Source organism: Hypanus sabinus, chromosome 5 (genome assembly GCF_030144855.1).
Source record: "Hypanus sabinus isolate sHypSab1 chromosome 5, sHypSab1.hap1, whole genome shotgun sequence".
Classification (NCBI taxonomy): Eukaryota; Metazoa; Chordata; class Chondrichthyes; order Myliobatiformes; family Dasyatidae; genus Hypanus; species Hypanus sabinus.
In genome coordinates, this window is record NC_082710.1 from 181,383,501 (window position 1) to 181,440,679 (window position 57,179).

Below are 57,179 nucleotides of genomic sequence, written 5' to 3' on the forward strand. Positions count from 1 at the left end.
GAGTGCGGGCCCGGAGCTGTCAAGCGCTCCTCACACGTTGACACTTCCATTCCCAGATCACTCTCATGAGTCATTTACTTTTCCATGCAAGGCAGTAAGCAGCTGTGCAGGGTCATTTCCACATTGCTGTTTATGAGATCATATGGTGTTACAACAGTGATCAGGTTCTGAAAACCCCAGGGAAAGTTTAATGTGTAAACTTCCTCGCCACATTTAGGCCCCTCAACAAGTCCGACCTTCCATCTCTAATTCTCAGACATGACAGGATCAGAACATGTCTATTATCACTGACATACATCCTGAAATTTGTTCTGTGACAGGTGTACATAAAAATTATTCTAAGTTCGAAGTGCATTTATTATCCAAGTGTCCATACTGTTCCCATACAACCTTCGGACTCGTCTCCTTACAGGCAGCGACAAAACAAATGGAATCCTTTTTTAAAGAACCCACACAACAAAGGCCTTCAAATATCCAATGTGGAAAAAAATCAAATGGTGCAAACAACAAAAATAAACAAACAGCAGACAGAACATGAACCGCAGAGTCTCCAAAAGTGAGTCCTCGGACACGGAGCCCGCTCAGCACTGAGGGAGTGAAGCCAGCTCGGGAGCCCGATGGCTGCAGATTGACTACACCCTGGCTACAGAAACTCCTCCTCATCTCTGTTCTAAAGGGACGTCCTTCTGTTCTCAGCAATTTAGGAACAGCTTCTTCCCCTCTGTCATCAGATTTCTGAAAGGACATTGAACCCATGAATACTTCCTCACTTCTTTTTTTTCTCTTTGTGCACTACATATTTAATTCAACTTTTTAAATATATTCATATACTTCTTACTATAATCTACAGATTTTTATTATCATGTATTGCAATGTACTGCTACTGCATAACAACAAATTTCACAACATATGCCAGTGATGTTAAACTTCATTCTGAGGCTGTGCCTTCAGGTCCTGGTCTCTCCCACTATTGGAAATCCTCTCCACATCCACTCTCTCCAGGTCCTTCCAGATTTGATATTTCTTTGGGATCCCCTCTTATTTTTCTGAAATACGGGCCCAAAGCCATCAACTGCTCCTCATACCTTAACCCTTTCATTCTCGGGATTATTCTTGTAAACCATCTCTGGACGTTTTGCAATGTCGGCACATCCTTTCTTGGATATGGAGCCCAAAAACTTGCCTTATGCACGAAAGTTGTGTGAAATAGAGCTTTTTCTGCAAACACCTTCAACAACATTGTACGTCTGTAGAGGTTTATATGAGTGCTCAGTAACAATCCGAACCTCCTTAACTTCCTATGAAAGCAAAACCACTGACGTGTATCACTGGTGGTTGCATTTGTGTGCTAGGCCCAGGACAGGTCATCTGATATCACAGCCCTGTCTTTGGTGCTGCAGGCTGCAGTCCCCAGCCTCAAGTCAGGCTGTTGGAAGAGGCAGATTCTTTAGGGACATTGAAGTGATGTTGGGGTTAACACATTGATATGAGGAAATCGGAAGGATATGGACATTGAGCAGGCAGAGGGATTTAGTTGGGCTGCCCACTTGATCACTAATGTAATTGTGTTGTTGGGAGAGTTGGGATATCTGCTGTGTGCCTGGGACCCGGGATCTTTGTGAACTTCGGGCACAGAGCTGGAAGAAAGCGATGTAATGGACTTTTAACATCATAATCCAGCAAATTCTTTGTTACGTCTCCCTGCTCCCTGGGAAAATGGAGACTCCTCTTTCTCCCTTATTAGGGAGAGAGAACCTGCGGCATGTCGAATACCGGGTGAAACACGAGGTGTTTGGGGTAACTGCAAGTCTGTGTCTTTGCTGTTGCTTTGCTCACGCTTGAGTGCTCGGTGGGGGTGCCGATGCTTGTTGGGGGGAGGGGGATCGTTGCTCACTGCCGCTTACACGCGGGAGGGAGGAGAGCAGGGGGGATCTTTGAAGTTCTAACATTTAACTGTCGTTCATTCTTTGGGGCACTCCTCTGTTTTCGTGGACGGTTGTGAAGAAAATGTGTTTCAGGATGTATACTGTATACATTTCTCTGACATTAAATTGGACCTTTGAACCTTTGGATTGGCACGACACTGTGGGCTGAAGGGTTGGTTCTATGTTTTAAGTCCCTTGTTTGAGACTTGAAACAGAATTTGCAATTACTGTTGATTTCTGTTCTAAAAGATAATTGCCAGCAGGGCACAGCTCCCGAGAGACGTGTGCGGAGAGAATTTTGTTTTCCTTGGATCTTCTGTGAGCGATGTCGCACACGTCAGCGTAATTAGACATCTCAGAGAGATTTGCAAGAAACTCAATACCAATCAAAGCTGACATTTGTGTAACTAATCTTGTGTTGGTGCCTTTCTTTAATCCTGAGAATAACTAGGGATCAGGAGTGACAATAACTATGGGATTGAAGTCTTCCTCCTGCCCTGTGCTCATTGTCCTCTGTGTGAGACTGGTCTGGAAAACTCATGAATATATTCCTACAGGAAATCACAATAACAGCACATAAACCTTACCGACCTTGGTGAAGTCAAAGTGGAACAGTCTAGTGTGGAAAGGACAAGGGCGACTTCATAAATGGAGTCTGCTGGGTGGCAGTTCCCTCAGGCAAGTTCACCAGACAGACAAGCGGTTGAAGAAGGGAGGACAAGAGGGGAGGGGAGAAAGATGAGACCGGGACAAGGGAGAGTGAAAGTGAGAGAGCGTGGGTGAAAGAGAGAGAGAGTTAGGTTGAGAAAGAGAGAGAGAGAAGAGTGGGGGAGCAGGGGATAGAGAGAAGGGGTGAAGAGTTAGGTTGAGAAGGATAGAGGGAGAGTGGGGGAGGAGGGGGAACATAGACATAGAGAGAGAGATGCACCATCAATAACTCACCCTGAGACGTAAAGGCGAGATATTGGCTTTTATTGACTGGAAGAAGGAACAAGCAGTGAGTGACCACCATACTACATCCTGGAGCCTGAGAGGCTGGGCTCCGGCCTCAATCGCCTTTATACAGTGGTCTGTGGGAGGAGCCACAGGAGCAGTCAGCAGGGGGCGTGTCCAGACAGGTATATGTAGTTCACCATAGAGAGGGAAGAGAGAAAGAGAGACAGGGGAGGGAAAGGGATAGGGAGAGGGAGGAGGAGGGAGAGGGAGAGGGAGGGAGAGAGAGAGGGAGGGAGGGAGAGATATTCACATCCCCTGAATGTTGTATAATGCTCTGAGGCTAATGAAGTCAACAGAAAGTACACTGTAGATGCTGTGATCAAATTAACACGTACAAACAAGCTGGATGAACTCAGCAGGTCGGGCAGCATCCATTGAAATGAGCAGTCAATGTTTCAGGCCGAGACCTTTCGTCAGGACAAAAGAAGGAGGGGGCAGGGGCCCCATTAAGAAGGTGGGGGGAGGGTGGAAGGTGCCAGGTGAAAAACCGATCAGAGGAAAGATCAAGGGGTGAGGGAGGGGAAGCAGGGAGGGGATAGGCCGAAGAGGTGAAGAAGGAATCTAAAGGGAAAGCACTATGGGTAGTAGAAGAGGGCAGAATCATGAGAGAGGTGATAGGCAGCTTGAAGAGGAGACAGAGTGAAGGTGGGATGGGGAAAGGGAGAGGGAGGGAATTACCGGAAGCTGGAGAATTTGATGTTCATAACAAGGGGCTAATCTCTGAGTGTAGAATCTCCTCGTACATAGACAACATGACAGTCAGTGTGCAGGAAGCATAGCCTGACAAACAGTAACGTGATGATGAACTTCTACAGTTGGCGATGACTAACCAAGAGATGCAGGGGCACAAACCATTCAGAAATATAATCTCATCCTCCACCACACCGTCTCCCACCATTGACATGACAGAAGTATCCACCATGTTGAATCAGATTTGTTATCAATGACATACACTCAGTAGCCACTTTATTAGGTACTGCTTGTTAATACAAATGTATAATTGGCCAATCATGTGGCAGCAACTCAATGTATAAAAGTATGCAGACTTGGTCAAGACTTTCAGATATTATTCAGGCCAAGCATCAGAATGGGGGAGAAATGTGACCTTGACTGCAGAATGATTGTTAGTGCCAGACAGGATGGCTTAAAACTGTGCCCTCTCACGTTAGCCTTTCCAGCCCTGGGGAAAAGCCTCTGACTCTCCACACAATCAATGCCTCTCATCATCTTATTCACCTCTGTCAGGTCACCTCTCATCCTCCATCGCTCCAAGGAGAAAAGGCTGAGTTCACTCAACCTGTTTTCATAAGGCATGCTCCCCAATCCAGGCAACATCCTTGTAAATCTCCTCTGCACCCTTTCTGTGGTTTCCACATCCTTCCTGTAGTGAGGCGACCAGAACTGAGCACAGTACTCCAAGTGGGGTCTGACCAGGGTCCTATATAGATGTAACATTACCTCTTGACTCCTAAGTTTAATCCCATGATTGATGAAGGCCAATGCACTGTATGCCTTCTTAACCACAGAGTCAACCTGTGTAGCAGCTTTGAGCATCCTATCGACTCGGACCCCAAGATCCCTCTGATCCTCCACACTGCCAAGAGTCTTACCATTAATACTATATTCTGCCATCATATTTACCCTACCAAAATGAACCACCTCACACTTATCTGGGTTGAGATATCTCCATCTGCCACTTCTCAGTCAGTTTTGCATCCGATCAATGTCCCGCTGTAACCTCTGACAACCCTCCACACTATCCACAACACTCCCAACCTTTGTGTCATCAGCAAATTTACCAATCCATCCCTCCACTTCCTCATCCAGGTCATTTATAAAAATCACAAAGAGTAAGGGTCCCAGAACAGATCCCTGAGGCACACCACTGGTCACCGACCTCCATGCAGAATATGACCCGTCTACAACCACTCTTTGTCTTCTGTGGGCAGGCCAATTGTGGATCCACAAAGCAATGGATCCCATGCCTCACTTTCTCAATAAGCCTTGCATGGGGTACCTTATCAAATGCCTTGCTGAATTCCATATATGCTACATCTACTGGTCTACCTTCATCAATGTGTTTGGTCACATCCTCAAAAAATTCAGTCAGGCTCGTAATCCATGACTTGCCTTTGACAAAGCCATGCTAACTATTCCTAATCATATTATGCCTCTCCAAATGTTCATAAATCCTGCATCTCAGGATCTTTTCCATCAAATTACCAAATCACTGAAGTAAGACTCACTGGTCTATAATTTCCTGGGCTATCTCTGCTCCCTTTCTTGAATAAAGGGAACAACATCCACAACCCTCCAATCCTCCGGAACCTCTCCCATCCCCATTGACGATGCAAAGATCATCGCCAGAGGCTCAGCAATCTCCTCCCTCACCTCCCACAGTAGCCTGAGGTCCTGGAGACTTACCCAACCTGATGCTTTCCAAAAACTCCAGCACATCCTCTATCTTAATATCTATATGCTCAAGCTTTTCATATGCTGTATCTATAAGCTGTAAGTCATCCCTACAAACACCAAGATCCTTTTCCATAGTGAATACTAAAGTAAAGTATTCATTAAGTACCTATGCTATCTCCTGCAGTTCCATACAAACTTCTGCGCTGTCACTATTCTCTCATGTCTTATCCTCTTGCTCTTCACATACTTGTAGAATGCCTTGGGGGTTTCCTTAATCCTGTTCGCCAAGGCTTTCTCATGGCCCCTTCTGGCTCTCCGAATTTCATTCTTAAACTCCTTCCTTATAATCCTAGCCTTATAATCTTCTAAATCTCTATCTTTCCCAGTTTTTTGAACTTTTCATAAGCTTTTCTCTTCTTCTTGACTAAAACAGCCTTTTTATACCACAGTTCCTGTACCCTACCATCATTTCCCTGTCTCAGTGGAATGTACATTTGCCATATTTCTGTCATACATTTTCCTGAGAACATCTGTTCCCAATTTATGCTTCCAAGCCTGATATCCCCTAACTCCAACTAAACACTTTCCTAACTTGTCCATTCCTATCTCTTTCCAATGCTACGGTAAAGGAGATAGGAGTCGATGGGCTACAGTAGCAGAGCACAACTCAGTGGTCACATCACTCCCTGACGATCTCCTGGATGCTGGGAAGTCAGTGCCCATGATGGAGCAGGTTCAGTTTACAGCTTTTTCCAATCCTGTGCAGCAGCCCCTCCAGACCAGACAGTGATGAAACCAGTCAGAATGTTCTCTCCATGGTACATCTGTAGAAATGTGCAAGAGTGACATAACAAATCTCAGAATTTGGTTTATTATCACCGGCATGTGACGTGAAATTTGTTAACTTAGCAGCAGCAGTTCAATGCAATTCATAATCTAGCAGAGAGAAATATAAATAAAATAAAACACAATAATAAACAAGCAAGTAAATCAATTACATATATTGAATAGATTTTAAAAATGTGCAAGAACAGAAATACTGTATATTAAAAAAAGTGAGGTAATGTCCAAAGCTTCAATGTCCATTCAGGAATCGGATGGCAGAAGGGGAGAAGCTGTTCCTGAATCACTGAGTGTGTGCCTTCAGGCTTCTGTATCTCCTACCAGTGAGAAATGGCATGCTTTGGGTGCTGGAGGTCTTTAATAATGGACACAGCCTTTCTGAGACACCGCACCCTAAAATTGTCCTGGGTACTTTGTAGGCTAGTGCCCAAAATAGATCACACTAGATTTACAACCCTCTGTAGCTTCTTTCGGTCCTGTGCAGTATTGGGTTTCACTGAGATATAGTCGGAAAACAGCACCCTGATGTAGGTATTTGTGTTGTCTAGGTGGTCTAAAGCTGTGTGGAGAACCTGGTTTTCTCCTCAAACTCCTCAAGTATAGCCACTCTACAGTATTGTTAATGAACATAGACAGTACTGTACAGAAACAAATGCTACAGTCCCCATCCAATGAAATGCAGACCAAGATGTCAAGTTAAACTGAGCCTGTCTGCCTGCGCAATAGCCACACACTTCCACTCCGTCATGTTCCCATCAGTGTCTAAATGCCCCTTAAATGTCAGTATTGTGCCTGCTTGCAAAAGAGGCCCAAACGTCTCTGGGTATGAGACTTATCGACAGACCCGTTAAACATTCCTTCTCTCGCCTTAAAACTAAGATCCCATGATATCACTGTACCCTACGCACAGTCTTGGTAGCAGAATTTAACTAAGTCAATGAAATCTCTCTCAATGAGTCAAGTCCACGTTAGTGCAATTGACACTTTTGCAAGTTGGTTGGTTGTCAGTCTTTGTGTATAGTTTTTCAGTGACTCTGTTGTGCTTCTTTGTTCTACTGTGAATACCTACAGGAAAATGAATCTCAGGCAAATAAATACAGTGACATTTGCACACTTTGAGAATAAATTTACTTTGAACTTTGAAGTGATAGTTTTAATCATAAATTGAAGAACTTTGTGTGAGAAAGATGTGCTGGTTGGAAGAGGGTATTCTGCCAGGCAAATTGCTTTCTTCTGGGTTGGAAGGATTTTCTGCAGGGAAAAAGATTTTCTGCTGGAGTGGAAGGGATTTCTGCTGGAGGCAGGGCTTTATACTGGGGAAAGGTTCTTTTTAGCTGGGAAATTGTTTCTGCAGCGGTGGATGGGCTTTCTGCTGGGGTGGGAATGGTTTATGGCACACAGATTTTTTCTCGCTCTGAGCTGTGGCTGCAGCCTGTTTGATGATCAAAAGTCCAACGACCCTAGTTTGCAGAGGGACGGGAATCTGTGCCGGTCAACATGTTGCTGCTTTTATGTTCAGGAATGTGACTGCTTTGGAGTCGATGTGAGTATCCAACCAGGCAAGGACTGGAGTATCAAGGCCTAGCATAGATTTAGTGAGGCTGATTCCCGCCCAGGAGGGTGGACCTAACAGAGACATCTTGCTTTGCAAATTCAGACTTTCACAGAATGGCTGTCTTTGACTTGCTCCCGTCAAGCCTCGTCACGACGCTGCTCATTTATTCCCTAATTGTGATCTTCCTGCTGTACATCTTCATTGGATTGGGAGGCAAATCGCAATTGAACTACCCTCCGGGACCCACACCCCTGCCAGTTATCGGCAACCTTCACCAGCTGGACCTGAAAAGACTCTACAAATCTCTGGTGGAGGTAAGGAGGGATCTCTGACTTGTGGTGGAGGTAAGGAGGGATCTCTGACCTGTGGTGGAGGTAAGGAGGGATCTCTGACCTGTGGTGGAGGTAAGGAGGGACCTCTGACCTGTGGTGGAGGTAAGGAGGGATCTCTGACCTGTGGTGGAGGTAAGGAGGGACCTCTGACCTGTGGTGGAGGTAAGGAGGGATCTCTGACCTGTGGTGGAGGTAAGGAGGGACCTCTGACCTGTGGTGGAGGTAAGGAGGGATCTCTGATCTCTGGTGGAGGTAAGGAGGGACCTCTGACCTGTGGTGGAGGTAAGGAGGGATCTCTGACCTGTGGTGGAGGTAAGGAGGGACCTCTGACCTGTGGTGGAGGTAAGGAGGGACCTCTGACCTGTGATGGAGGTAAGGAGGGATCTCTGACCTGTGGTGGAGGTAAGGAGGGATCTCTGACCTGTGGTGGAGGTAAGGAGGGATCCCTGACCTGTGGTGGAGGTAAGGAGGGATCTCTGACCTGTGGTGGAGGTAAGGAGGGATCTCTGACCTGTGGTGGAGGTAAGGAGGGATCTCTGACCTGTGGTGGAGGTAAGGAGGGACCTCTGATCTCTGCTATGATTGAGCCTTTGGGGTTCACTGTAGATCTGGGGGGAAATTCCCCACGGTTCTCACAGTGACCTGGTTCCAACTAGGAACTGCACTGTCCACAGAGATCTCACAGCATTCCCTGTGCACGAGAGTCAGTTCAGATCAGATTTGTTTTAGTTATAACACATGCATTGAGACACACAGTGAAATGCGTCATCCGTGTTCACAACCAACACACCCTAAGGATTTAATAGCACCAGCATATGTCATGAAGTGTGTTGTTATGCAGCAGCAGTACATTGCCATACATAATAATAAAAAATGTAAATTATCAGTAGAAGTATATATAGGTTTTAAAAATTAAATTAAATAAGTTGTGCCAAAAGAGGGAAAAAAGGTAGTGAGGTAGTGTTCATGGGTTGAGTGTTCATTCAGAAATTGGATGATGGAGGGAAAGAAGCGGTTCCTGTTTCGGTGAGATCTCCTGCATTCTTCTAAATTCCAGTGAGTACAACCGCATTAAACCCTTCCCAGAATCACCCTCATGAACCTCCTCTGGACTCTGTGCAATGACAACAATCCTTTCTGAGGTATGGGGCCAATACTCTAAGAGTATCTGACTACTGTCTGAAAAAGGCTCAGCATTATCTCCTTGTTTTTATATTCAATTACAAATAAATGCCAACATTACACTTGCCTTCTTTATCACAGAATCAATCTGTAAATTAACCTTCTGGGAGTCTTGCACCTCTGCACCTCTGATGTTTGAACTTTCTCCCCATTTAGATAATAGTCTGCACTATTGTTCTTTTTGCCAAATGCATTATCATACATTTCCCAACACTGCATTCCATCTGCCACTTTTTTACCCATTCTTCCAATTCGTCTAAGTCCTGCTGCAATCACATTGCTTCCTCAGCACTACCTACCCCTCCACCCATCTTTGTAATATCCGCAAACTTTGCCACAAAGCCATCAATTCCATTATCTAAATCATTGACAAACAATGGGAAAAGTAGTGATCCCAATACTGACCCCTGAGGAACAGCACTAGTCACTGGCAGCCAACCAGAATAGGCTCCTTTATTCCCACTAGCTGCCTCCTGCCTGTCAGCCATTCCTCTATCCATTCCTCTATCCTCTATCCTCTATCTTTCCTGTAACGCCATAGGATTTTATCTTGATAAGCAGCTTCATGTGTGGCACCTTATCAAACACCTTCTGAAAGTCCAAGTAACTGACATCCACTACCTCTCCCTTGTCTGTCATCCTCGACACATCCTGGTGTAGATGCTATGTAGCCTCCTTCCTAAAGGACATGAGCAGGGTAGGTGGGAGCTTTCATGATGTTACTTTTGTGGGCTCATTGCTGGCAGATAAGTTGGTGTTGGTGATGCGTTAGTCAGTTATCCATTGCAGAGCCTTCCTGCCCATCACTATGCAGCTTCCGTAGTGAAGCAGCTTGTTAGGGTGATCTCTTCTCTGTACTGCAGAATGGCATGAGCATAGTGCAGCTCTCTTCAGAACATTGAGGTGTTGGTGAGCTTTCCTGATTGTGCTTAACTTTTATCTACAACAAATTTAACATTGCAAAGTGATCTCGAGAGTTGAGGGAGAGAAAGAAGGATCGGCTTGCATTGACAATCATTTGGGGGCTAATTTCCAGGCACTGAAAGGTATTGTCAAGGGCAAATAGGAGGTGGGGAAGCGGGATTAGGAATACAGCATACAGAATAAGATACAGGAGCAGAATGATGCCATTTGGCCCATCGAATCTGCTCCACCATTTCATCACGGCTGATTGAAGCCCAAATCTCCTGCCATCTCCCCATATCCCTTCATGCCCTGAGCAATCTAGAATCTATCAACCTCTGCCTTAAATATGCAGAATGACTTGGCCTCCACAGCCAGCCGTGAATTCCACAGGTTCACCACCCTCTGGCTAAAGAAACTTCTTCTCATCTCCATTCTAAATGGATGTCTCTCTATTCTGAGGCTGTGTCCTCTAACCCGAGACTCCCTCACCATAGGAAACATCCACTACATAGAGGGCTTTCAACAGTCATTTGTTTCAATGACTTTATCCCCCTCACACTTCTGACTTCCAGTGAGTACAGGCCCAGAGCCATCATAATAGATGTTTAGTGAGGGAGTAAAGAAAAGCTGATTAAGAATTAAAGTTTAAAGATTAATGATTAACTGTGTTTGTCATATACACATCAAAACATTGAAGCAGACAGTGAATGTGTCATTTGCATCAACAGTTCGAGGGTTGTGTTGGATGCAGCCCAGAACTGTCACCCTCCCTCTGATGTCAACACTGTATGCCCACAACTTTCTGCCCTTATATCTGTTTGGAATGGTGGAAGAAACCAGAGCATCTGGAAGAAACTCACCCTCTAACAGGGAGAATGTACAAACCTCTTAAGGACTGTGGTGGGAATCGAGCAGATTTAGCTCGTCTGAGCTAAAGCATTACGCCATCGTGCCTGCCCCTGCACAGGGCAGTAATAATGGTAATGAGGGAGGGGCAGGAGAATGAAGGAGGTGAGGAATAGTTCATCGGATTGAAAGTCAGAAAGACTTTGAAGAACGATTTTGAGCACTGAAAATCCGATGGGAGGGATAGGGTTTGAAGAAGGCAATTTCAACAGAAAGGATTTGAAGATTTGCAGATGTAATGGACTGCAGTCATTGGCCACCTACTGTGCCTAATAAAGTGGCCATTGGGTGTGTGTTCCTAGTCTTCTGCTGACGTAGACCCTCCTCTTCGAGGTTCGACATGTCATGCATTCAGAGACGCTCATCTGCACATCTCCTTTGCCGTGCGTGATTATTCGAGTTTCTGTTGTCTTCCTGTCGGCTTGAACCAGTATTGCCTCCGACCTCCCTCATTAACAAGGCTGCCGCATGATTGGTTGATTAGATACCTGCAACAACGAGCAGGTGTGCAAGTGGAACGATGAATGAAGTGTCTCTCTTTCGTTTCCAGCTGTCTGAGAAGTATGGCTCGGTGTATTCCGTGAAACTTGGTCCGGAGAAAGTAGTGGTGCTAGCAGGCTACAACACAGTGAGGAATGCACTGATTAACTATGCCGATGAATTCCTAGGCAGACCTGATGTCCCAATCATGAACGTTCTTAAAGAAGGATCTGGTAAATTATTTAATACTTATTTTTAAATTGTCTAACCTTTCCCAGAAGAACGTTATTTGAGCTGCTGTGTTGAGACACAGAGTATCCTTCTTATTTTGAATGATCTGTTTGTATCATTAATGTAATAGTGGATCAGATTGCATGCAATTCATTGTTAAATGATTAAGGTTTGTTTTATTTATCGCAAGTACATCAAACCATCAAAACACGGCGTAATGTGTTGATGATGATGCACCATCAATAACTCACACTGAGACGTAAGGCGAGATATCGGCTTTTATTGACTGGAAGAAGGAACCAGGAGTGAGTGTCCATCATACTATGTCCTGGAGACTGAGGCCGAGCGTCAGGCCTCAGATCGCCTTTATACAGGGGCCTGTGGGAGGAGCCACAGGAGCAGTCAGCAGGGGGCGTGTCCAGACAGGCACATAGTTCACCACAGATGACATCAAGGACCAACACAGTCCAGGGATATGCTGGGGCAGCCCGCAAATATCAGCATGCTTCCAACGCCATCACCACAAATTAATAATAGTTTGAGAACCAGAATATAAAGGCAGGAATGCAACGCTAAGGTACAGCTCATTGTCTTTTGCACATTGATTGCTTGCCCATCCTGTCGGGTGTGGTCTTTCGTTGATTCTATTGTGTTTCTTGTACTTACTGTGAATGCCCACAAGAAAATGAATCTCATGGTTGGAAAGGGGAAAGACGGCCATCGATCCCAGGGGATCATGGGTTTGCGCCTCTGGTGGACTGTGTCCTCTCCAGGCACAAGCTTGACAGGAAGATTTGAAAACCGGCTGTTGCCCATGCCGTGGGCTCCCCCTCTCCACGTCACTGATATAGTCCAAGGACAGGGCAAGCACCGATACGGCTTGGCACCAGTGTCGTCACAGAGGCTGCCAGAGTGAAGTTGTAAACAACATCAAACTGCCTCAGGGACCCCGGTTCTGGGTTTCTTCCTCGGGGTTTACTCCCGAAGCCCTTCCTGTGGGTGGGTATGGCCGCATGGCAGCGGAGGTTTAAAATCAGAGCTTTCTTGCTCCTAGGTGGGCTGCCGTCCGAGGCTGACGAGTCCCGCCTGCCTGAAGCAACTGGTCCGCCTTCACCCCTTCTCTTGTCAGTAGGTATATTTAAAGCAGAGTTTGATAGTGAGGGTCCCAAAGATTACGGGGAGAAAGAAAGAGAGCAGGGTTGAGAGGGATAATAAATCAGACAGGATGGAATGGCAGTGGACTGAGTTGCCTAATTCTGCTCCTATGTTGTATGGCCTGTGGGAGCATACCAGAACATCCAGAGGAAACCTGCATAGTCACGGGAAGAAGCTGGAATTGAACCGGCTCACAAGGACTGTGAAAGGTTATGCCATGATGGCACTGTGCAGGGAAATGAGGTGGGAGCACATTTTAGAATAACTCATTCCACAGGGTAGGATGACAGTGAAAAAAATCTGAAGCAAAAAAGAAAACAAAATGTAATAATTCAGGCAGTTACCATCCTATCACTTGTTGTTGATCGTCATGATAATAACGACAAGCGGCATTATCAAGAAACCTACCGGGAGCAATTCAAAAGGCGGAGGGAAATGGACAGGTGAGATTTTGAGTCGAGATCCCCAGGTTGGGAACACGTGGTCTAGATGAAGGGTCTTGACCCAAATGTCAACTATCTATTTCCCTCCACAGATGCTGCCTGTCCATTTGAGGACCCCAGTATCTCAATGTTGCTTCAGATTCCAGCATTAGACCATTAGACATAGGAGCAAAATGAGGCCACCCAGTCCATCGGGCAACCTCCATCATCACCTTTATTATCCTTCTCAACTCTATTCTTCTGCCTTCTCTCTATAACCTCTGATGCCTTTATTATCAGGAACCTACCAAAATATACCCCGTGACTTGGCATCCACAGCACACTCTGGCAATGAATTCACATATTCACCACCCTCTGGCTAAAGAAATTTTTCCTCACCCCTGTTCTAAACGGACATACTTAATTCTAAGGATGTGCTCTCTGGCCCTAGACTCCACCACTGTAGGAAAAATCTTCTCCAGTCCACGCATCCAGGCCTTTCAATATTCAATTGGTTTCAATGAGATTCACCCCTCATTCTTCTAGCCAATATGTGGAGGCTCAGAGTCATTGAACACTCTGATAATAGAGGGATCATTCTCGTGAACCTTCTCCAATGCCAGCTCATCTTTTCTTAGATAAATGGCCCAAAACTGCTCACATAACTCCAAGTGGTGTCTGACAGCCCGGTCAGTGGCAGGAGAAGGCTGCAGTGGCGAGGTTTTCTGCAGGTCAGCGATGCTTGTTTAGACGCACAGAAGGGAGAAGCAGGGTGGCTGTTGTTGGGAGTTGGCCAGTGGTGAGAGTAGGAGTGTCAGGCTTTGGATCAAAAAAGGCATCGGCCCTGGGTAAGCTTCTACTAAGGGTCCTGTTTTCTCTCTTACTGCACCTAGTGTAGTAAATGTCTGTTGTGTGTTCTTCATGCCGGATGTTGGAGTCCTGTGAGACCCAGAGTCACCCAGTGAACACCATCTGTGTGAAGTGTATCGGGCTGCAGCTGCTTGAAGATTATATTAGGGATCTGGAGCAGCAGCTGGATGACCTTCGGATTGTACAGGAGAGTGAAGAGATAATTACTCAGAGTTACAGGAAAGTAGTCACCCCGAAGCTGCATGAGACAAGCAGCTGAGTGACTGTCAGGATAAGTGGAAACGTGAATAGGCAGTTGGCGCAGTGTACCCCTGTGGCCATTCCCCTCAAAGATATCTGTACTCTTTTGGATACCCTTGTGGGGGTGACCTCTCAGGGGAATGCCATGGAGACCGGGCTACTGGCACTGAGCGTGGGTCCGTGGTGCAGAAGGGAAAGAGGAAGAACAGGGGAGTGGTATTGACAGGGGAACAGCCAGGAGACATGAACGGGGCACCCGGATGGTATGTTGCCTCCCAGGTGCCAGGGTCAGGGACACCTGGGATTGTGTCCTCGACATTTTGGAGAGGGTGGGGGAGAGCAGCCAGATGTCTTGGCACATATTGGGACCAATGACATTGGAAGGAAAGGCAAAGAGGTCCAGAAAAGAGAATTCAGAGAGCTAGGCAGAAAGCTGAGAAGCAGGACCGCCCGGGTAGTAATTTTGGGACTGCTGCCTGTGAGGGTACAAACAGGATGATTTGGCAGAGTAACGTGTGGCTTCAGGTTCTTCAATCATTGGGATCTCTTCTGGGGGAGGAATGAAGTGATGGGTTCTGAACCTGAGAGGAACCAATATTCTCACAGGCAGGTTTGTTAGAGCTGCTGGGGAGGGTCCAAAGTAATTTAAGGGGGGGGTGGAACCGGAGTGAAGTGATGGAAGGTGAGAAAGCAAAGGTAGCATGCAGTCAGACTGCAGTTTGACAATGCTTTTTGGTAAAAGGGACGATAGTGCAGACCACTATCTAAACGGGAAGGTTCAAACATCAGAGGTGCAGAGGGACTTCAGAGACCTCATGCAAGTACTCCAGAAGGTAAATTTACAGGCTGGGACTGTGGTAAAGAAGGCAAATGCTAAGTCGCCTTATACTTCAAGGGAATAGAATACACGAGGGGTGATGGATAAGTTTTTGGCTTAAGGTAAGAGTCAATTTTAGAAAACCGAGCACATTTATTTTTCAACATAGTCCCCTCTTATATTTACACATTTAGTCCAGCGGTCGTGGAGCATATGGATCTTGAACCTCCAGGAAGTGTCCACAGCAGGGGTGATTGATGTTCGTGGTCTAAGGTAGAAGGAGATGAGTTATTAACTTCAAACTTTCTGCATGATCACTCAAGGAGCTGACCTGCACGTGCATGTAACGAGAGCTGTATAACTCATTTCCTTCTAGCTTAGGCCACAAACTTATCAATCACACATCTGTGGACGCTTTCTAGAGGTCCAAGATCCGTATGCTCCATGACTGCTGGGCTAAGTGTGTAAATGTAGGAGGGGACTATGTTGAAAAATAAATGTGCTAGGTTTTCTAACATTGACTCCTTCTACCTTAGACCACGAACATATCAATCACCCCTCGTAAAAGCAAGAAGATAATGCTGAGGCTTTATAAGACAGGCTGCATGGAGTACTGTCAACAGTTTTGGGCCCCATATCTCAGAAGGGATGTGTTGTCATTGAAGAGAGTCCAGAGGAGGATTACAAGGATAATTCCAGGAATTAAGGGGTTCAAATATAAGGAGAGTGGCAGCTTTGGGCCTGTAACGACTGGAATTTAGAAGAATGCAGGTGGGAGTGGTGGGTGGGGGGGAAATCTCATTGAAACCTAGTGAATGTTGAAAGGACTAGATAGGGTGGACATGGAGAGGGTGTTTCCTATGGTGGGGCTATCCAGAACTAGAGGGCACAGCCTCAGACTTGAGGGGCAACCTTTTAGAACAGAGGTAAGGAGGATCTTTTTTAGCCAGCGAGTAGTAAATCTGTGGAATGCTCTGCTACAGTGCAGTGGGGGCCACGTCCATAAGTATACTTAAAGCGGAAGTTGATCGTTTCTTGATTGGTCAGGGCGTCAAAGGATATGGCGAGAAGGCAGATGTCTGGGGTTGAGTGGGTCTGGGGATCAGTGATGATGGAATACAGAGAAGATTCGATGGGCTGAAAGGCCTGTCTGCTCCTGTGTCTTATGGTTTGTGGTCTTATGTGCATCGAAACATACAGTGAAATGTGTTGTTTGCGTCAAGTCAGATCAGCGAGGACTGCCCACATGTTTCTGGTACCAGCCAAGCATGCACACAACTTACCTGTACGTCTTTGGAAGGCCTAGATGAAACCCACGTGATCATGGGGAGAACGTACAAACTCCTTACAGACGGAGGTGGGAATTGAACCCAGACCGGTGATGCACCATGCTGCTCAGCTTCCTCTTAAACCCCTTCCCTCTCACCTTTAACCTGTCTTATTGATTCCCCACCACGGGGGAAGTGACTGTGTGGACTGGGCAGTTGTGGGGTCATTAGTTGTGTTGCCATCTGACAGCTGTAACAAGCCAGGTCCATTCCTGCCCTTGGCCACTGTCTGTGTGGAAGTTAAACGGTCCTCCTTTGACTGGGTAAATTTCCACTGGGTACCCTGGTTTCCACCTACAAAGACGCACAAACCTGTAAGTAAATTGGCATTGTAGTTTGCCCCGTGTTTGCCCCAAACCTGTAAGTTACCCTTGTGAGATAGGCATGAGATTGGATCAACAGTGAAATCCGACCACCAAGAATGAGGTTCTGCGACACTTCGTGGGGAGCAAGTTAGAGTTGCCACTATCACTGAGGAAGGACAGTCTGTGACGAAAATTTCTCCCATTTCTCCCATTGGACTCAGACTTCGGAGGTTGAGAGAGTGCGACGGGCCTTTCCACTTGAAAAACTCTCCCATACTGCCTTTCACTGTCGCCATCGGATACGATGCACAACCAATCACATCAGTCTGCCCTGGTGTGTTGGCGAGTGGTCAGGAGGGGCCCGCAGCTCAGCCTTGTTTTGCCTTTGAACCCAGCCTTTGATGCCTGCTGTTCACCACAGATGCACCATCAAAGGTGCTGCTGAAAAATCCTTGTAACAGGGCCAGGACCCACGCAGCAATGAGGGCAAGTTTCAAAATCATATACACGGGGAGATGTAAGTACAAGAGTGTTTTTTTGTAAGACCTAGAGAGAGCTGAAAGGTTACATTAGATGAGGAACTGCTCCAAGAAAAACAGCATCTCTTTCATTAAACCAAGAGATTCCAGCAATTGATTTACCTTGTAGATCGCAAAGCCCATTCCTGGGGCTTGGCATAACTCAGTGTTTCCCAACCTTTTTCAGCCTAACCCACCCCCCCAGGACTTTCCTGCTTGTCCACACCCCTCTAAAGCACCTTTATACTTGCCAGTGACCCTCTTAGGCACAATATACCTTTTGCCTCCCCCAAGATGTAAAAACATGTCTACCATATGCTAACATGCGAAAAATAATTCTGCTCAAAATTTGTATTTATCTTTAAACACAGCTTACACAGTCAGTACCGGTGCACTGTGCACAGAAACCAGGTTACTGGCACTGAGCATGGGTCCGTGATGCAGAAGGTAAAGGGGGAGAAGGGTGGAGTGATAGTGATAGGAGACTCGACAGTGAGGGGAACAGACAGGAGACTCTGTGGATGTGAACGGGACACCCGGATGGTATGTTGCCTCCCAGGTGCCAGGGTCGAAGACTTCTTGGATCACGTCCACAGCATTTTAGAGAGGGAGGGAGAGCAGCTAGATGTTTTAGTACATATTGGTACCAATGACACAGGAAGGAAAAGAAATGAGGTCCTGAAAAGAGAATTTAGAGAGCTAGGTAGAAATCTGAGAAGCTGGACCTCCCGGGTAGTAATTTCTGGATTGCTGCCTGTGCCACGCACCAGTGAGGGTAGAAACAGGATGATTTGGCAAATAAATGTGTGGCTGAGAAGCTGGTGCAGGGGACAGGGCTTCAGGTTCTTGGATCATTGGGATCTCTTTTGAGGAGGTATGACCTGTACAAAAGTGATGGGTTGTACCTGAACCCGAGGGGGACAAAAATTCTCGTGGGCAGATTTGTTAGAGCTGTTCGGGAGAGTTTAAATTAATTTGGCAGGAGATGGGAACTGAAGTGAAGGGACTGAGGGTGGGACGAATGGTAAAGAAGCAAGGATAGCATGCAGTCAGACTGCCAGGAAGGGTAGGCAGATCATAGGATGTAATTGCAGCCAGCAGGGTGAGTTACAGTACATTAGGAACACAGAATCAAAAAGGATAGCAAATACAGCACACGAAGTGTTATATCTCAATGTGTGGAGTACAGTATAAGCAATAAGGTGGATGATCTTGTTGCACTATTACAGACTGTCAGGTATGATGTTGTGACCATCACTGAATCGTGGCTGAAGGATGGTTGTAGTTGGGAGCTGACTGTCCAAGGTTACACGCTGTATCAGAGGGATAGGAAGAGGGGGTGGCGTGTTTCTGCTGGTAAAGAATGGCATCAAATCAGTAGAAAGGTGTGACATAGTATCGGACGAAGTTGAATCCTTGTGGGTTGAGTTAAGAAAGTGCAAGGGTAAAAGGACCCTGATGGCAGTTATATACAGGCCTCCCAACAGTTGCTGGGAGGTGGACCACAGATTACAACAGGAAATAGAAAAGCCAAGTCAAAAGCCAATGCTATGGTAGTCATGGGAGATTTTAACATACAGGTCAATTGGGAATATCAGGTAGGAAAGGAATCTCTCGAGACTGAGTTTCTCGAATGCCTATAAAATGGCTTTTTAGAGCAGTTTGTCATTGAGCCTACTACAGGATCAGCTGGACTGGTTTGGGTGTTACGTAATGAACTGGAGGTGATTAAGGAGCTTAAGGCAAAAGAACACTTATGAGCCAGTGATCATAATATGATCGAGCTCAACTTGAAATCTGATAGGAAGAAAGTAAAGTATTTCAGTGGGGTAAAGGAAATTACAGAGGTTTGAGAGAGGAGTTGGCCAAAGGAAGTGCTGGCAGGGATGTCAGCAGAGCAGCAGCAGACTGAGTTTCTGAGAAAAGCGAGAAAAGAAGGACATATGTGTTCCAAAAACAAAGAAATACTTAAGTGGCTGATAAGGGAAATCAAAGCCAATGTAAAAACAAAACAGAGGACATACAACAAAACAAAAACTAGCGGGACAATAGAGGATTGGGAAGCTTTTAAAAAGCTGCTACAGGGAGCAACTAAAAGGATCATTAGAAGAGAAAAGATGAAGTATGAAAGCAAGCTAGAAACAATATCAAAGTGGATACTAATCGCTTTTTTAAGTATGTGAAAAAATAAAAGAGAAATGAGAGTGGATATAAGACCGTTAGAAAATGAGGCTGGAGAAATAATAACCGGGGATAAGGAGATGGCAGATGAACTAAATGAGCAATTTGTCTTCACACCAGCAGTGTGCCAGAGGTTGAAAGGTGTGAGGGAAGAGAAGTGGGTGCAGTTACTATTACAAGGGAGAAGTTGCTCAAAAAGCTGAAAGACCAAAGGGTACATAAGTCACTCCATGCTTGAAGGAAGGAGGGAGGCAGCAGAAAGGAAACTATAGACCAGTTAGCCTGACCTCGATGGCTGGGAAGATGGTTGATTCAATTTCTAAGGATGAAGTGATGGAGTACTTGGTGACATGGGACAAGATAGGACAAAGTCAGCATGGTTTCCTTCAAGGAAAATCCTGCCTGACAAACCTGTTGGAATACTTTGAGGAGATTACATGTAGAATAGATAAAGGTGTTGTATATTTGTACAATGGATGTTGTATATTTGGACTTTCAGAAGGTCTTTGAAGTTAACAGCCCATGGTATTCCAGGAAAGTTACTGGCATGGTTAGAGCATTGGCTGATGGATAGGAGGCAGCGAGTGGGAATTAAAGGATCCTTTTCTGGTTGGCTGACAGTGACTAGTGGTGTTCTGCAGGAGTCGGTGTTGGAACCGCTTCTTTTTATGCAGTATATCAAGGAATTCGATGATACCAAGTTTGCAAATGATACGAGGATTAGTGGAGGGACAAGTAGTGTTGACAAAGATGGCTTTTTAACCCCTCTTTCAAACCTACAATACACTCAAGACAGAAACTCATCCACTCCAAGGATTCTAAACTCAAACATAAACACATCCAATGCAATGAAAACTGTATATCGGTGAGACAAAACAACCATTTTCCAAACAGATGGCCCAGCGCAGGGCAGCTAACATCTCAGGTCAAGAGCCGGCTGTATATCTACACCTAAAGGACAAAGGTCACTCCTTTGACGTGCTCATTGTAGACAGGGAGGACAGGTGGTTTGAAAGGGGGGTTAAAGTACCCATCATTGTCAAACTGAAAACCCATCCCTGAACAGAGGGTGGGGTACAACACCACCAGTCAGCCAGTTACAATGCAGTCCTAACGCCTCTACCTTGGCATCTCCACAACAGTCCACACCTCCATTCATGCAAAGATAAGACTAATGACGCCCTCATTACCTCTATGGCTCTAAACAGACCTCATGTGATTGCTATACCTATAAGCAACTGACCGAGTTTACAAGCCAGGGAATTACCCACCACCAATCAGAACTGAAGAAGCATCTCGGATGAGTGGTGAATCGTCCTCTACAAAACACAGCAAGCCTCGTTGCCTCAATTTACTACGGCCAGCTCTCTGTTTTTTTTTGTTTCTCGCACCATTTTCTGTAAGTGAAAATCCCAGGAGATCAGCAGTTTCTGAGATACTCAAACAACTCCATCTGGCACCGACAATTATTCCATGGTAAGGTCCCTTAGATCTCATCTCTTCCCAATTCTGATATTCAGTCTGAACAACAACTGAACCTGTTGACCATGTCTGCATGCTTTTAGGCATTGAGTTGCTGCCACGTGATTGGCTGATGAGATATTTCCACTAATATGCAGGTGTACCTAATAAAGTGTCCAGTGTGTGTTCTTTACATTCTGTTTCCCGGTCTTACAACCTCGATAAAATTTTTACTTTTTTGCCACTGTATTGTACTCACCTATGTAAAGATCTGTCTGGATGGCACACAAACAAAAGCTTTTCATTGTACCTTGGTATACCTGATCATATTAAACCAATTCCAATCCCTATGTACTGTATGTAGGCAAATGAGACTGCAAATAACCGGAATCTGGGACACAATGCCATGGTAGTGTTGTGGTTAGCACAACACTCTTACAGCTCAGGAAGTTGGAGTTCGGAGTTCGATTCCAACGTCCTCTGTAAGAAAATTTGTACCTTCTTCCCGTGTGTGTAGGTTTCCTCCGGGTGCTCCAGGTTCCTCGCATGGTCCAAAGTCGTACCAGTTAGTAGATTAATTGGGCATTGTACATGGTCCTGTGATTAGGCTAGAATTAAATAGGCGTGTTGCTGGGTGGTGGGGCTTGTTGTTCCACGTTATATCTCTAAATAAGTAAGTAAATAAACAATTTTTTAAAATTCAGCACATTTCTGGTGTTTTCACTTATTGATTATGTGTGTTTCGAATGGCTATATCTATTAAGTAAGTTGTTCTTCCTTGTTTATACAGACCATTGTTATGATTGTACTATTTGTAATAATGGATCAGTCATAAAGTAATTTGTAGGACATTAGCTCTAAAATTGGATCAGACTTGGATTGATAGTAAGGTATGGTGTTTCTCATGAGTTTGAATCTTGTGAATGATGTTTGTGACTTGCGCCTGTGTAAGCAATCAAACTGAGTTGAATTGCTGCAGGATCCTGCAATGTGTTGGATTGTTACTTATTTCTCCGGGCATTCTCCGCATTTATCCTCTTGAATCAGTTGATCTTTTATTATGTACTTCTGATACATTTTGTCTTAACCACTTGGTCCTGCATTGCCACAAGGAACTCTGTGTCTGTGAAGAGGTCTTCAACTCTGAGTCAGGCGCTTGATGTTTCCTTGTCGACATCTAGTCTGCTCAGATCAGGGGAGTGTCTTCCACAGAAGACCATGCTCTTCCACTCGTTAACCTTTCCTTCAATAGCGATAATATCTTCAGTTTCTGGTCTGGGCTTTCTCTTAAGTTTAGTGGTGTGTACTTCTTATCAACATTGAATATGCTCGCGTGGAGCGCTGATTCCTGTTTTCATTGATGAAATACATCCTTAGAAGTTTCATCTGACTGTTATGCACATTTTTAGTGTCTGTAATTCCTATTCCTCCTTCTGTCCTAGGTAATGTTACGCTCAGTGTGTTTAAGTGTACAGAGTGTTTTCATTTCTTATTTTTCTTAATAAATTTTCCAGATTGGTTTTGGATCAAGATATTATGCCAAAAGAATATGTTAATATGGGTATAGCAGAAGTATTTATCATGTAGATGTGTCTGTAAGAAGAAGAAGAAGGATTATTGTCATTAACCAATTTAAAATTACTTTTCATACTTCATGTACACAGATCAAATCACTACACAGTGCATTGAGGTAGAACAAGAGAAAACAATAACAGAATACAGAATGAAGTGTCACAATTACAAAGATAGTGCAGTGCAGGCAATCAGTATGGTGTAAGGTTACAATGAGGTGGATTGTGAGAACAAGTGGCCATTTAGGGAACTGTTCTATAGTCTTAAAACATTGGGGTGGAAGCTGCCCTTGAGCCTGGTGGCATGTGCTTTTGGGCTTTTGTATCTCCTTCCTGATGGAAGGTGGGTGAAGAAAGAATGAACTAAACCCACTTCAACAGAATGTAAGGATCCAGCACACGCCCTCTTCTCGTTGCTATCATCAAGGAGGAGGTACAGGAGCCTGAAGATCCACACTCAATATTTTAGAAACAGCTTCTTCCCCTCCACCATCAGATTTCTAAATGGACCATGAACCCATGAATACTAGTCACTATTCTCACTTTATGCACTAATTATTGGCCTTTATTTCTTATTGTGACCTGTAGTCATGTTTTTAATAGTTGAATGTACTGCTGCAGAACAGCAAATTTAACGGCATACTGTATGTCAGTGTAATAAACTTGATTATAATCCTGATTTGGAAATCTGTCTGAGAAAAATCATTTGAGTTGTTATAAACTGCAGCGCATTGTGGTATGAACAATTATCTTTAAGGGATATCTTGTAAAATAAAATTGTAAAAGAAAATTTTCAGGGCTCTGGGAGAGCCGAGTTTGGGTATAGAATTAAAGGAAGTTCAAACGAGGGGTTAGTACAACACAGAGGAATGAATGCTCTCTTCCTGTGCAGTGCTGTACTTGCCAAGAAGTTGGATTGTCTGTGTTAAACAGGCAACACGGTGGTGTCTGCACATTGTTTCTGAAGTAGCATTCCTCATCTAGGACCTTGTGGAGAAATCATATCTCCTTCATTAGCCGAAAGTCTCGGCAGAGGATGCACTTCCTGCAGCAACTGGTAAATTTCCATCTTCCCAATATGTAGACAATAGACAATAGACAATAGGTGCAGGAGTAGGCCATTCGGCCCTTCTAGACAGCACCGCCATTCACTGTGATCATGGCTGATCATACACAATCAGTACCCCGTTCCTGCCCTCTCCCCATATCCCTTGACCCTGCTATCTAAAGCTATCTAACACTCTCTTGAAAGCATCTAGAGACTTGGCCTCCACTGCCTTCTGGGGCAGAGCATTCCACATATCCACCACTCTCTGGGTGAAAAAGTTTTTCTGCATCTCAGTTCTAAATGGCCTACCCCTTATTCTTAAACTGTGGCCTCTAGTTCTAGACTCACCCATCAGCGGGAGCATGCTTCCTGCTTCCAGCGTGTCCAATCCCTTAATAATGTACTGATGTAATTCTACACCACCATCACAGCGAGCCTCCTCACATCACCATTACATAAGAACATAAGAGATAGGAGCAGGAGTAGGCCAATCGGCCCCTCAAGCCTGCTCCGCCATTCAACAAGATCATGGCTGATCCAATCTTAACTCTAGTTACCATTACTATCTGGTTTGGTGCAGCATCCTGTCACAATGTACAGACACTACAGTGAACAGTCAGGTCTGCAGTCTACCATCACTGCCAGACCTGTATGCGTTCAGGATGAAGGAGCGTGCAGGAAAAGTCTTACATCTTTCCTGTAGATGGATGACGAAACTTCACACAATATTCCAAATTAGGCCTCACCAACGTCTCATACAACTTCAGCATGACATCCAACTCCTGTACTCAATACTTCGATCTTTGAAGGCGAATGTGCCCAAAGCTGCCTTTATGAGAACACCACCCACCCTGCAAACTGCCTGTTCCAAAAGAACTTCCTTCTGGAAAGCTCCACAGGGCTATACCCTTAGAAAAAAAACTCACACCATCTCAAGAGCTTCTTCCCCCATGCAGTTAATCTGATCAAACATTCTACTTATCCCCCCCATCCATCCTTCAGCCTCTAAGATTTCCATAATTATTTACTCTTTATAATTGTTGAATGTTGTTTTTTGGTTGCATGTCACACCCTGACCAAGTCAACACAACAAATACCTAATACATGTAACTGTATATGGCGAACACAGTTGATCCATGACCTTTGATTTGATTGAATCGTCTATCAAACGGTACTCAGCCCAAGAACTTTGAACTCCCTGAGGCTGGATGTGCGAGACTGACAAGTTCTCTCACCTGCTTGCAGGCGTGGTCTGGTCCAATGGAGAGCCCTGGAAACAGATGCGAAGGTTCACGCTCTCAACTCTGCGGGATTTCGGAATGGGCAAGAGGTCTATTGAAGATAAAATCATCGAGGAGGCTGGCTTCCTGATGGAAAGGATTAGATCATTCAAAGGTAAGCTTTAACCTTTGAACTTTGGAGGTTAGTCAAGTCAAGTCACTTTTTATTGTCATTTTGACTATAACTGCTGGTACAGTACACAGTAAAAATGAGACAACTTTTTCCAGGACCATGGTGTTACATGACACAGTACAAAAACTAGACTGAACTACGTAAAAAACAACACAGAAAAAAACTACACTGGACTACAGACCTACCAGGACTGCATAAAATGCACAAAACAGTGCAGACATTACAATAAATAATAAACAAGACAATAGGGCAGCAAGTTGGTGTCAGTCCAGGCTCTGAGTATTGAGGAGTCTGAGAGCTTGGGGGAAGAAACTGTTACATAGTCTGGTCGTGAGAGCCCGAATGCTTCGGAGCTTTTTCCCAGACGGCAGGAGGGAGGACAGTTTGTATGAGGGGTGCGTGGGGTCCTTCATAATGCTGTTTCCTTTGTGGATGCAGCGTGTAGTGTAAATGTCCGTGATGGCGAGAAGAGAGACTCTTCTCAGCTATGCAGCACTTATACAAAGAAGAGTGGAGTTAATGTCAAAGTCAAAGTAAATTTAATATCAATGTCACCCATATACACAAGAGATGCTGGAAATCCAGAGTAACACACACAAAACACTGCAGGAACTCAGCAGGTCAGGCAGCATCTTTGGAGAGGAATAGAAGTTGACCTTTCGGGCTGAGACCCTTCTCCAGGATGAGGTAGTACAGTTTATGTTGCCACCTATTACCCTGAGATTCAGCTTAATGCAGGCAGTTACAGGAAAATAAAGATATCCAAAAGAATTTGTGACAAACTGTACATAAACAAAGACTGGGACATGATGTTGAGGGTTGAAAACTTTTCTTCAGAAGTAGGAAACAGGAAGAACAAGTTGGTTTTAATTTGCTTCTTTTCGAAGCATGGTTTTCGATCTGAAACATTAACCGTGCTTCTCTTTCCGCAGATGCTCTCTGATCTGCGGACGCACACATCATGCATACAAGAACTGCGCCAACAAAGGCGTTCAGGCACCCACACAGTCTGCTTCTCACTGGAGCAGGGGCAGGCTCAGATCTGCTGGCCTGTACGATGTACTTCTGTGCTGTGAAGAACCTGTAGTACCCCAGAGTTCAAATTGCCACTAGTATGTGTATGTTTGTGTGTGTGCATGTATGCGTGTGTGCGTGTGTATGTGTGTGTGGAGGGGGGGTGTTTGTGTGTCTGAGTGAGTGTGGTATGTAGTTGCACACATGATGTTTTTGCACATGTGTACGTAATGTATGTTTGGGGGGAATGGGGGTGGAGAGGGAGAGAGGGGAGTGTGGGGAGGTATTTAACGTCTGTGCATCAAAACATTTGTAAATTTATATATCTAAATGTGGCTTTGTGAGTGTGTATATGCAGTACCTGGGTGTGTGAGCTGCCACCTGGGTGTGCAGGGATCTCAGTTCAGGTATGGATCTCTGAGAGGGAGAGGGAGTAAAATTATCCCTTTCCAGACCAGTTCTGAGTCTACACCTATGCTGAGGAGCTCATATGTCTTTGGAATAAACCTGTTCAGAGTATCTCTGACTTTCCTAAAGTTCCCTAAACGGCTGCCTGAGTACTTGCTCCTGGGTATCTGACCATCTGTGTTTACTGATTCATTGGTGGATATTGGAGTTTATTATTGTCACATGTTCCAGGTACCGGAAAAAGCTTGTTCAAGTTCATTGTCAGTCAAGTGTGTGCTTATATACTGCCAAATGAAACAAAGTTCCTCAGGAGTAAGGTGCACAATACAGTACGTATAGTTCAGAAAGTTAATATTACCACTAATAGATCAACAAATAATAAGGTGCATTTACAGCACAGGTAAAAAGGTAAACAGTACAATGCGTGATGAAAGCTGACTGGTGGCAGGGAGTTTGGAAGTCTCAGGGTCTGGGGGTTTGGAGGGGAGAAACTGTTTCCAATGCTAACAGCTCTTGTCATAATGCTGTGGTACCTCTCGCCTGATGGTAGGAGGACGAAGAGATCGTTGGACAAATGGGAGGGTTTGCTGACAACGCTGAGGGCCCTGCATGTGCAATGCTCCTGATAAATATCTCTGATGGATGGGTGAACATTTAAGTCACTCTTCCACCCACCCAAGATATTTATTAGGAGCGCCTCATATGAAGGGTGCGTAGCATTGTCAATGGCAACTTTCCCAAAGTTTCTCGGTTAGCTGAGTACCCACACCTGGATGTCTGACTAACTATGGATACCGGTTTATTGATGTATTGGTGGACATTGGTACTGGTATTAGTTTATTATTGTCACATCTGCTGAAATACAGTGAAAAGCTTGTTTTGCATACTGTTCACACAGGTTAAGTCATTACACAGTGCATTAGGGTAGGATGCAGAATGAAGTGTAAAAGCTTCCAAAAGAGTGGAGTGCATGTAAACGATAAAGTGCAAGATCACAACAAGATAGACTGTGAGGCCAAGAGTCCGTCTTGTTGCACAATTTCACTCAAGAGTCTGATAACTGTGGAGTAGAAGATGTCTTTGGACCTGGTGGTCCGTGCTTTTAGGCCGAAGGATTTTGAGTTAGTTATTGTATGCTTGTGCATGTGTGAGTCTCTGGTGAGGTGTGACAAGGTAAAAAGGATTTGGATTTATATAGTGCCTTCAGCTTCTCACCAAGCGTTACCCTGCTCCCGGCCCACAACATGTCTTTGTAATACGGGAAAAACCAGAGCACCCGGAGGGAGCCCACGCAGTTATGGGCGAAATATCCAATGACCAACGCAGTCCGAGGAAAAGCCGTGGGCAAACTTCAAGTGTCGCCCGCAACTTACACCCTAACCTGTACACCTTTGGAATGTGGGAGGGAACAGGAGCACCTGAGGAAAGCCCACGCAGTCACGGGGAAAATATACAGACTTCTTACCCTCAGCAGCCAACACCAAAGCCCGATCGGCATTCACTGCTGCTGTGAAGCAGTTGCACGAACAGTGACACTATCAATCACACGAGCTCGTGTTTAGAATTCCTCATCACCTTCCCCTCCCTATCTCTGTTTGCAGGTCAGCCATTCGACACGGACATTATAATAAACTTTGCCACGGCCAATATTATCTGCTCAATCGTTTTTGGAAACCGCTTTGAATATGATGACACGACCTTCCTTACCATAGGAAACTTGGTCCACGAAAGCTTTCGACTGCTTGGTAGCCCAATGGTCCAGGTAAAGGTGTAATGACCTTTGTTTATCGCAGGTACATTGAAACATACAGTGAAATGCGTCAACGACCAACACAGTCTGTGGACATGCGTGGCATGTCTGCAACTTATTAACCATAACCCGTACATCTTTGGAATGTGGGAGGGAATTGGAGCACAGGAAAGAAACGCATGTGCTAACAGGGAGAACGTACAAACTCGTCTCTGATCACCAGTGCTGTGAAACATTGTGCTACTGACCATTCTACATTCTTGCCCCTTGACAGTACAAAATAGCGGTCAATTTATTTGCAGACGAGATATCATTTGTTGAGATATAACGTATTAAAGACCTTGATGCACCTTGGCCAAGATCTGTAACTATAGTGAGTTCAATCCTGCATAAGGTCTTCTCCTCAGCACTGAACTGGCCCCGTGGCTGGGGACTTAATTTGGAGACTCAGTGGTTCATGTTCAGTGCGTTATTTGTTCACTTTATTTATTGTTTGCACAATGAACTATTTTCTTGCACGTTGGATGTAGGGTAGTGCAGGGTTTTTCATGGATTCTATGGTGTTTCTTTGTTCTGTGGCTGCTTGCAAGAAGGTGAAGCTGAAGGTTATATAATGGCATACATACTCTGACAATAAATCTACTTTGAACTTTAGAAGACATAAGTTTCTGATATTTAAGGATTTAATTTATTACTTGGCAGGTGTATAATGCTTATCCTTTTCTGAGTTTTCTGCCTGGGAGCCACAAAGAGATTTGCACACATTTCACCAAGTTGAAGATGTGCCTGAAGGACATCATTGAAGCTAAACACCAGGAGATGAACGAAAATGACATCAGGAGCTTCATTGATACCTACATCAAGAAGCAGAAAGAGGTGAGATTCAAGTTCAGATTCATTTATCACATGTACCATGCCTATAAAAAGTATTCACAACCCACCCCAAGAAGTTTTCATGTTTTATTGTTTTACATTGAATCACAGTGGATTTAATTTGGCTTTTTTTTTGACATTGATCAACAGAAAAAAGACTATTCTGTGTCAAAGTGAAAACAGATTCTACAAAGTGATCTAAATTAATTACAAATATAAAACACAAAATAACTGATTGCATAAGTATTCACCCTTTCAAGTCAGTATTTAGTAGATGCATCTTTGGCAGCAATTACAGCCTTCAGCCTGTGTGAATAAGACTGAATAAGACTTTGCACAACTGGACACTGCAATTTCTTGTCATTCTTCTTTACAAAACTACTCATAGTCTGCACATTCATTTCTTCTACCAAAGTGTATGATCATGCATTTTCCAACATTGCATTTCATTTGCCACTTTCCTGCCCATTCTCCTATTTTGTCTAAGACCTTCTGCAGCCTACCTGTTTCCTCAACACTACCTGCCCCTCCACTAATCAGCAAACTTGGCAACAAAGCAATCTATTTCATCATCTAAATCATTTATATACAGAATAAAAAGAAGTGGTCCCAATATCAACATCTACAGAACACCACTAGTCACTGGCAGCCAACCAGACAAGGAACTTTGTATTCCCACTCGCTGCTTCCTACCAATCAGTCAATGCTCTAACTATGCCAGTAACTTTCCTGTAATACCATGGGCTCTTAACTTGGTAAGCAGACTCTTCTGTGGCACCTTGTTAAATGCTTTCTGAAAGTCCAAATATACAACATCCACTACATACCTTTTATCTATCCTATGTAATCTCCTCAAAGAATTACAATAGGCCTCCGGATGACGGGACCCAAACTGCTGGCCATGAACTCCAGACTCACTGGCTCGCTGAACTGACATGTCAGCGGCCTTCGTGGTTCCTGTCCACAATGAACTTCTGACCCTGACCCCCGCCGATATAGGGGGTGGATGGCCACCAGCCCTGTTCCCCCCCCCCGTGTTTGCTCTCAGCACTTGTGGCCTGGTATCTATCCACAGATGTCATTTGCTTCATGTCCACATCACTGGCCTTTGAGTGTGGAGCAGAGGCCCAGGTTTTGGCCTGACCTGCTGTATTACAGGTTTTAGATCTCTGGAGATCACGTACTGACTGCTGTGTGATTCTCTCTCCAAGGAGTCGGAAAACCCGGGCACATACTTCCATGAGAAGAATCTCCTGATCACGACCAGCGATCTCTTCATCGCCGGGATGGGCACGACTGCCACTACAATTCGCTGGGCCATGTACATCATGATAAAGTACCCTGACATCCAAAGTGAGGAGAAACTCAAGCATCGCCTTTCCTTTCCTATTTCAGGTGGTAGTGGGCGAGGAGAAGTCAATGAGGGAAAATATGAATTGTGAGGATGGACGTCAAAGCTCAGTACAGCCACAGTGGGTAGAGGGATCTGTTTCTTTGATTATTACAGGACAGAGTGAAGAGATTGCACCCATCATAAGACTATATGACATTGGAGTAGAATTAGTCCATTCGGCCCATCGAGCCTGCTCTGCCATTCAATATGGCCGATCGATTTCCTTCTCAACCCTATTCTCCTGCCATCTCCCAGTAACCTTTAACATCCTTACTAATCTAGAACCTATCAGCCTCCACTTTTAACATAGCCAATCTCTGTTCTAAAATGATGTCCTTCTCTTCTGAGTCTGTGCCCTCTGCTCCTCGACCCTCCCACTATTGGAAACATCTTCTCCATATCCACCCTATCAATACTGGATTGGTTTCAATGAGATCTCCCCTCATTCTTCTGGACTCAAATGAGTGCAGAGCCAGAGCTAGAAGAGAACCTTCCTGTCATTCAAGCATTCATGAATACTCGTGAATACAGCCAAACTAGTGTTACTCCGGGGTCAAAGTGGGTCAAACAAGCTACCAACAGTCACACACAGCACAAGATAGCAAGCACAAATGATATCACAATCACACACTGAAAGAGTCCAAAGCTCATGCAAGCTGTTTGGCTTCTTAGCCAGCTGCTTGGCTTCGACTGACTCCTTTAAGCACCTGAGGACACACTTTCTCAGGACACCTCTCTGCCATTCTTATGAGCTCCCTCGCCTTGTTGCCCCTCCGCCAATGTGATACCTCATTCTTCTCTGGATTAAATTTCAGGCAAACGTTCATTAGGAGAAAAGGGAAGAGAAATTCCATCTCTTCAAACCACATGTATTTACTACTGATGTAAATTGGCTTATCATTTCCACATTTGCTGGGACGTGGTAAAAAACTCTGCTTTGCATACCATTCATACCGATCATTTCATCACACCAGTTAGTACGAGGGAAAAACAATTCCAGAAGGCAGAATAAAGTGTTACAGTTCCAGAGAAAGTGCAGTGTAGATAGACAATAAAGTGCAAGGCCATAGCAAGGCAGATCATGAGATCAAGATCCATCGTATTGAACTAGGGTCTGACAACAGTGGGGTAGAGGATGCCTTTCAGCCCAGAGGTATGTTCTTTTAGGCTGTGGTAAATTCTGCCCAATCAGAGAAGGGAGAATGTCTGGTGTGGGTGGGATCTTTGGCTATGTTGGCTGCTTTACTGAGGCAGTGAGGTGTAGTCAGGGTCCACGGAGGGGAGGCTGATTCCCATGACGTGGTGAGCTACGCCCTCATCTCTCTGCCTTGAACAGAGTAGTTGCCAGATCAAACCGAGTTAGATCCAGATTGGATGCTTTCTGTGACGTATTAATACACTATTGATGAGGGCCAATAGGTACGTGCTGAATTTCTTTAGACACACGGGTTTCTCGCTAGATGTGACAACTTCTGTTGTATATCTGATGCACCATCAATAACTCACACTGAGACGTAGGCGAGATATCGGCTTTTATTGACTGGAAGAAGGAACCAGGAGTGAGTGTCTATCATACAAGGTCCTGGAGACTGAGGCCGATCTTCAGGCCGCAGGTCTCCTTTATACAGGGGCCTGTGGGAGGAGCCACAGGAGCAGTCAGCAGGGGCGTGTCCCGACAGGCACATAGTTCACCACAATATCAAAGTTCAAAGTACAATTATTATCAGACTGTGTATAATTGACACAACTTTGAGACTGGGCTCCTGACAGGCAGCCATGAAACAAAGAAACGCAAAAGAACCCATGGAAAAAAGATCATCAACCACCCCAGTGTGCAGAGAATGAGGGAAAAATAACAAATCAAATCATGTAAACAAGAACCACAAGCAAACAGTGATCTGAACTGGTCCATAAAGAGAGCATGAGACCCATAGCTCAGTGCGGAACCGAAGAAAGGTGGCAGAGCAGTCCCATCCCTCACCTCAATGTCCTGACCTTTCCAATCTGGCGAGGCACCTATTGTCATCCAAACATTGGTTTCAGTGGCTTTGATGCACTCCTGGGCCTGGACCCCACTGCCTCCATTCAGCCTGTATCCGACCTCTCTGATGTGGCAAGTTAATGGAACCTCAGGTCTCTCTCATTCTCAGCCCAGGCCTGTTGCCTCGCAGAGCCTTGGTTCTTACAGTATTTATCCTAAGTAGTTCCATAAAATGTATTTGCCACCAGGTCAGAATCTGTCCTCCAGATGAAACACTGGACAAGGTGCTTTCAGGGTTAGAGATGAGAAGCTTAAAGGCAAAGAGAGGGGCAAATTGTTTACGCAGAGGTGCCTCGAATGGTTACCAGGGTAGCAGTGGAAGCAGGTAGTCTAGTGGAGTTGAAGAAGCTTTTAGAGAGGCCCAGGGATATGAATGATGCCCAGAAAGAGGCCATTTGTAAAAAATCGCCACAACGTTCTGGGCTGTCCTGCGCTGCACGGTTCTGTGTTCTACGTTCAGTGATGGTTAAGGTTCACTCACCACTGCCAAAATAAGGTTCACCTTTCGCTCCTGCAGAGAGAGTCCAGGAGGAGGTCGACAGGGTGATTGGATCGGAGCGGTCGGTCAGAATGGAGGACCGCCGGCACATGCCGTACACAGACGCCGTCATTCATGAGGTGCAGCGCTTCGCCAACATTGCGCCACTGGGCATCCCGAGGACCACGACTGTTGACATCAACTTCCAGGGCTACTTCATCCCCAAGGTGGGCTTCAACACACAGACCAATTACCCTGACGTGTATCTCTCACGCGAGCAGAGTGCTTTCATTAGTATCACCTTCCTGATACTGACGGAATAAAAGCGCCAAATAAACCGAACAAAATCCATCGACACAAGGTGCTGGAGGAACTCAGCAGTCGATGTTTCGGGCTGAAACCTTTCATCACGAGCTGGAAAGGAAGGAGGCAGAAGCCAGAATAAGATGGTGATGGGAGAAGTTGCCGAGCATCTTTCTCCATCTGCCACAAAATGCAGGATATCCCACAGGTCACCTATTTCAATTTGACTTCCCATTCCCATTGCAACATGTCAGTCCATGGCCTCCTCTGCTGCCACGATGAGGCCACTCTCAGGCTGGAGGAGCAAAACCTCGTATAACCTCCAACCTAATGGCACGAACAAGGATCCTTTTCTGAATTCAAGCATGTGTCTTCCAGCTCCTGTACCTCCTCTCTGATGGTAGCAATGAGAAGAGGGCGTGCCCTGGATGGTGAGGGTTCTTAATGATGGTATAGAAATAATTATAGTGCAAAAAGGGATCAAAATAATGAGGTAATATTCATGGGTTCATGGTCTGATCAGAAATCTGATGACAGAGGGGAAGAATGGGAACATTGTGTGTGTCTTCAGGCTCCTGTATCTCCTCCCCAATGTTAGTAATAAGAAGAGGGTATGACTTCATTCTTGTTTTCTGCAGGGAACCTACATCATTCCTTTACTAGCCTCTGTACTCTATGATAAAACACAGTGGGAAAAGCCTGAAATGTTCAACCCAGGTCACTTCCTGGATGCATCTGGCAAGTTTGTGAAGAGAGATGCCTTCATTCCATTCTCTACAGGTAACTGATTAATGAGTTTAACACACAAGTGATTCTGCGGATGTTGGAAATTCAGAGTAACATACACAAAATGCAGGAGGAACTCAGAAGGTCAGGTAGCATCTACGGAGAGGAATAAGCAGTCGATGTTTCAGGCTGAGACCCAAGGGTCGACTGTTTATTCCTTTCCATAGATGCTGCCTGACCTGATGAGCTTCTCTGCAGAGATTAAAGATTAGCTTTACACAGCATCGAAACATGCAGCGAAAGGCATCGTTTGTGAAATGCGTCAAATCTAATCAGTGACAACATGCTAGTGTCACCACACTTACAGCACGCCCACGACTCACTAACCCTAACCTGTACGTCTTGGCAATGTGGGAGGAAACCTGGAAGAAATGTACAAACTCCTTACAGATAGCAGCGGGAACCTAACCCTGATCGGTGATCATTACCGCTGCAAAGTGATCGCACTACCATGCCAGCTGACCTGGGGAAATGCTTTGACATGAATGAGATTGACTCTTGCCTGAGGAGTGACTTGGATCCGCTCCAATTTGCCTGTTGACATAGCAGGTCAACAGCAGATGCATTTCATTGGCACTTCACTCAATCGTGGAACATCTGGGCAATGAAAGTGCATATAACAGAATGCTCTTCATTGACTACAGCCTGGCATTCAACACTACTCGAATCCCCATGACCTAGGATTCCATGTGCAACTAGATCCTTGACTCCCTCACTTGCAGACCTCAGGTAGGGTGGATTGGCCTCCACAATCACCATCAGCACAGAAGCATCACAAGGCTGTGTGCTTAGCCCCCTGCTCTGTTCACCTTATACTTAACTGTAGCTAAAATCACCTCAAATGACATACTTAAGCTTGCTGGCTGTTGTTGGCTGAATCAAAGGTGGGGACAAATTGGCGTTCAGGAAGCAGACTGAAACACAAGAATATCTGCAGATGCTGGAAATCCAAAGTAACTCGCACAAAATGCTGGAGGAACTCAGCAGGCCAGGCAGCAACTATGGAGAGGAGTAAGCAGTTGATATTTTGGGTCGAGATCCTCAAAATCAGAATCAGGTTTATTATCACTGGCATGTGTTGTGAAATTTGTTGACTTAGCAGCAGCAGTTCAATGCGATACTTAATACAGAAGAAGAAAAAAATAAATAAGTCAATTACAGTATACATATATTGAATAAATTAATAATTGTGCAAAAACAGAAATAATATATATTAAAAAAGTGAGGTCGTGTTCACAAGTTCAATGTCCATTTAGGAATCAGATGGCAGAGGGGAAGAAGCTGTTCCTGAATCGCTGAGTGTGTACCTTTAGGCTTCTGTACCTCCTACCTGATGGTAACAGTGAGAAAATGGCATGCCTGGGTGCTGGGAGTCCTTAATAATGGACACTGTCTTTGAGACACTGCTGCTTGAAGATGTCCTGGGTACTTTCTAGACTATTCTCAAGATGGAGCCAACTAAATTTATGACCTTCTGCAGCTTCTTTTGGTCCTGTATAGTAGCCCCAACCCTGTACGAGACTTGCAGCCTGTCAGAATGCTCTCCATGGTACATCTACAGAAGTTTTTGAGTGTATTTGTTGACATGCCAAATCTCCTCAAACTCCTAATGAAGTACAGTCCTTGTCTTGCCTTCTTTATAACTGCATCGACATGTTGGGACCAGGTTAGATCCTTAGAGATCTTGATACCCAGGAACTCGAAGTTGCTCAGTCTCGCCACTTCTGATCCCTCTATGAGGATTGGTATGGGTTCCTTCATCCTACCCTTCCTGAAGTCCACAATCAGTTCTTTTATCTTACTGACGTTGAGTGCCAGGTTCAGTGCTGAGACACCACTCCACTAGTTGGTATATCTCGCTCCTGTATGCCTCTCAACCCCATTTGAGGTTCTACCAACAACAGTTATATCATCAGCAAATTTATAGATGGTACTTGAGCTATGCCTAACCATGTAGTCATTGGTATATAGAGAGTAGAGCAGTGGGCTAAGCACACACCCCCGAGGTGCACCAGTGTTGATCCTCGGCGAGGAGGAGGTATCCTTAATCAGGACGGGAAATCTGGTTGAATGGTGACACAACAATGACTTCTCACTCATTGCCAGCAAAACCAAAGGCCGATTAATGACGACAGGAGGAAGAAACCAGAGGTCCCTGAGCCAGTCCTCATCGGGGGTTCGAAGGTAGAGAGGGTCAGTAGCTTTCAATTCCTCGTCATTACCATATCAGGGGATCTGTCCTGGGACCAACATGTAATTGCCACCACAAAGAATGCCTTCTACTAATCTTACTGAGTGCCTGTTCTCAATTTGAACCATTTACATTCCAGAGCTCCTAAATCACAGTTTATAATGTTCTATAAATACCTCGGCTGTGAATGGTGCTCAAACACTCCCTGCTGCTGGTACTTCGTGTCTTTGAATACATTACTCTTCCCCCGGATGCCATTTTGCTCCCAAATTTTATCTTCCTCCTCCTGAAGGAATATTCGAACATTTGGACTTAAGGACAAAAATGTCCCGCAAGTGTGAGAGTTGGAGCCTCCTTGTCCAAACGCACCACACGGCAGACCCTTCACTCCAGAATATGCTGGAAGTTTGAAGACAGAAAAGATGGACTTGATAAAGTTCAGCTTTATTTTATAACAACCACATCAAAACACACCATGGAATGCGCCCGAGTCTGAGGATGTGCTGGGCGTAGCCCCCAAACGTTGCCATGCTTCTGACACCAACATTGCATGCCCACAACTTACTAACAACACACACAACACAACCCAAAGCAACACACACAACACAGCAAGCCATTCAGCATCTGTGGAAATGAATGAACGGTTGACTTTTCAGGCCAAGACCCTTCCTCAGGACTGGCCTAACCTATCAATCGGAATGCTTTTGGAATTTGTAGGAATCCCGAGCACCATGCAGTCTCAGGGATAATGTACAATACAAACTCCTTACAGACAGTGGTGAGATTTGAACCTAGGGTGCTGGTGCTGTTAAGTGTTACATTAATCGATACGCCCTTGAATGACATGGAGATTACGATTTGGGAACAGGCCTCTCTTTATCACGCACACGAGATTCCCTCACTCTATCTCAAAGTATATAGTACTTCCTTTCTCTTTTCTGTCCCTCTCTATGCTTCCTCAATGCTCTGAGCATCCGGGGCCAGAATAACAATTTGACTTACCGAAGGAACAGATGTGCCTTCTCCATCCACTGATTTTTTACGGGAATGAGTATCCCGGACATGTTCCTTATGCTAAATTGATGCTCCCTGTCCTAATTTGCTGGCAGATGCCATGTCTCCAAGGGTGTTACAATGATTGGGTAATTATATAGGTTTTAAAGATTTAAAGAATATTTATCACGTTGAGACATCGAGACATAGTCAAGTGTGTCATTTGTGCCAAGGATGTGCTGGGGTCAGCCTGCAAGAGTTGTCTTGCTTCAGACACCAACTTAACAAGCCCGCATCTTACTAACTCCACAAGCCTTTGAAATGTGGGAGTCAAGCAGACACTCTGAAAAAACCTGCGCAGCCACTGGGAGAACGTATAAACTCCTTACAGACAGTGGCAGGAATTGAACTCTGATCTTCGTGTTGAGGCTGTGATGCTGCTGTGCTGCCATATAATCAGGAGGCCGTCTGGGTTAGGGTTTGCCCCCTTTGGAACAGACATGACTGCGAAGAGATCTAGCTGCAGTGTGTAATATTAAGAGAGGTGTAAATGGGGGAAGATAGAACATAAAACAGTACAGGAACAGGCCCTTCTGCCCACCTGCTCTGTGCTGTAACCAGATATCTTCTGCCCTCATGCGATCCCCATCTTCTTTTCCTGTCTAGCAGCCTGAGAGTACAGTATGTTTGGTGTATCTGTCCCCACCAGTGCCCTTGGGAGCTGTCCCAGGCACCCACCACTCTCTGTGAGAAACAGCTTGTCCCGTTTATCTCTTTTAAACTTACCCACTCTCAGCATGTTCTCTGGTAAGAGGTATTTCTACCCTGGGATAACCTTTCTTACTGACTGCACTAACAATGCCTCTCATGATTTTATAATCTCCTATCCGATCTGCCCTCAGCCTCCTCCACTTCTGAGGAATCAGCCTCTCCTCATAGCTCATTTCCACCACGTCCTGGTGAACCTCTTCTGCACGCTGTCTAAAACCTCCACAGCCTTCCTACGATGGGCGATCAGAATCGGACACAAATGTGGCCTAACCGAAACATTATACAGCCGTGACAAGACCTCCTTACCTAATGCCCCGACCCGCGAATGCAAACATACCATATACCTTTGTTATCTCCAACTCAGGTCCGCAAGACCCAGCAACATCCTTGGAAATGTTCTCTATACTCGTCTAATCTTATATCTCTCCTGTAGCTGGGTGCCCGGACCATGCTGAATGATTTGTGACCTTATGATATCTCATCATGAACTGTCTGTCCAGGAATGCCATTTGCCTGTTACGTCGACTTCTCCCTTTACAGACGCTGCCTGACCTGAGAAACACTTCCACCGCTCCCTGCTTCCCACTGTCCTCTGTCTATAGTGTTAGTGCTTTGTCAAGGTCACTGCTAACACCAGGGCTTGTTACTCGTCACAGGGCGCCGGATCTGCCCCGGAGAGACGCTGGCCAAAGTGGAGCTCTTCCTGTTCTTCGTCACCCTGCTGCAGAAGTTTGACTTGGTCGCCCTGCAGGGAGCTGAACTTGACCTCACCCCCGTCGTCGGTGGAATACTGAACCCGAAGCCACACCGGCTGCGTGCCGTAGCTCGCCAGCAACGCTGCTGACCAGGCCCGGCGTCCTCAGGACTAGTGGGACTTTGTTGCATTTCATCAAGATGGGATTCCATACTAATTGTCCATGGGGTGTGAGTGTCTGTAAAACCATTGTTGTGCTTTCTCTCACATTTATCCAGCTTGTTTAATGACCAGGGTGGGGAATAAAATGAAGAACTAATGAAATTTCAGTATGTCCTCTTTAAACCCCGTCATTCCAAAAACATGATCACACAGTCTGTAGAATTTCAAACTGACCAGCCATTTTTTCCTGTACTGTTCACATTAAAATCTATCCCCACTGCCCAGTTTTTGTTAAACCAAGGCCCACCTCTTGGGGATGTCGTCTCTTTCACTTGACCTGAGGATCAAGAACCTCCGGTACCTGCCCGAACCAGGTCGTCTGGCAGCCCCTTCCATACACTGCACAGGATCGGGAGCTGTAAACTCCGCTCGCTCCGTCATGGGCACCGGCAGCGAGGACACCTTCAACAGAAGATGACTCAAAAAAGGTGCCATCCATCGTTAAGGGCTCCCTCCGTCCAGGCCATGCCCTCATCTCATTACTACCATCCGGGAGGAGGTACAGGAGCCTGAAGACCCACACTCAACGTTTCAGGAACAGCTTCTTCCCCTGCATCATCAGATTTCTGAATGGACAATGAGCCGCTATTTTTTTTTGCTCTTTTTGCACCCCTTATTTAATTTAGATTTTATATACTTATTGGCGTTTACAGTTTTTTATTATTATGTATTGCTGTCTCAAACAACAAATTTCATGACATCCAAGTGTGGCTTCAGCAGTGACCTATAATGAGAACATATTGTCCCAGCCACCATACACACTACCCGGACTATTGACAGGCAGGGTGCCAAATACACTGCCCTGTCTACCTGTGATGTTATTTTCAACAAACAAAGTATTTGTATTCCTATGACAATCCCTCTAGCCCTGGCAATGTCCGCATAAATCTTCCATACACTTTTTCCAGTTGAACCATGTTTTTCTCTAACGGTGACCAAGACTGTGTACAGCACGTATAAAGACTTTAAAGAGAATTTAAAGATTAGCTATATCAGTTGAATATCTATCAAAACACACAGTGAAATATGTTGTTAATGCCGTGGATATATTTGGGGTATCCCGCAGTATCGCCATGCTTCCAGCCCAAACATAAAATGCCTAACAGCTACCTGTTACACAATGTCAGCAAGACCAAAGAGCTGATTATTGATTTCAGGTGGAAGGAACTGGAGGCCCATGAACCAGTTCTCATCAGGGGATCAGAGGTGGAGAGGGTCAGTTAAATTCCTCTATGTTATCATTTCTGAGGATCTGTCCTGGGCCCAGCGTGTAAGAACCATTATGAAGAAAGCATGAGAGCATTTCTTCTTTTTAGAAGTTTGCTTAGATTTAACATGTCATTAAAACTTTGACAAACTTCTATGGATGCATGGTGGCGAATATCGTTCCGAATGAACTCTGGCCAAGGCTCTCTGACCTGATTTGTTCTCACTGCTGCACCTCCATCGGCTTCTGTTTTAATTTCAGATTTCTATCACCTGTAGGACTTTTGTTCCCATTGATCGAGTTCTGTAAGTTATTGATAGCTGGAAGAAGTGATGAAGGAAACAGGTTCAGTAGGAACTTGAGAAAACAACATTCAGTTTGTAAATGTGTTTATTGTTATTACATGTACTGAGTTACAGCAAGGAACAAAAACAAATACATGCTAACCCTTCCCTCCCACATCACCCTCCACTTTTCTTTCACCCATGTGTCTATCTGAGAGTCCCTTAGATGTCCCCAGTGTATCTGCCTCCACCAACACCTCTGGCAGCACACACCACTCTCTTGGTAGAAAACATACTTCTGACATCTCCTTTACATTTCACTCCAATCATCTTAAACTAAGGCTTCTCTTACCAGCCATTTCCACCCTCTGGATCCTCCTGCCCAAGAGACCATTTGACAGGAGCGGAGTTAGGCTGTTCGGCCTGTTAAGTCTGCTCCACCATTCCATCAAGGCTGACTTATTTTCCCTCGCAATACCATTCTCCTGCCTTCTCCTCGTAACTTTTGATGCCCTTACTTATCAACCTCGCTTTAAATATACCCAGTGATTTGACCTCCACAGCTGTCTGTGGCAATGAATTCTACAGATTCCCTACCCTCTGGCTAAAGAAATTCCTCCTCAAATTTGTTCTAAAAGATATCCTTGTATTCTGAAGCTGTTTTCTCGGGTCCTGGACTCTTCCACTATTGGAAAGACCCTCTCCATTCCACTCTATCAAGGCCTTTCGAAATTTGGTAGGATTCAAATTTGGTAGGATACACCCTCATTCGTCTGGACTCCAGTGAGTAGAAGCATCAAACGTTCGTCATACATTAAACCTTTCACTCTCCAATGCCAACATATCCTTTCTTAGATATGGGGCCCAAAACTGCTCACAATACTCTAAATGTGATCTAAACAATACCTTATAAATGCCTGAAGGTAGCTGTGAGAAGATGCCATGGCCCAGATAGTCCGTTATCTATTGCATCTGTAACTCCTTGCTTCCCTATTTTAAAAACTCATCTCTCCACAACTCCTTCCGCCCCCAGATCAAACTTAAATTTGCCATTTAGCAGTCTAAACCCCTGGAACAATGCAGGCAAATTAATAGTTTCACTGAAAAAGGATCTAATGCTTTCCTGCTCCGAGCTTCACTGCTTTTAGCCAGAGTGTGTTTGCCTTGTGTGTCAAAGCCTTATCACTCGGTACACAGAGCTACTGGCTTTATCTGGGGAGAATGGTTAATGAGTACAAAATCAACAAACATCTTTCAGAATGAGCAGTATTCACAGTGATGAGTTTTGGGAGCAAGGCTGGCAATTTCCTTAACTGTGGGAATTCCTAGTACGAGGGGGCGTAATTTTAAAACGATTGGAGAAAAGTATTGGGTGTATGTCAGACATAGTTTTTTACACGGCAAACACACTGCCTGGGGTGGTGATAGAGGCAGGTACACGAGGGACATTTTAGAGACTTCTCAGAATCAGAATGGGAATCAGCTTTATTATCACTGACATACAATATGTCATGAAATTTGTTGTTTTGCCGCACCAGAGGGAGGGTATCTTCCAACCTAAGGGAATCAGCATCAATTTCTCTACAAGTAATTTCTCACCTATCCCCTTCTCTTTTTTTTATCCCCCACTCTGGCTCCCCTCTTATCCCTTCCCTTCTCTTCACCTGCCCATTGCCTCCGTTTGGTTCCCCCTCCTCATGGTTCACTCTCCTGTCCTATCCGATTCCTTCTCCTTCAGCCCCGCTCCACATCCCCTCCCAGCTTCTTGCTTCGTCACCCCTCCCCCACCCACCCACCTACCTTTCCCCTCACCTATCACCTTCGTCTCCCTCCACCTTTTCGTTCTGGCTTTTCCCCATTCCTTCCCAGTCCTGATGAAGGGCCTTGGCCCAAAACGTCACCCGTTTATTTCACTCCGTAGGTTCTGCCTGACCTGGAGAGTTCCTCCAGCATCTTGTGACTGAAACACCCGTCCCTCCAGTAAGATTAGCTGCTTTGAAACTGAAACTGGTTACAGCCTACAAAACTATGGCAATCTGATGTTGTTCTCACCATGAACTGGGTCAGCTAACAGCAGCCAATCTCTCCCGCTGACGCTTCCCTGACTCTGCAAAGCAGTTTATTTCTTTCAGCCATAAGATTTGTGATTAAATTAGATTAGTTTTATCTGTCACAGATAATTCGAAAGATGCAGTGACATCCCCCGTTTCTGTCAATGACAGTGCGTGGTTGTGCTGGGGGCAGCCCACAAGTACCACCATGCTCCTGGTGCCAACGTAGCGTGCCCACAACTCACTGACCCTTCGTCACTTGTACAGTCTCGAACGTGGGAGGACCCTGGACCACCCGGAGGAAACCCGCACAGTCAAACTCTTTACAGGCAGCGGCAGGAGTTCAACCCGGGTTGTTGGCACTATAATTACGTTATGTTACAGTGCCACTCGCGAAAGGTGAATGATCTGGATTCTTCCGGTGCCTCTCTCTTGTTGAGTTCTTGCAGTGAGGCTGGTTTGTAGTAGAGTGCTTGTCTCAGCATGTCACTCACAACGACAACACACAAGCACGGAGAACGATGACTCCCCTCTAACAGAAACTCCATTCCCTCCATGATCTCCCCAATCACCTCCGGACCCTGCAACTCTCTAACGGCTGCCTGCAGCTCTGGCGATGGGTCCTCCCTGCTTCCTGATCCCCGATTTCAAAATCCCCCATAATGGGACAGGTTTATCAGCTGTTCAGCTGCTATTACTGAGAGATCCCACTTCAAAACCTTACCAACTCTACTCTTCTCTCTTCCTTTTAAGACCTTCTAAAGAAGAAACATTTCATTGCTGCTGATTTTTGGTCACCAGTCTCAATCTCCTCCCGAGACACAGTGTGGAAGAGGCCCTTCTGGCCCTTTGCATCCAGCCATCTAACCCGCCCCCCCCCCAACTCTCGTCTAATCACCGGACAACTTACAATGACCAATTAACCTAGCAAACGGTACACCTTCGGACCCATGTGGTTACGGGGAGAACGTACAGACAGTGTTACGTTCTCCTATGAGAAATACGCACAACATCCTGGAGGAACTCAGCAGGTCGGGCAGCATTTTCACTGACAATCAGCACCGCCACACTGGCTCTCCACTTGGCCTTGGATCACCTGGAGCTCCTACAGCTACACCTACAGCTCAGAGTGCGGCACAATCATACCCTCAGTCCTCCAAAACCTGGGCCTCTGTACTTCACTTTGCAACTGGATCCTTGACTTCCTGTCCGGTCAGCACAGATTGGAAATAACATCTCTTCCTCATTGACAATCAACACTGGCATACCTCAGAGATACATGCTTAGCCCACCGCTCTACTCTGTCTGCATCTCTACACCCATGACTGTGTGGCTAACCACAGTTCAAATGCCATCCATAAATTTGCTGACTACACAACTATTGCTGGCAGAATCTCAGATGGTGACAAGGAGGCACACAGCGGTGAGGTAGATCCGCTGGTTGAGTGGTGTCTCAACAACAACCTTGCACTCAACGTCAGTAAGACCAAAGAATTGATTGTGGACTTCAGGCCGAGGAGGTTGAGGGAATGCACGGCAGTCTGCATCGCGGGATCGGCAGTGGAAAGGGTGAGCAGCTTCAAACCTCTGAAGATTTATCCTGGGCCCAACAGTGACTATATCTCTTTAGGAGTTTGAGGACATTTGGTATGGCACCAAAGGACCTCCAACTGTTTAAACATTGACTGTGGAGAGCATTCCGTTTGCATCACCATCTGGTATGGAGGGGCCGCTGCACAGGATCAGAAAAAGCTGTGGAAAACTCAACCAGCTCCATCATGGGTATTAGTCTCACCAGCATCAAGGATACATTCAAAAGGCAATGTTTCAAAAAAGTGCCACCCATCATTCAGGTCCACCACCACCCAGGACACGCCCTCTTCCCATTGCTACCAGCAGAGAAGAGGTACAGGAGCCTGAAGACACACTCTCAATGACTGGGGAACAGCTTTCCCCCCTCCATCATTTGCACCACTTATTTAATTATAGTTATTGTGATTTATAGATGTTTATTATTATGAACGGGACTGCATTGCTGCTGAAAAACATCAAATTTCACAACACATAAATTTCACAACAATTGATATTAAAATTATTCTACAGAGGGGAATAAAAGTTGATATTTTGCACCAAGCAATTCATTAAGTCCTTTTCAGTCGTTATGAAGGGTCTCAGCACAAAACAGCGACTGGTTTATCCCCTCCATAGATGCTGCCTTACCTGTTGAGTTCCTTCGGCATTTTGTGTGTGCAGCTCAAGATTTCAGCGTCTGCAGAATCTCTTTTGTTTATGACGTGCTCTTGTGAAAGGCCTTGGAAGTTAGTTTTGCCATTTGTTCTGTTGATTTCAGATTTCAAGCATCATGATGTTTGTTGTTCAGGGTACTTGATATGCGCATGCTGTCAGTTTGTGGGACGGGTTACACAATCCCAGGAAAGATTGCACTGGAACTGTTGAGGCAGCCATCTCTCACTGTCTCTGTGAAAGTGAATTCCCCTCTTGCTTCAGACTCGGTAGCGGCCCCCCAGTGGCAGAGTGCTGCTCACTGCCGACATGCACCCCATCTATTCCACCAGCGTTTTGTGTGTGTTGCCCCTTCTATTTGCCCTGTTTTGGGTTTGTATTGACAGCAACCCTTTACTTCTTACTGCTAAACTGAATGCAAATTCAGAACTCCCATGCAAGTGTGCGGTCCAGCAGTGTAGCGGTTTGCATTACGCTATTATAGTGCCAGTAATCAGTGATCGGGTTTGATTCCCGCCATTGTCCTGGAAGGAGCTTGCATGCTCTCCCCATGAACATGTGGGTTTCTTTTGGTCTTACTCCACACAGAGTTAGGGTTAGTGAGCTGTGGGTATACTTTGCTGACACCAGAAACATAATGACACTTGCGGGCTGCCTCCAGTACATCCTTGGACTCTGTGTTGATGCATTTCACACATTTCACACTGAATCATTCAATGTGATGCCAACTGTCAACATTCAAATTTGCTTCAACTTTGAAATTAATAGTCAATTCAATAATTTTAATGATGGTTCCATACTTACAAGGAAAACTTGCCAGCCTACCCTGCTTGTCAGTCTAGAGCAGGCATGCATTGGGCAGGGACAATACCCACTCAGCAGTCTTTATTAGGTACACCTGTATACCTGAATCAGCCAGTCCTGTGGCAGCAACTCAATGTATAAGAGCTTGCAGACGTGGTCAAGGTAATAGTTGTTGTTCAAGCCGAACATTAGAATGGGAGAGAAATTTGATCTAAGTGACTTTGAACGTGGTATGATTGTTGGTGTCAGATGGGGTGGTTTGAGTATCTCAGAAACTGCTGATCTCCTGTGATTTTCATGCACAACAACCTCTAGAGGTCACAGAGAATGATACAAAAACAAAAAAAAACATCCAGTGAGCAGCAGTTATAGAGTCATAGAATCATAGAACAGCACAGGGACAGGCCATTGGGCCCATCTACTCCATGCCAAAATCTTTTAACTGCCTACTCTCATTGACCTGCAATGAATCCATAACCCTCCATATCCCTACCATTTATGCACCTGTCCAAAACTCTCTTAAACATTGAAATCGAGCTTGTGCTGGTATTTCATTCCACTCACTCATGGCCCTCTGACTGAAGAAGTTTCCCCTCATATTCCCCTTAAACCTTTCATCTTTTACTCTTCACCCATGACCTCTGGCTATAGTGCCACTCAAGCTTGTGGAAAAAGCTTGTTCACATTAACTCTATCTATGCTGCTCATAATTTTGAATCCCTCTCCCTCTATCTCTCATTCTTCTACATTCTAAGGAATAAAGTCCAAACTTATTCAATCCTCCCTTATAACTCAGGTCCTCCAGACCTGGCACCATCTCTGTAAATTTTCTCTGCACTCTTTCAACTTTATTTACACCTTTCCTGTAGGTTGGTGACCAAAACTGCACATGATACTCCAAAGTAGGCTTCACCAATGTCTTATACAACTTCAGCATAACATTTCTTCTCCTGTACTCAATACTTCGGTATTCGAAGGCCAATATATCAAAAGCTTTCTTTATGATCCTTTTCTATGGATAAAAAAGTGTTGTCAATGAGAGAGGTCAGAGGAGAATGGCCAGTCTGGTTCAAGTTGACAGGAAGGCAGCAGCAGTAACTCAGCCGTGGTGTGCTGAAGAGCGTCTCTGAGCGTACAGCACGTCAAATCTTGACGAGAATGGGCTACAGCAGCAGAAGACCAGGAACATTCACTCAGTGGCCAATTTATTAGGTCCATGATGTAGTGAATCGAGTGGCCACTGAGTGAGATGGCCTCTCTGTTTTCCTTTTGCAAAGGAAGTTTATTCAGTGATTATAGCATCACATTATTATACCAGTACAGGAGTCCACCGCTCACACATTATACTCATCTCTATCCAGAACTCACTGGAGTCCCTCCTCCTACCCAGGAACATCACACGCTCCTTCTGCTGGGGTCACTTACCCCTTTCTCAGGTACAGATGTAACCCCAGGAATGGCAATTAGCTTCTGCGGAATGCACGAAAGCCTGTACTTGTGAATGTCCACCCAGGCCAGGCTCAGGAGCAGACTGCCCAGAAGATCCTGCACTCCAGGTGGCTGAAGGGCAGCCAGAACTGGAGGAGCCAAGATTATTTTTATTCATCATGTGTATGGTGAAATGCATAGTCTGCATCAGTGATGAAAGCTGTCCGAGGATGCTTTCCTCACCTGCAAGTGGCGTGTGCTTTCAGCTCCAACAGAACGTGCTGCATAACTTACTAACCCTAACCCATACGTCTTTGGAACGTGGGAGTTCCTGGATGAAGCCCACACAGTCATGAGTACAAACTCCTCACAGACAGTCACTGATCATAGGCACTGTATTAGCGTTATGCTAATTGCTGCACTTCATACACTCAAATAGAGGCTGTAACCTCTCACACTCTGTATGTTTTTTATTTAGAGATAAAGTGCAGAACAGGCTCTTCCTGCCCAACGAGTCGTCCCTCCCAGCAACCCACTTATTCAACCCTAGCCTAATCATAGGTCAATTTACAATGACCAATTAACCTACTAAATGTGGGAGCACCTGGAGGAGAGCCACGCATTCACAGGGAGGACGTACAAGTTCCTTACACCGGAACTCAACTCCAACAGCCCGAGCTGAAATAGCATCACGCTAACCACAACAATACCGTGGTTTATATGATACACAGACTACTCCAGAAAAGACAGGCAGCTGGTAAGTCAATAGATGAATGAACCCCACTCCATAGATGCTGCCTGACCTGCTGCGCTTCCTCAGTATTTTGTGTGTGTTACTCTGGACTTCCACCATCTGCAGGATCTCTTGTGCTTAAGAATCTGTTTTGTACAACACGTTCCTGCCCAGGCCCCAAAGGTGAGGTCACCTGATAAGTGTCCCATGATTGCAGCGGGCATGTTTTGGGGTGAGGATCTTGCCCTGAAATGTTGACTGTTTATTCCCCTCCATGGATGCTGCCTGACCTGCTGAGTTCCTCTACCATTTTGTTTGTTATGCAGAACATAGAGCATGTCAGCACAGTGCAGGCTCTTCGGCCCATAATGTGCCGACCTTTCAACCTCTCCAGGATCAGCCTCACCCTCTTTCCCACATACATCAGGTCTATTTATAACATGAAAAAAACAATAACCCTCATTTTTTCTTTCATCTCTACTCAAGTTCAGAGAGGGTGGTGACATGTGAAGGGCTCATGGCCAAGGGGACATAGATGCAAGGTTGGGTGTGGGGGAATACGGGAGGAGGTTACTTAAAACCTCAGTTAGGTTACCTGACAAGGAGCCTCCAATGCACGAGTGTACAAAACTCAGGTCCAGCAACTTTGATGGAGATGAATAAACAGTTGACCCCTTGTCAGGGCAGGAAAGGAAGGGGAAAGATGCCAGAATAAGAAGGTGGGGAAAGGGAAGGAGGACAAGCTGGAAGGTGATTGGTGAAGCCAGGGGGATGAAGTAAACAGCTAGGACGTGATGCGTAGAAAAGGCAAAGGGCCGATATGGCGAAATCTGACAGGAGAGTGGACCGTAGAAGAAAGGGGAGGACGGGCACCCAGGGAGAGGTGATAGATAGGTGAGGAGAAGAGAAGGGGTGAAAGAAGAGCCAAAATGGGGAATGAAATAAAAAGAACAAGAAAGGGGGAAGAAATTACCGAAACTGGAGAAACTAATTGGAGAAGAGTTAAGAGGTCAGAGGGGGCAATAGAACAAGAATGGAAAAAAGTACCGGAAGTTAGAGAAACTGATGTTCATTGCATCAGGTTGCAGGCTACCTAGATGGAATATGGGGGGGTTTGTTCCTCCAACCTGAGAGAATCCTCGTCATGACTGAAGAAGAGGAGGTCATGTGCTGACATATCCGAATGGGAATGGGGATTGGAATTAAATTGGTTGGCCTCTTGAAAATTCCACTTTTTGCAGATGGAATGGAATTGGCTGCAGAGGTTTATGGACCCAACTAGCTCCATCATGGGAACAACCCTCCCAATTACCAAGGATATCTCTTTGTATTTGCTGCTGAAGATGATGGACCTTCATGCAGAGCAGCACCTAACCACCAGAAAATGAGAAGTTTAAAGGATCCCACTGAGTAAATGGTGACATATTCTCATTTGGATTTCACTCAGGGGTCTAGACTGTGTAGATTTGCTGAATAAATGTTCTGTTTCACACACAAAATGCTGGAGGAACTCAGCACGTCAAGAAGAGTCTCTGGAGGGGAATGGACATTTGATGCTTTGGGCTGAGACACTTATTCAGAAATGTGGTGAGGGCTTGTCATTCTTGACCTCAGATTCTTGACCTGTGATTCAGGATCCTCCCCAATGCTCACTAGATGGAAATAAGAACAGAAGACCATAAGACAGGGGTTCCCAAGCGTTTTTTATGCATGGAGCTTTACCAGTAATCGGGATGTCCATGGACTCCAGGTTGCAGACCCCTGCTGTAAGTGCAGAATTAGGCCATTCAGCCCATTGAGTCCACTCCATCATTCCATCATGCTTGATATATATTCCCCCCAGCTCCATTCTCCTGCCTTCTCCCTGTAACATTTGAAGTCCTTGCTAATCAAGAACCAATCAACCTCTGCTTTAAGTATACCGAGTGGTCTTCACAGCTATCTGCAGCAATGAATTCCACAGATTCACCACCCTCTCGTTAAAGAAAGTGCTCCTCCTCTCTATTTTAAAGGGACGTGATTATATTTTAAGGCTCTGTCTTCTGGTCCTAGACTCCTGTGGTGTAGGAAACATCCTCTCCAGTTCCACTCTATCAAGGTTTTTCAAAATTTGATAGTTTCAATGAGTTTGAAATGCAAGTTCAGACCCAGAGCTGTCAATGCACCTCACACATAAACCCTGTCATTCCCAGGGTAAATCTTATGACCCTGTTTAACATCAGCAACTCTTTTCTTACACAAGGGCCAATTTTCCTCCTGGCCCCATAGTCTGAGTCGTTACCATAGTTACGACCAGCAAGCTCTTCCCCCTGCCTGGGACTGGCTCCAGGCCCTCTACCTCTGACCGTCTCTGAACAGACATACTCTCCTGCTGATGCAGCCAATAAAGCGAAGGGCTCTCCCTGGTCTCATGCTAAAGACGTGTTAGCTTTTATTTCATTCTCGCTGCAGGTAAGCAGAATCAAAACAATGACCATCGAGGAGTCTGTTGTAACCAAATACAAACTGCGCTGACTTCTCCCACGGCATCCTCCTGGCAGAGGCCACTGTCCATCGATCACCTTTCTCTCGCCAAGTGTGAGAGTCTCTGGAGGCGCAATCTATCTTCTCCAGTAGCAGCATAAAGTCACACAGAAACAGTTCCATTCAACAAAATGGGGAGCTTAAGTTCAAAGTTCGAAGCTTACACTAGTGTTGACAGTCAGCGATCGGAGGTATAAGCTCCCCCTAGCAGTCTATGAAGATTGTTTGAAGTTCATCCTGGGTGCTAAGTGTTGTTCCTGGCACATGCCTGGTCACGGAGCAGACGTCGGGCAAGCCCGGAGACGGTGTCGCTCCTACAGTAGATGCAAGGTCCAGGTGAGCGACAGGAGATGCAGGGTGCAGATGAAACCCCTGCAGTAGAGCCGCAGAGAGAAGGGGCAGTTCCACACCGGCCAAAGTCTCTCCAGCACAAACCCTGCCACCTGCAAAATAAGATGGGGGAGTCAAAACTGCCAATCAAAAACACTCGGCTTGGTCGAGCCACAGAGGTGGGAAAGTACCTGCTTTTCTCTAGCCCAAAGCCAGGCAGGTCCTTTGCAATGAACTTAGTGAAGGAAACATGCCACGTGGTTTCTGCCACAGAGCAAGATCCCATATCGTAAGTTAACACAGAACATAAAACACTACAGCAAGTTACAGGCTCCTGGACATTGTGCTGACCTTTCAACTCCATCTATGATCAATGTAACCCTTTCCTCCCACACAATTCTCCATTTTCCTATCATCCACATACTTAGCAAATGTATCTGATGTATCACCCCTGGCAGGGCTTTCCACGTGCCCAAACTTACCTCTGACATTCCCCCCTATACTTTCCTCCAATCACCTTAAGTTATGCCCTCTTGGAAGAGCAATTTCCACCCTGAGAAAAGGACTCTAATTGTCCACTCAATCACACAAACTGCCAGAGGAACTCAACGTGTCATGCTGAGATCTTTGAGCATCTATGAAGAGGAAAAAACAGTTGATGTTTCGGGCCAAGAAACTTCATCAGGGCTTTGCGTCTTATCATCCTGACACCCCATCAAATCGTCCCTCATCCTCTTTCACTTCAACGAGAAAAGCTTTAGTTCTCACAACCTATCCTCATAAAGCATGCTGTCTAAACCAGGCAGTGATCTGATAAAGCTCCTCTACATCCTCTCTAAAGCTGCCAAAATTGAACACATGCTGTTAGGGTGGAAATATTGGCAGAATTCTGGACAGAGCTTTCCTCTTTTCTAATTCCAACCTTTCTGCAAATTGCAGGCTCAATGTCTGTGAGTCTGGGAGTCTAGGGAGGGGAGGGGGAGCAGGGACTAGAATATAAAAGTTAGGATGTAACATTGAGACTTTATAAGGCACTGGTGAGGCCTCAGTTTTGGGTCCCTTATCTAAGAAAGGACATTGGAGAGGATTCAAAGGAGCTTCACGAAAATGATATTAGGATTGAAATGATATCATACAAAGAGAATAAGGGGTCGGCCATTTAGAACTCAGATGTGGAAAAACTTTTTCACCCAGAGAGTGGTGGATATGTGGAATGCTCTGCCTCAGAAGGCAGTGGAGGCCAAGTCTCTGGATGCATTCAAGAGAGAGCTAGATAGAGCTCTTATAGATAGCGGGGTCAAGGGATATGGGGAGAGGGCAGGAACGGGGTACTGATTGTGTATGATCAGCCATGATCACAGTGAATGGCAGTGTAGGCTAGAAGGGCCGAATGGCCTACTCCTGTACCTACTGTCTAATGTCTATTGAGAATTTGAAGGCTCTGGGCCTGTACTCTCTGGAATTCAGAGGAATGGGGGAGGAATCTCATTGAAACCTATTGAATGTTGAAAGCCCTTGATAGAGTGGATGTGGAGAGGATGTTTCCTTCGGTGGGAGAGACTAGGACCAGAGGGCACAGCCTCGGACGAAGAATGTCCATTTAGGATGGAGACGAGAAGACGAGAATTTCTTCAGCTGGAGAGTGGTGAATCTGTGGAATTTGTTGCTGCAGTCGGCTGTAGAGGTGAAGTCATTGGGTTGATAGATTCTTGATTAGTCAGTGCATGAAGGGTTACAGGGAGACAGCAGGAGACTGGGACTGAGAGGGAATGGACCAGCAATGATCCATTGGGCCAAATGGCCTGATTCTGCAGCCGTATCTTATGGTCTTATGGGCAGGAGGCATGCAGCCGGCCTGTGAGTGGGTGGGTGGTAGGGATGAGAAAGGAGCTTGTTATTTCCTGTTGTTGTGTGGTTCCGCTGAACATTGTGGACTTGGAACGTGCGACGACACGTGTGGGCTGTGCCCAGCACATCCTTGGGCCTTGCTGGCTGTTAACACAAATCTCGCATTTCGATATGCGCATGATAAATAAATTTGAATCTGATAAAAACACAAAATGCTGGCAGAACTCAACAGGGCAGACAGCGTCTATGGGAGGAGGTAGTGACGATGTTTCGGGCTGAAACCCTTCATCAGGAGTGAAGTAACATGGGTCAAAGACTGATCCAGCATCTGCAGATTCACTCGTGTTAAATTTGAATCTGAACTCATTTTACAGCTGCCCCAGAGATTGGAGAGGCGTCCGGATAACATCTCATCAGCAATGCCCGCTCCAACTCCGTACCACACGCTCTGTGATGACCTCTCCAGGCGGGCACTGTGCCCTGGCAGGGTAGTACTCCCAGTGGGCACAGCTCCACCCAGTAATGATTCCTTCCCTTCTCCCAGTACTGCCTCCCTGACAATGGAATACCTTATTACTCCTGTCCAGCTTCATCAGTACAGGTCCCCTGCCAGTGCACCTCCAACTCCCTCGGCCATATGCAAGCCGTCCTCATCGTTGCCCCGCCAACAGGGCAACCTCATCAATGCCCCCATTGATAGTGCTATCATATCGGATTCCTTCTTCTTCAGCCCTTGAGCTTTTTCACCTCTCCCCTCCCAGTTTCTTACCTCACCTCCCCCTTCCCCAGCACCCAGCTTCACCTATCTCCTGCTACTTTGTATTCTTCCCCAGCTGAACTTCTCCTTCTGGCTTCTCCCCCTTTCCTTTCCTCTCGTGATGAAGGGTTCTGGCTCAAAGCATAGACAGTTAATTCCTCTCCATGGATACTACCCGAGCTGAATTTTGTCTGTGTTGCTGTCATTAAAGAATCTCAGGAGCTCTCATCAATCCTTGATCCATTTTATACTCTTTCTCTAAACTTCCTGTCCCTCTTCCCCCCTCACCCTTCTCACTCTTGGCTTCTGTCCCCCTTTTCTTTCCAGTCCTGACGAAGGGTTTCAGCGTAAAAAAAAACTAACTGTTTATTCCTCTTCATAGAGGCTGTCTTGTGTGCTTCCAACATTAGGCCATTTGGCCCATTGAGTCCACTCCACCATTCTATCCCAGCTGATCTATTTTCTCTCTCAGCCCCACTCTCCTGCCTTCTCCCTGTAACCTTTGATGCCCTGACTAATCAAGAACCGATCAACCTCTGTTTTACGTGTTCCGAGTGACTTGGCCTCCACAGTTGCCTGTGACAAAGAACTCCACAGATTCACCACCCTCCTCATCTCTGTCCCAAAGCGATGCCCTTTTGTCTGTGTTAAGGGAGGGAAGATCCTTGGGCTGACTAACACTGACGTGACTGGTGGCCATTTTCTTGAAAGGATTCTTGGAACGCTCATCGCCTGCCTCATCACCAGATATAAGCTGGGATCTGACAAAGGAGAGGGCCCACTTACCCGCAGGGAGAGGTGGGAAGGCATCCCGGCTCACACTTAACCCCTCAGCATCCTAAAAGTAGTGTGCAGCCCTCCCAGTTTCTTCCACTGATGTTGACGCAGAGACACGTAGCCAACTTCAGGAGACACTGACACCGTTACCAAGCCGATGACCTCACAGTAGATCTTCTCCGTTGCTATGGCAATGTGGCAATGTTGCTACCATGTCATTATGCATTTGCAATTTAGACATAGACCTTGCTTATTTTTAACAATTGCACAATTGATTCTTTATTGATTTTTTAAATGGGAGAATTTGGCCACAGCCGGGAATGCCAGCATTTTCTGCCCAGCCTAGGTGCTGATGAGAACAGGGCTGTGAAACAGCATCTTAAACCACTGTGGCCCATTCTATTTTCATTAAGTACCTTGGCGATCATTTCTACGGTTCAAAAGTCGTGAGGTAATGTTATAGACCCCACAGAGTACTGTGTTCAGCTCTGGTCGCCTCACTACAGTAAGGATGTGGATATCATAGAGAGAGTTGCCTGGATTGGAGATCACGCCTTATGAGAAATGGTTTAGTGAACTTGGCTTTTTCTATTTGGAGCGATGGAGGATGAGAGGTGACCTGATAGAGGTTTATAAGATGATGAGGGACATTGATTGTGTGGATAGTCAGAGGCTTTTTCCCAGGGCTGAAATGGTTGCCGCAAGAGGACACAGATTTAAGGTGCTGCGGAGTAGGTACAGAGGAGATGTCAGGGTAAGTTTTTACTCAGAGAGTGGCGGGTGCGTGGAATGCACTGCCAGTGACGGTGGTAGAGGCAGATGCAATAGTGTCTTTTAAGAGATTCTTAGATATGTACATAGAGCTTAGAAAAATAGAGGGCTATGCGGAAGGGAAAATTTAGGCAGTTTCTAGAGTAGGTTACATGGTCAGCAAAACATTGTGGGCCGAAGGGCCTGTAATGCGCTGTGTTCTATGTTTACTCTCATCTTTCATTACACACACACAAACCCACACCCACACTCACTCACATACCCTATCACACACACGCTGTCACGCCTACACACAAACACGCGCACACACAAACACAGACACAAGCCCCCATACACACAGACTCACACACACACACACACGCACACACAAGTAAATGTTAACTTGTGTCATTCAGGCTTAAAGATGTGGGGGTTTTCTCACTCTTGTGCAATAATGTCTTTCCCGACAAGTGGGATCACTGTCCTTAGCAAGTGAGACAGGCAGTTCTGGGACCCCCTCTGTGGAGGTTGTAGGATTGAGTCTGGAACTGCAGGAAGTGGTTCTGACAGATCTGGGCACCTTTGTTCTTTTCTCGGCATCTTCTGGCTTGTGCATCTTGATCTTGGGAAGGTGGGGACATGACTCCTTTTGCTGTCAGTGCTTTGCTCTGGCGTTGCCGCTGTTGGTGGTGTTCTGCGTTGTGTGTGACGTTGTTGTTCTTCTGAACATTGTGGACATGCAATGGTGGCACTGGAGTCAGTGGTGAGACTTGCGAGCTGCCTCCAGCACCCTCTTGGGCGTGATGGCTGTTAACATGAATGTCTCCATGTTCAGGTGATGAGTCAAAGAACTACTGATGTGCATATTTGAACGAATAAGCTGCGGGTTGACTGGGGAATGAAGTGGGGGAGGAGTGGGTTGGGGTCCAATAGGATTGCTCCACTGTGAGCCGGCATGAATCTCTTGGGCCAAGTGGCCTCTTTCTGTTACAATCACCATGGTAACGAAAGAAACCATAGAAACGCACAAGCAAAGGCAAGGTATTCAGTCTCTTGAGTCTGTTCACTGTTTAGTGAAACTGCGGTTGAACTGTGATCTCGCTCCCCGCTTTGGACTCTGTCTACAATTCTCACTGCCTCAATAAAGTAGCCAGCAGGATCAAAGACCCTACCCACCCTGGATATTTTCCCTTCTACCCTCACTCATAGGGCAAGAGATACAAAAATCTGGAAACGTGTACCTCCAGGCTCAAGGGTGGCTTCCATCTCATTATAATACTTCTTTTCTTTCCTTATCTATCTATCCATTGATTTATTATTGCCAGATACAGCTTGGAACCACCCTTCCAGCCCATTGAACCACTCCACCCAGCCACCCAGCTATCTCAAATTTCAAAGTACATTTATTATCAAAGTATGTATACATTATGAAACCTTGAGATTTGTCTCTAAAAGACCATCAGACATTAAGAGATAGGAGCCGAATTAGGCCATTTGGCCCATCAAGTCTGCTTCGCCATTTCATCACGGCTGATCCAATTTCCAATCTCATGTCTTTTCCCTATATCTCCTCATGCCTTGACCAATCAAGAATCTATCAACCTCTGCCTTAAATCAGAATCAGAATCAGACTTTAATTGCGAAGGACCTGTACACATACATATTTGTAAATATACATAAAGACTCGGCCTCCACAGCTGCTTGTAGCAAAGAATTCCAGAGATTCGCCTTTCTCTGGCTAAAGAAATTACTTCTCAACTCCATTCTAAAAGGACACCCCTCTATTCTGAGTCTGTGTACTCTGGTCGTAGGCTTTCCCACCTAGGAGACTCTACACGTCCTCTCTATCAAGGCCTATCACCATTCGATAGGTTTCAATCAGGTCAATTTTCATGCTTCTGAACTCGAGTGAATAAAGGCCCAGAGCCATCAAACGCTCTTCACGTAACAAGCCATTCGATCCTGGAATCATTTTTGTGAACCTACTTTGGACTTTCTTCAGTTTCAGCACGTCCTTGCTAAGATAAGGGGCCCAAAGCTGCTGGCAATACTCAAGTGAGGCCTCTCCAGTGCTTTATAAAGTCTCAACATTACACCTGGAGAAAACCCGCACAGGTAACGGGGAGAACATACAAACTCCTTACAGACAGAGCTGGAATTGAGCTCCGAAATCTGGAAAGTCCCAAGCTGTAATCTTGCCACTGTGGCACCTACTATTAGATAGTTCCCTAGCACCATAGTTTAGACTCAGCCTCAACTCAGCTAGTTGCCTACCTCATCATATCTACCTTGTTATGATCTCTCACCTTCTTGTCTGTAGATGGTACACATTATCCTGGATCGTGTTATTATTCTGCCTTATTCTAGCTCAGTGCACTGTGTAATGATTAGATTTGTATGAACAATTTGAAAGACAAGCTTCTCAC

The 57,179-nt window shown here is 45.5% G+C and overlaps 1 protein-coding gene and 1 long non-coding RNA gene across 3 annotated transcripts; one reads left to right on the forward strand and one right to left on the reverse strand.

Moving 5' to 3' along the window:
- Positions 1–7,521: 7,521 nt before the first annotated feature.
- On the forward strand, positions 7,522–39,108 carry LOC132394704 (cytochrome P450 2K1-like). 2 transcript variants are annotated; one of them, XM_059971088.1, is made up of 9 exons: positions 7,522–8,048; positions 11,611–11,773; positions 24,933–25,082; positions 28,124–28,284; positions 28,975–29,148; positions 30,357–30,498; positions 33,097–33,284; positions 33,999–34,140; positions 38,758–39,108. In XM_059971088.1, exons 1-9 carry the CDS (start codon positions 7,848–7,850, stop codon positions 38,943–38,945), a joined length of 1,509 nt encoding a protein of 502 aa, XP_059827071.1. In that variant the 5' UTR covers positions 7,522–7,847; the 3' UTR covers positions 38,946–39,108. The 2 variants fall into 2 exon arrangements, with proteins under 2 accessions (XP_059827071.1, XP_059827072.1); XM_059971089.1 differs by lacking the exons at positions 7,522–8,048; positions 11,611–11,773 and adding an exon at positions 15,842–17,425.
- LOC132394705 (uncharacterized) lies at positions 21,796–28,348 on the reverse strand. Its single transcript, XR_009512405.1, has 3 exons — positions 28,230–28,348; positions 24,923–25,054; positions 21,796–22,661 (listed from the first exon to the last, which is right to left on the reverse strand). It is a non-coding gene; the product is annotated as an uncharacterized LOC132394705 (long non-coding RNA).
- Positions 39,109–57,179: the final 18,071 nt, after the last annotated feature.

Excerpts from the sequence above, each read along its gene's own strand:
- LOC132394704 (XM_059971088.1), top strand. The coding sequence starts at position 7,848 with ATGGCTGTCTTTGACTTGCTCCCGTCAAGCCTCGTCACGACGCTGCTC. Across the intron at positions 30,499-33,096 it reads AAAGTACCCTGACATCCAAA|AGAGAGTCCAGGAGGAGGTC; the intron begins GTGAGGAGAAAC and ends TCGCTCCTGCAG. Across the intron at positions 34,141-38,757 it reads CTTCATTCCATTCTCTACAG|GGCGCCGGATCTGCCCCGGA; the intron begins GTAACTGATTAA and ends TACTCGTCACAG.